Source organism: Lotus japonicus, chromosome 3, assembly GCF_012489685.1.
Source record: "Lotus japonicus ecotype B-129 chromosome 3, LjGifu_v1.2".
In the NCBI taxonomy this organism is placed as follows: domain Eukaryota; kingdom Viridiplantae; phylum Streptophyta; class Magnoliopsida; order Fabales; family Fabaceae; genus Lotus; species Lotus japonicus.
This window is the reverse complement of record NC_080043.1, coordinates 66891571-66961210: the sequence shown is the minus strand read 5'-3', so window position 1 is coordinate 66961210 and position 69640 is coordinate 66891571. Positions and strand designations below refer to the sequence as shown.

The window sequence follows — 69640 nt, the reverse complement described above, 5'->3', positions numbered from 1 at the left end:
AATGTTATTCCCCATCACCGGATCTATGGATTTCACCGATTAGTTTTCTAAAAAGTTATTTTTTTGAGTTAAGTGATTTTGAGATTTTAAGGATTTTAATTTAAGCTTTGACTAGTTATTTTTAAATGTTAAAAATGGCTTTGGAAGTGATTTGGGGAAAAATGAAAATTTATACTTATTTATGTAGACGTGACCGAGCCTATGGCATGTGTTTTGGGTTTGGAAAATCAATTCTGAAACTTGTTTTGTTTAGTGAAAATCATAAGTTAAGTTTGAGGACTAAAAGTTTATTGTGGGAAAACCTTAGGACTAAAACACAATATGCTTAGAAGTTTTGGGTTAAACTTGAGTTTTAAAAGTCTTGGGGTTTGTTTGATAAATTTATTAAGATTGAGGGTTGAAAAAGAACTCACTTATAGTTGAGGACTTGTTTGCAAAATGCGTTTCTTAAAGGACCTTTCTTTAAGACTCATAAATATTTTCTCTTGGACTTTAGTCCTTGAAACATAAAGCATTTGAACTAAGTAAGTTAGAAAGATTAGCTAAGCTTGTTTAGGATGTGACCTTAGAGGTTAAGGTTTAGTATATGAACTTTGTGAAGGGTACGAATGACGAAAGCGCCTCGCGGCGAAGCTAAAGAATAGAAGGAAGCGAGCCGACATGGAAAACAAAGATGTGATTGGATTGAAGTTGCAGTTTAGGAAAGAAATTGGCTAAGGTAAGGGTAACTCAGTTTTAGAGTGTCCTTGAGTCTTGCATGAATTTATCGCACTGCCTGCGTTTGAGATGAAGATGTTTATATTGATTGGCATTGGATTATGATTATTGTGCTGAACTGGGAAAATGTTTTCTGGAGGCTTCGGCCGAGTGAACTTATTGAGACGTGTGTCTCCGTTTTCTGAGAGGCTTTGACCGTTTACTGGTTTCTGTCATTACTGCTTTCTAGTGGATAAGACATGGTTATTGTTGATACCTTGATTGTTGTTATGTTGAAATAGTGAGGTGGGGTTAGTATGCATTTTAGTGAGACGTATGTTTGTTGATAATATGAATAACATGTGATCATCCTGATTTGATTATGGAATTTGAGATTGTTGTTTGAGTGACTACTTAGTTGGATTAGATGTTTTGAATTTCTTGAAGTGGCGATGAGGTGGGTTTGTCCCACGGGATTGTCCCGTCTTTCCAGGCGTTATAAAGTGGCGATGAGGTGGTTATGTCCCACGGGATCGTCCCATCTTTCGAGATGTCCTAAAGAGGCAATTAGGAGGTGTGTCCTATGATTGTCCCGTCCGTTGTGGCGTTAAGTGGCGATGAGGAGGTGTGTCCTATCATTGTCCCGTCTTGTGAGACGCTAAGTGGCGATGAGGAGGTGTGTCATATCATTGTCCCGTCTTGTGAGACGCTAAGTGGCGATCAGGAGTTGTGTCCTATGATTGTCCCGTCTTGTGAGACTCTAAGTGGCGATCAGGAGGTGTGTCCTATGATTGTCCCGTCATGTATGACGTTATAAGTGGCGATGAGGAGGTGTGTCCTATCATTGTCCCGTCTTTCGAGACGCTATTCATTGACTCATATTGTTGGTTTTATTGATATCTGATTTGAGGTTATATTGATGAGGTTACTGATATCTGATTTGACGTTATATTGTTGAGGTCGTTGATATCTGATTTGATGTTATATTCTTGAGGTCGTTGATATATGGTTTGATGTGATATTGTTGGGGTTGTTGACATATGAGCTGAGTTGTTATATGCTGTTAAGTTGATGTCTGAATAAATGTTACATTGTTAAGTTGTTGATATCTGAATTAATATATATGTTGTTAAGTTGTTGATATCTGAGTAGAAATATTGTTGAGGATCTTGATAGTTGATTTAAATCTATATTTTTGAATATATGTCGTCATCTATCTTGAATTAAGTTGCTAGTTTATGTGTCATGCTAAGAAATCAAATTTGAATAGCATGTTTTTCCCTTTTATACGTGGTAATGGCATGGAGTTAACCCTTTCTATTTGCTACTTGTTGTTTGGGCGCTTAACGCTATTAGGCGATGGAGAATCTTCGATGGAGCTTGACCTTCGTACGAGTCGGAGAGGAGAACTTGAAGAACTTGAAGAACTGTGGAAGACTTGAAGAATACAGTTGGGGGTAGAGTTAGAGCCTTGAGTTAGAGAGCTAACCATTATTGGTTTAAGCTTGCATAACGATTTTAGAAATTTATATTTGGGGTTTCGGGTACTCGCCTTGTTCAAGGCTTGATGTAAATCCCTTTGTAGTTGGAAGTATGCATGACATGTTTTGGAAATACATTTGAAAAGAAAAAAAATATACTCGTGTTTATAAATCATTTGGAAAATATTGCATATTTAATTTAATAGGTTACTAAAGTGACACCCGAAAATCGGGGCGTTACATTGTGGTATCAGAGCTTTGGTTGAGAAACCAGAGCTTGTTGGGGAATAGGTCTTCTGTGCTAGGTTGTTTGAACTCTGTAATTGATCGGCTGGGTGTTGATCGATTGACAGAGTGTTACCATATAGATTATATGATTAATTGTTTATTGTGTCTACTAGATGTTTCTTGCTTGTTGTTGCCTTGAACACTAACCCCTTAACTTCTGACTAGATGGTTAGTACCCCCACAAAAATGTTAACTGTACTTGTTGTGTGTCTGCTTTGTTATACAGTATTCAAGGTAGATACCATATTTTGTTGAACAGGGAAATAAGTATGCATTAGGCACATCCTTTTACTGTTGTTTGTGTTATGATTAGGACAATTGTATAGGATTTAGAGAAGTTGCTAAGCCTAGATGTTGATTGTGTAAGGATATGTTAGTAAGGAAAGATAGAAGCTTAGAATGAATCATAATGGAGTGTTGTTTGAGTTCCAGGAATTAAGGTTGTACTTCTTCTAGATGAAGTTGTTATAGATTGAGTAGATTAAGAGATGATCTTAGTTTAGATGTGACCACTTGATGAGATAGACTCATTGGCCTTACTAGTGAGTTTTTTTCTGAATTTTCATCCGCAAGATATTGAGCCTGATCAACTTAATATTGAGGGGTTGATATTTAGAATCACAGCTGACATGGACTATGATAGGAGTATTGATTGGATTTGATCGATGATTAGTCGAGTTTGAGAGATAAGTTTATGATAAGCACTTGATTGTAGAGGAGTAAGATTTAAATCTTTGAAAGTCGATGATTATCGTATAGTCATTAATTAGTTGGTTCGCATGATTACTCTAAGTAGATATAGTCTAAGTCAATAGATTCAATGTTGGAGATGCCTAAGTATTCTTTCGAATGTTATGAAACCATAAGTTATATGATTGTGTACTAATTACACTGAGAAACTAGACTTGTTGGTTTACTATCACTTAGTTAGACTCTAGAGGAGTAAGTAATGATCAAACAATGATTTTGGATTTCAGAGGAACATGTCGAGGTTAGCAACTGAGAGTTGATAAGCTGAATTGGAATCTTATGGTCGAGATTGATTTTGTAAGTTGAGAATCAGGGTGAATAAAAAAAAAGGGGGGTTAGCGATTTTAGTTGTGATAATAACAGTTAGATCTTTGGAGGTTGAGAGACTAAGGATTGATTGACGTGAGATTGATCAAGCTAGAGATGATGAGTCTCGAGTTGTGTAGAGTGTTAAGACTTGAGATAAGTTGTGATTTGATTTGGGAATAAGTGGAAGGTTGACTTTATGGTTTGAATGAGGGTAGTTTGGAAAGGAGATTACGTTGATGGATTGTTAGATTCTAAGATGATAATTTGCTTATGAACTGTTGGTCAATTGATTTTGAGTGTGAGATTATTGGTAGAAGAAACTTGCGACGAGATTAGAATGGAAGTAGCATGATGTTATGGTTGAGCTGTTAGCGGGAGAGCATGACGATACATGTTAGGTCGTTCATGTAGGCGATTAATGTAGGTGCTTAGAACACTAGTATGAGCATGATATCTAGATCTAGTGGAGGACGATTAGTAGATACCTAAGTCGTGCTTCTTGTCTTGTATGACTCCTTTGAGGTGAATCTGTTGTGACGTCTCCCAGGTTTGGGATGCGTTCTGAAGCTAGTTATAGGGTGGAAGGAAATGTGAGGGAATGTCGTGCTTCTTCTTCTTCTTCTTCTTCTTCTTCTTCTTCTTCTTCTTCAGAACACGCTTTAAACTTCTTCATCATCTCTTCTTCTTCAAACCTATTAACCAGTCTTTATCCTCTCTTCTTCTTCATCCATCTCTTCTTCAGATCGAACCAAAACATCCCCTAAAAACCCAAATCTCCCAGATCTACGACTTCCACCACCCAAAACCCTGTAGAGAAGGAGCCACCTCAGGTTAGAGTCATGTAGAGCAAAAAATTGGAGCTTTTTGTTCGGTAAGCCTTTATCTCGTTCTTCTTCTTGGATGTTGGGGTTTTTTATCTTGTATGATCTGATGGAGGTCTGGGGGTGAGAGATTGGTTATTTCTGGGTTGGATGGGGTTGTGAGCGGTGGGGTGGGGGTAGGGCATGCAAGCAAGCAAAGAGGCCATGAAGGTGTTGCCTCCTTCACGATCTGGGTTCTGGGTTCTTGGTGTTGGGGTGGGGGGTTTCGGTGGGTGGGAGGCCATGAAGGTGTTGCCTCCTTCACGATTGGTGTTGGTGCTGATTGGACAGTGGTTGTGGGAGTAAAAGTGGCGGTGATTGGACAGGGGAAGGTGTTGGTGCTGAAATTTTCAGGTGCGACAATTTTCTTTGATGAAACGAAGCTATTATTAACGAAACAGTGTGAAAAAAGAGGAGTTTTGTCTTTTGAGATACAAGGCTGTGAATGAATGAAGGGATTCATATGATGAGTGAACTGAGTGTATTGTGTGATGGTGGTTATTGTGGCTTGATTAGATGGTAACGTGGGAAATTGATGCGGCAATTTCGCTTTCTATTGAAGACTTGGGAGTTTACTTAGCAGCAGCTATAATCCAAGTCAATTTTGTTTTTATTTTTTTATTTTTTTCAAAATTGGGGTTTTATTTTTTTTAGATTAGGAGATTAGGATTTTACTAAGGGATTATTAGATTAGGATTTTATTAAGTTTTTTAATTTTTTTTCCTGATTAAAAAAATGAGTTGGAACTAAAAAAAAAAATTAATTAAAAAAATTTAAAAAAACCACGTGGAATTGATGACTAGGATAAAATTGAAGACTGACACACTTTGGCCTTAATTAAATTAAAAAAAAATTCTTAGGGACCTAATTTGATGCAAAAAAATTTCAGGCCCTGGAACTGATTCCCTTTACAATTACACGGGTCTTCTAATGTATTAAGCCTTGAAATTATTGAGAATATTCGCAATAAAGAACAATTCTAAGACACACAAAATTAAGTAATATCCATACATGTTTTAAAGGACCACTTCACATACATGAACTTATATCACGGGTCAAGAATGACACCAAAATAAATAAGCTGATTTATATTTACTACTATACAATACTGAGTTGGAACTCATAACCCGCATCATAAGCTCTAGATATATGAAGACTAGTTGATGGAAAACAACATATATGCAAACATACAAGGAAGCTGAAAACATCTTAGTTCCCTCCAAGAATATATCTTGGGAAATTTGAAAAAAGCTCTTGCATTATCCTAATCAATACTTGTGGGGGGTGGGGACTAGCAACCCCAAAATAGTCCACATAGCTTGAGTTCTCAAACTAATGATTTTCAAATGGTACTTAAGTTATCTCTATACATGTCTTTACATGACCACTCCACATATATACATGAACTTATATATGGGCCGGGGAGTCAAGAATGACACCAAAATAAATAAACTAATTGATATGTACCACTACAAAACACTGAGTTGGTACTCATAGTCCACTTCATAAGCTCTAAATATATGAAGACTAGTTGATGGAAAATAAAAGGGTTAATTATCAAATTGGTTATTGTCTTTGTAAGGTCGTTTATGTTTGGTCCTTTGCCGGAAAATATTATAATTATCATCTCCACCGTTGTAGCACGTTTGCATTTAGTCCTCACCGGAGGGCGGAGCTCAGACGAGCTTGCTGAGTGGCATGCCGGAGTTGACGTGGAACGCTGACTGGATTAATGAGCTATTATTTGGAATAAATAATTTTTTTAGTTCAGAAACACATCAAATATTAAAATAAATTAAAATACAAACACTTTATAATAATCATAAATTAACCCCCCAAATCAAAATCAATCCCAAATCAAAATAACCCTGGAAATTCTTGTTCTTCCTTCTTCCCAGATCTTCATCTTTCTTCATCTTCTCCCACATCTTCATCTCCTCGTCATCTTCATTCTCCAACACGTTGTTAACCTCTTCTCCATCAGCACCACCCCCATCTCTCTCTTTACCATAGAACCCAACACAAAGCTTTGAGGGAGGGGGCATACAAAGATAGACCTTATAAAAATGTACCGAGACATAGAAGATGAAAACATCTAAGTTCCCTCATAAAATATCTTGAGAAATTTGAATAAAGCTCTTGTTGTCATTAATGATTTCCAAATGCTACTTGAAACCTTTTGGCAGCATCAAACTTATGCATGTGGAGTTCCTTCATGTTGGAACATCATGACATACATGATACATATCAGATAAAATGACAACAAACTCTATAAACTCTTTAAACTTGGTTATCTTTGAGATGAAGATATCACAAATTAGACAACATTGAGAATACGAGAAATGGAAGGGCTCATGTCCTTTAGACCATCATTTACAAATATGTTTGTTTTTCTATCAAGTTAATAACTTGAGCCCGTTTGGTTGTCAGTATATGATAAGAGCATGATAGAATAGAGAGTTGGATAAAGACAGGATATGATAAGAGTAGGATAATTAAACTTTTATCTTATCATGTGTTTGAGGTGGACAAGATAGTGATGAAATATGATATAAACAGTGAAAAGTACATCAAATTTTTCTTTGAATAAAAAAAACATAAAAATTTAAAAATTTAATTTTCTAAATTAACTTTTTGAAAAAAAATTGATTAATCTGTTAAATTTAATTTTTTTATATTTTTACAAATGAGCCTACTTTTTAATTTTTTTTATTAATTAGCCTATTTTAATTTTTTATTCCTGAAGGGAGCCTATTTTAATTAAAAGTAAAAAGTATATATTTGACCAATTGGTTTTAACTTAGTCGTGAGAAATGATAATAAATAATTAAATTTAAAAATACTATTAAATTTTTTCAAAAGTAATTTATATTTAAATTATAAATTAGTCTCTAAGTAGAGAAATAATTTTAAATAATAGTAACTAATGATATAAAATTAATCTATATTGACTACTAATAAAGAAATATTTATAAGTGAGTAGTTTATTTCATTGTTAGTGAATAGTAATTTTATTTATTTATATTATAATATAAGTAAAAAATAATTTTTTTGAATGTAGTAAAAAATAATGTTAACTAAGTAGAAGCAAGTGACAAATGATAATTTAATATTTTATATGAAGTAAATTCAATATTTTCACTATTAATAAATTAGTTCATTTTTAATTAAATTATGAGTAAATAAAAAATTTAACTTAGCAATAACAACTAGTATTTGATAAATATTTAACTTAGTATATTATTAAAATTTATATTTTTATATTTATTAGTTAATATTATTATAAATTATATTAAATATAAATATTGAAATAATTGAATATAAGGTTACGATACGAAAAAAGAATTGAAAACGGTTATTCTATCATGTCAGGATAATTCTATCATAACTCCCCCTCAGGATAAATTTTACACATGATTGGATAAGGGACAAGATTGTGTTACCATATCTTGCTGGCGCAACAAACAACAAATAAAAGCAGGATATGATTGCATTATCATATCATGTCCACCAAACAGGCCCTGAATGTCAATGAAGCCTTCATTGCCTCTTTCACGAACAATTGAAATATGCAATTTAGCATTCTGTGGCATGATAGGTACTACTTTGCAACATGAAAACAAGCAAGCAGTGCATCATTAAATAATGCGGTATGAACCATGATTGTTGCAACATCTCTAGGTCTCCATTCTCTCATTATGTTTTGAATGTGACCGGGATTTGTTTAAATATAACAATTACTATTTGGAATGTAAGCGTACATATAGCTAGATAAAAGGCGTACTTGATAAGGTTGTTTTATTGACAAAAAATAAGATAAGGTTGTTTTTATGTGAGTTTAATGAAAGGAATATATTCCTTATAGAAGATAAAAGAAAGACAAATAGTGCGAGGGTGAATTATTTAGAGCAATTAGTACAAGATTAGTCTAACAACAAATGCATGCTTATAGACTTGAACCACTTGACCAGATATCTGCATTTCCATATAAGACTAGAACCACTAGACCATATATCTACATTTCAGTGCGGGGTTACTAGTGATTCTGGAAACTGACCAGGCGCTTTTATTATTGCAGTTTTACTTCCCATTGCTTTTAATTAACGAAATTATAACAATAGACAATACAGTATAAATGAATTTAAAAAGAAGGCTTAAATATGTTCATGGTCCCTCTAAAATTAAGGTATTTTGGTTTAGGCCCCTCAAAATATTTTTTGTTGATATACACACCTATATACAAAATAATACTGAGGTTTCAGCTCCTGCCGTCACCTTACATCATTTAGAGGGCCCTAAACCAAAGAACCATGATTTAAGAGGGACCTAAGACATGATAAAAATTGAGTTTTAGGTCCCTCTAAAATTATGGTTCTCTGGTTTAGATCCCTCTAAATTATAGTTCATTGGTTTAGATCTCTCTAAAATATGCCACGCCACCATCCATTAGGTAAAGTTAATGGTGGAGGCTTATCTCTCCATATTATTTTCAAAATAAGGGTGTACACCAACAAAAAATATTAAGAGGGGCCTAAACCCAAAGACCGAGGGACCAAAATCATATTTAAGCCTAAAAAGAAAAACAATAGATGAGGTAACAGTGCTCAAACCATTTAAGTAACTTTCATCAAAACTCAATGTTACCACACATTTTACATGCCAATATTACATAACCTATCTATCTCCTCCCATCTTCTGAATCCATTAAATAAATGACTAATTCTACATGACAACATGGATGAACCTCATGCTTGTCCATCTATCTGAAACTGTTAAAACCAGCCAACAATTCAAATTGCATTCTGCATCGTCGCACTAAGATGTATGCATGGCTCATTTGAGCTCTCCATTAGACATTCAAGTTCATGCAAAATCATAATCTTAACACATCCACTATACTCTCAACTCATATATATCAGGCGCTAGCTCCATTATTTAGTTTAAGAGTCATTTTAATGTTCATTGCTGCAAACTCAGCTGCCAAATATCTAAACACATAGGGCATGGCAACTGTCTCCATGCCTTTACTGGTTTGGCAAGCATGACAGATGACCTTTTTCGGAGCTTTTCTTGGGGGCAGCCCACCAATCTCGCGCCTCGGAAGCTTCTGAGGCTGGATAAATGATGTTGCAAGCATGCTTCCACAAAGGGAACATACATCAGCAATGTGATAATCAGAACAAGTGTGCAGCCTATCATGAAGAAGATATGCAGCACCATGTGCGAGTAGAGAGTCGCGTTCCATTTCACCAAATCGGATCCCACCACCACGCTTTCGTCCTTTTATTGGCTGCCGTGTAACCTGGTCAACTGTGCCGGTAGATCGAACCTGTAACAGAAAGAGCACTCGGTATGAAACAACAAACGATGCAGATCAGTAATTAGCACCAGAGAAGATCACACCTAACCGCTGACCCCTTCTATAGGAATATCTAAAACAATCTGAACAAAGTAGTAGCATAGAAATCAGTACTCTAATCCAGAAAAGCCACCAGTCACCAACCATTTCTATTTTGAAAGCTAATTAAAACCGTCCAAGCAAAAGATTGGGATAGACAGAAGTTAACTCAAGAAATGAACTTCTTTTTCAGGTTCAAAAGGCCAAACATAAATCATACTAAGTTAAAACCAAATAACACAGAAAGTATGGATGAGTATTATTTGCTGATTGCTAGTGCTATAGGAAGGCAAAAGAGCGAAAAAGTTGTCCACCTGAAATTTGTCTGAAACCATGTGGCGTAGCCGCTGATAATAAACAGGTCCAATGAATATCTCGCATGTTAATTCTTTCCCGTAAACCCCACTGTACAGAACCTCTAAACCATGATAGTTAAATCCCTTTTCTCTTAGCATTTGACCAAGATCATCAAGGAGCAAACCTGACTTTTCAGATTCCCCATTATCTTTCTTCACTGAACCACGAAATGGAGTTGCATTTACAAATTCTCCATGTAGGCTACCTCCCTGCAAGAAGAAATTATCATAAAAGCTTTAGACCTTTCCCTAACTTCCTAATATCCTAACCCAGATGCAATAAACAAAGATATAGCAAGGCTTAGATACACCATTTTAAATTGACACACATTATATTAACATAAAGATACCAATGTTTTATAAGTATTTTATTGAACCTTTGCGGCATCCCACTTGCACACACACAAAATTCACAAAATAATTTCAATATGAAAGCCAGAAGTATGTTAGGATTAGGGTAGAAAGAGGGAAGAACAGGAGAGAATCAGAGAGAGAATAGAAGAAGTAGTTTATTCATCTGCAATCATGAATATTACAATGGCTTTTCACAGCTTATATACACTGCTGTTACTCAACAAACTCAACAAACTAACAAACTGAACAAACTATTAACAACTTTCTAACTACCTAACCACGGTTAACCGTAACAAAGTATAAGAATATCTGACATGATACATGCCCGGCACTAAAGCAGTATCCATTTTGAAGTGTAAGTATATAATGCTTCATTGTTCCTGACATAATAAAAACATCATAACCCATAATAGGTAAAAGCCTCGGACAAAATGATCTTCAGGGAAAAAATTAAGACAACATAGAAATGAGAGATAGTTATTACTTGTCGACAACAACAAGAGCAATATCATACTAAGTGGGGTCGGCTATATGGATCATACTACGCCATTGAGCTCGATAAAAGATCAGATCATGAGGGATATTATATAATAAGATCATCTTTAACAATATCTTCCCACGTTCTTTTTGGCCCTCTACCTCTCTTCAAGGGCTACATACCATGTTATCTTGTATCTTCACATATTATATCTAATTTTAGTACCTTAGCAGCAACAGATTCCAGAAGCATGGCAATTGTCATCCGAGAAGGAAATGCATGAGGATTGATAATGAGATCTGGGCGCATCCCAGTAGTTCCACAAAATGGCATATCAACATCTGGCCACAACTGAGAGCAAACACCTTTCTGTCCATGCCTACTACTAAATTTATCACCAATCACCGGGTTCCGCGGATGTCGAAAACGAATATTAACCTGCTCCATTAACAATAAGCATGAGCCAAAATTAACAGATCAAACAAAATAGTAAAAACTTAAAAGAGAACTACCAGCCCGATAAATAAATATATCAAACTGGCTAATCAAATAGTGTTGTTAATGGCGGACGGGAGCCTATGGCGGAGAGCAAAAACCCGCCTTATTTGGCAAATAATATGATGGCGGATTATGGTGGGATATCAGCCATGGCGAAGAGCCAAAAATCCGCCATGAGATTCCGCCATGGCTGACACTTGATAACATTACTAATCAAATCAACCTATTCTGAGTATATGGTTAGCTTCTATTCTTCCACATATATTGTTGTAACAACATTTTTAACAGTCAGGATTATGCAGTGTGGACTGTGGGGGACAAATGAAAAAAGTTATCCAAAATGAGTAAAAAACTAAAAATAGATACTTTAATAACTCAGACCCTCGAGAGTCGTGACAAATGAACAAACCAAATTAACGCATTCAATTGCTGTTTTATATATTATAGAAAGGAAAATCTTATTTAAAATGGAAAAACATTCAAGCGAGTAGCGACAGCTCTTAAGCACACTACTAAAAAAATGTCTGAATACCCGCACCTGGTACGGGTGGGTACGTACCCAAAAGTATTTCCAAACAAAAACAAACGGGTAGATGGTGGGTACTTTGTGGGTGCGCAGTGCGTACTTGACTCCACTTTGTGTAACATCTTTGTCAATTTCTCCATTATCTTCGATCCAAGGTAGCTTAACTGTGAAACTAGTGGTATGGTGTCGTTTCCAGTTTTGACTTCCATATTACCTCCAACATCAGTCTTACTAAAATAACAATGCATATACTCTGCTCTGCATCTGCTAAATCTAAACCCCTTGGATTTCAAAGTCCTCCTCCTAACCTCTAGTTTCGAATCTACTGCTTCCCTTGATTCTTCAATTAAAACTATGGAGGTTTTATCTAGAGAGAGGAGGTTTTTCATGTGAGGGTGAGAGGGGCTATTTCTAACCTTTGGATTAAAACAAATGGCTAGGATTAAAACAATCTAAAAAAACCTCATGTGTCTCTTCGAATGTGACATCATCCTTCTTTCCACCGCTGGTGCGAAGGTGCTCCCTTTTCATAAACCCTTGTTTCTTCTTCTTCTTCTTCTTCTTCTTCTTCTTCTTCTTCTTCTTCTTCTTCTTCTTCTTCTTCTTCTTCAATATGCTGTTCTCGTTCTTGCAGTTCTCACAAAAATTCATTATCAACTCAGTAAATCAAAATGAGGTTTGACTATAATCATTTTCCTCTCAAACTTTTCAAGAAGTCTTCGAACAAGAAAAAACCCAATAACTGCTGAAAATCAAAATGGCACAACTGATTGGAATCTTCCAACAGGAAAATTATCGGGAAAAAGGGCAAATACATTTGCTGCAACAGAAAAAATATCTTCCAAAGAGTGAAAAGAAAGTATGAAACAATAAGCCCAGGCTCCTTCTTGACTCGGGTAGATCCAATCCTTCACTCCACTTTATCCGAGTCCTTCTTCATCATTTGATACCTGGTTGGGATTTAAGATATTGAATCTGATATTGGAAGGCAAGGTGAAATGTGGCCAAACAAATGAAAGGAAGAAGAGAAGATGAAGAAAAGGAATTTTTGCCAGAATAACGATGACACGTTGAGATTGTGGTGGGAAGAATTAGAAACAAGGGTTTACAAACAAAAAGGGAGGCACGTTACTTCGCACAAGGTAGGGAGAGAGACAACAAGTGTAAAAGGCACGTGAGGTTTTTTTAGAATGTTTTAATCTTAGCAATTGGTTTTTAATCCAAAGGTTATAAATTGTTCCTCTCACATAAAAAACCTCTCTCTAGATATACTCCAATACACACACACACACGCACAGACACTCAAACTAACTTACCGGTACCTAAAATTTATTGAAAATAATGTACCCGTACCCGGTATCATGACCGCGCATCCTAGGGTGACAGAGAGGCTAAAATACCACCCCTATACCGTATTAACAATAGGATAACAAGACAGAAAAAAATAATTGGTATAATAAATCTCTCCAGTTCTTTGCATATCAAAATGTAAAGGAACTCCAAGGAGAAATAAATGGGGCACCAAAGAACAAAGATATAAATAACATGGTTCATTCATAGACAAGACCATCTTGTGCTTAGAAGTAAAACCAACTTATATTGTTATTTCTTCTAATAAAAAATCATTACAACAAAGAAGAAAATTATAATAAAATTCATTGCTCACCTTTTGAAGGTCCTTCTTGTTTTTTACATCAACAGCAACATAGTCAACATAAACAGGTTCAGAACCCTTTTTTTTTAAGGTGTGCGTGGAACTCGTTGAAGCATTATAAATGCTACAGTAGGGTTCATCTGGCCGTATCATCTGAAAGTCATGCATGAAGATTTTTTTTAAAGCGAAGTTGAAGTCAAGAGAAAAGAGAGATGGGGAGATGAAGGCAAACCTGACCAACATGTGGAAGTCCATCTGAATCAAGCTTGGACTTCTCTATGTTACTTTTTCTGAACATTCTTGAAGATGGGTCAGACCTGCTGCCTTGTTCAGTCAAGTCAACAGTTTCAGTCTGCCAAAACAATACATAGAAGCAAGTTTAGACTCAGAATTCACAGCAGGAAACATTATCTATAAGTCCAATGGAAACAACAGAAAAAGTCAAGATAAGCATACTATGGCAATACAAAAACAAGAGAAATAAAGTTACAAAAACATTGGATCCATAATTGATCTAACTTAACTGTACATATGATTAGTAAGGCCGGGGGTTCATAGTACACACAAAATTGGGAAACTAAGACCTGAATATTCATAATTATATATTCAGTCATCCATAGAGTACTTTGACACAGTTTACAGCACATGCTTCTCCCTCCCTCCCTCTCTCTCTCTCTCTCTCTCTCTCTCTCTCTCTCTCTCAGAAAGAGCATAAAGACTGATCTGGGCCAAACCTAAAAGTGATTACATAGCCTAATAGATTCAATCATAAATACCTCGTACCTACATAATTTTGTTAGAAAAACAAGGACAGATATATGAAGAGATCAATGGTCATGCGACTCTTGCCATTGCCTAGAAATGGGGCTCAGGAGAAAAATCTCCTGAATTACCAGAGTAAGAAGCCAAGGATCACAGTATAAGCCATACAAAACAGGATCATAGAATAGATATCCAAGGTAACCCATAACAAGGTTCTAGGATGATACTAAAACTATACAAAAGATGGTGGTAAGCTTAGAGCAACAGCGTAGTTTCAATCAAAAGAGAACCAATTAGAGCAAACTTAACTTCAAAATGAACAATAAAGTCATAGCATCTCACAATATAGTGTCATAAGAAAGTAAAAATGGCATGCATCCAAATCAAGAAAGCTTAATCATTCATGTTAAGGCATCAAACCTGATAAATTTGTCCGTGAAACATTCCACGTTCTACTGATGACTTATTTAGAATCATGGCATCCTCCATATCATATCTGTAATCCATTAATAAAGGATATTCGTAAATAGCACACAGAAAGTAAAAAACTGCAGTTGCTTCCATTAAAGCAGTTACCCTGTATATGCCAGAACTGCAACTATAGCATTTGTGCCTGTTGGATATTCATCAATGTTGTATTTGGTATATGTGCTTGTGCGAACGATGGGAGTTTGGGGAGTCTGAAAATGTCACAAAATATTCTGCTTATAACAGTCTAAGGGTAGGAAAAGTGTAGGTAATGCTATTTCAGATGTAAAGGATATAACTTACAAGACCAATTAATATGGCCATTCTCAGATTGGGTTTCCAACATTAAAAGACCGAATCTGTATCTATTTGGAACAGAGGGCAAATCAAATTTCAATAAAGTATATTTGAACAAACCTGAAGATGATATAACTTTTGATCAGCACGATGCTGAATTGTTTGTGACGAGAATGCCATTGTTTGCTTTGCCATCTGCACCATAAACACCCACACTATAAAAATCTATACCTGAAGCAGATTTACACATCGAGACGGCAAGACCAAATTTAAAATATTATAGAACCTGACACTGATACATATTTCGTGGACTCTGATTATGATCTGACCATGGCGTAAGATTAGCAACTACACTAAGCATTCCTGTTGGATGAATTTCCTCATGAGTTGCAGGAAATGAACTCTTTCTTCCACCATCTCCACCATCAGGACATCGTATCTCCATAAAAACCTGGAAAAAAAAAGTAAATAAACACTTATCCGGAATTGAAAGTACTCATCTCCATTATACTTGAATAATTGCAGACAATTATATTATGCACAAAAAAAATCAATATTGACCTGTTCAAATGGTCCAATGAGTTCAATGTTTTTGTTTTCATTGGAAAGAATTGATATATTTCTCACTGGCCGAACAAATCTTGAAGGAGAAGTGAAGAGGTAGAGACCAGGATATGCTCCACCCATGCTCAAAGGAACATATCCCACTTCGAGATCATCAGGAATCTGCATCACATGATTTTAAGTCAATATCAAGGAAGGAATATATTATCATGCAAGCAAAGTAAATTTGACAAAAACAAACCATTGCAGAAGATGACACTTTTAATTCTCGAATGTGAGCCACAATTTTCTCAACTTCACCAGAAGGGATACAACCAACAATGCAACCATCTAAAAGAACAGTAAGAACTTCAGGTGGGCCAGGTAGAAGTAGCTTTGGCACTAATTGTGTCATTCCACTGTCAACTAAAATATCGAGGATAGATATTTTAATTTTAAAATAATCTTTAATGCTTCCTTGGGAGTCAAAATATGACGTAATCCCTGAAATAGAGAAGAAAAGAACAGTGAGCTATAATTGTTGTATTACAATGAACAATGAGTAATCTTGCTAATCAATAAAAATTATCTCATGTAATTTGTGAATATTTTACCAAACAAAAATAATTGAAGATTAGCATTACTTAGACAGTAAGACTTAATATACTTAGCCCATGTTATTTAGATGAAGGAATATGCCATCTTTGTTTACATCAGTCTTGTGGCCCACCTCCAAAATGGGGAGAGAAAATATATATATATATATATATATATATATATATATATCTTGGGCCACACAAATTTCTTCCCACTTAGGGGAATAAAATAGTAAAGAGGGGGAAGCAAATGTTGATATGAAAATTTTACTTGTTTCCTCACCTGCCCACCATTAAATTACAAGGATATAAAAGTCATTTAACAAATAAATTTTCAGTCTCCTCTGTTTCCACCCCCACACAAGAAAGATGTTCTCAAAGTTCTTTATTTCATTTCTCTCCATCCAAATGATGTGTAAAATCAATCCTTTTATCTTCTTCAAACTCTTCTGTTAGATAAACTCAGAATTGTGAAAAGTGTTTATCATTGATTATTGAAAAGCTGAAGATACAAGAGTTTGATTACAGCTTATATAGAACTCTATAGCTTGCTCAACAAGCTTAACAAGCATTCTAACAGAACTCTAACAGATTCAGTTAGCCAGCTAAGCATAACCGCCTAGCCTAACAGAAATGCCAACTCAGCATAACAAACCTAGTGCTGACTGTTAGTACAGTCAGCAATACTAAAGTGTAACTCTGCACATACTCATACAGTGTAACCTAATATCTTCACCACTTTTCATCCTCCCATTTTCTCTCCACATGACAAACCAAATTACCATGACACATATTTGATAAATCAACCCGAGGGGAAATTTGATGCAAAGCATATTTATATGATCGCACAAGGAATTCTAGGTAACACCGGCTATGATTGAGGCACAATCTCCATGGCATCATAAAGTATACATTCCCTTTTGTATCATACTAAATATGATAGGAACAATATAAAACCACTTTCACTGTATATAATTCTCATCTGCATTGGAAGTTGTAGTTTTAGTCCTCACATGTATTAAACAAAACTCAGAATGCATGTCATCTAAGACAATGGATATTAGACAAACTTCTCAAAACTACCCGGAAATTATGTTTCTATGGGCAATATCCACCAGGATTTCAAGCACAGTGACAAAGTTGCAACAAGTACAGGCGGATGTCAATTTGAATTACATTGTTTATTTTAAGACTTCATCCACAGTCCATTTGGGCATGCATATAATATAAAAAGTAGAAATTCTAAAATGTGAAAATATTTGTAATTTTAAGCCCTTAAAAGTTTAATCAAGTCAATAAATGGTTATTCATTAAAAAATAGCAAATCCTTCAACATCATTCATTTATCGGCGAAATAGATTGCAATAGGTCTTTCACAACGAAATCTAGCGATACAGTAACGGTATTTAAATTTTAAGATTTGCTGGTTGTTCCTCTGTGATGTATTTTTTAACCAAGAATTACAGTTCTCTAATTTTGGCTAAAATAAATTGAGAAATAAACTTTATGTCTGTGAAAACCTATTACATTCATAATTGTCATTTTAGTTACTGATAAGCGTCCCACAAATATCAGTGAATATCTTGCAATTTTTAACAATTTTTAAGTGGGGAAGACAAATGAAATGGACATGGGAGGGGGAAAGAACAATACTTACTACAAGTGCAAGTCATATGATTCAACAATCCACAGGGCTCCCCATCAGGTGTGTGGACAGGGCAAAGAAAACCCCAAGATCTATTCATAAAAAAGATTAGATGATACACTGTAAATAGGTATGTACATTATAATAAGATCATGTGGTCTGCTGATTATGTAAAATTGTACTGACTCAGGCAACAGCTTCCGCACAGTTGTAGTACGGAGTCCAGCAAATGAGGCCCCTCGATGAACAGCACGAAAATGTGAGAGGAAGCGCAAGTAGTTCAGTCTATCAGCCTGAACTGTATAGCCCGCCCTCTGATTAGGCATAAAGAGTTCATGAATAATTCATAAAGGCATCAATGCAACAAAAACAAGAGCGTTAAAGCAATTAACCAAACAATCTTGGCATAATTAATATAAAATTTGATTAATTCAGTTTAAAATATTTTCCTTAGGCTAAAATGCAAGAAACACCTATCAATTGTTGGTCATTCTAAGAGAACCTCCTTGCAGGAGGAGGAAATAATCAGAAAAAATGCAACAACTCAACTCCTTCAACCTATCAAACTGTGTGCTCTGCATATGCACAAGAGATTAATTTTTCATTACACTGCACGATATGAAGAAAAAATCAACTTGTTTTGAATCACAGAACGATTTTTTTCCAAAATCACAAATGGGGTGTTTGTATTTTACCCTTATTAAAATGTACTGCTGAATGGAATATAATATCTACATGAGTTATGATTATACAATATGGATTGATCATGACAAAAAATACAAGGAATACACAAGGTACATGTAATTAAGTGTCATGGCAAGTGAAGTCATGGAATACAAACAATCATCTAATTATATTCAATGTCTTTGAAGTGTAATGGTAATATTTTTTACAATCTTAGAAACAAAAGAAAATTAGCAGCATGGAATATACAGACAGATATATAATTTAACTAAGCAATGGCATGTCAATACCTGCTGCAGATCCAGACCTGTGTTGGTAACCAATCTTCCAGTTTTCAACATATTCTCAATTGATGTACTGATAGCTCTTGCTGGAGTTTTATCAAAACACTTCTTAACTACAAAAACTGTAATACCAAAGAAGCAAACAATGTAATGATAAGAATTATTTACCATAAGCATCATCAACCTAGGTATCGGATACCGCATCAAAAAAAATGAAATAACAAAAGGAAAAACCACTAAATTAATTATTGTCTCGTAATTACTCCAGAATCCACAAAATAACATCTACAGCAGTTAACATAAACAAAAAAAAAAATTAAGCATACAGAACAAAATCAGAACTCAAGGAAATAACATGTTTAAAAAGCCAGAAAATAAATATCTACATACTTTCACTGAAATCAAACGTCCCGCTTTTTCTCTTCATCTCATCTTTTCCACTTTGCAACCAATCTTCTAGTTTTTCCTAGGATCCACAACAACATATGCAAGAAATCATCAAAAACATAAAAGACTCAAGTTTCATTACATCTGTGACAGTATGTATGTCTGTTTGAAAAGAAAAGAAAAAATGATAAAAATGACAACACAAAGGCAAATGCAAAAGTTTTTAAAAACAAGCACCCTAGGCAGATGATAATAAATGCCAGATACAAAGAACACAGTATTCCATTTTCTACACATCACAAAAGAGCAACTGACATTAAGTGATGGGGGAAAATTAGATGACCGCATGACATAGTAAAGGGCAATGAAACTAAAAGCTTATATGAATATGATATTACAAGATTTATAGGAATAAGACTGTATTATGTTTGTAGAAAGAAAGACACAGCTTTTGTACAGGACTTATAGAGAAGGTCCCTCTGTAATGAAACTCATGTATTCTCTAAGAATCAAATAGTTATGTTCTCGAGGGAAGAAGACACTGCAAATCCATTTAAGACTTGACCAGACAATTACAATTCCAATTCAAAATTGGAAATATTATAAATTCAAAATCTGTGTCTGGGTTACACAAAGAATCAGAAAATGTTTTTTTTTCCAATTCTATTATTATTGTTTCGATGGTTTTTCTGGTTCCGATGTACGGCGCAAGGAATTGCAATGTATTGATAGAACCGACATTGATGTGGGTGAAGGTTTTGTTGGCATTGATGGGGAGCGTTTTGATCATGGCAGAGCCAAACAACATCATCAAGATGTTCATCATCGTCATTCATCCACGTTGTTCCTCGACGGAATTTCGGTAACGGTGACATATAATGAGGTAAGAGATGTGTTTTCTCCTTATGGTAGACTGATTTCTGTTTATGTTCAACAGAGGCCAAAGCGCGGGGGGAATTCACGGTTTGGTTTCGTGCGATTCTCACATTCGTCGTCTGCCTTGGAGGCGATCTCAACGGAGCATGGGCGGTTCATGGGTGGTGCTCGTATCTCTGTGTCTATGGCTCGATTTCCTTTCAGTAGCCAGCGCAATCGATCCTCTACTCCTATGGTGTTGGAGGCGGAGCCTACTGTGATGGAGGTGGAGAACGTGTCAGCTTTGGTTGCGGCAGATTCTGGGTTTGTTGGTGTGAATATGGTGGAGTCTGTTAGGGATAAACAGGGTGAGTCATGTGGTTTTGGTGTTCCTTCTTTGTCGGTCCCTGTTGGAGATGCAGTCGTGTGTACAGAGCTTAGGCCTTGGGTTCTACCAGAGCGGATTCCAGATGATATTCTTTTCCCAGAAACTTGTGTTAGTGCATGTGTTTCTGAAATCCCTAATAATGAGATGTCTGTTGTGTTTGACATCGGGGGCGACTCATCGATGAATGAGTATGAGGATTCTTCGTTTTTGGATTTGTTCGAAAAGTCTACTGTTGATTTGCGTTTGGTCTGAGGAGTAGGTGATTCGTATCAGTTTATCATTGATGGTGAGGTAAAGTTTTATGTCGGGCCTGAATCTTCTGTCGTGTTGGATATTATGGATTGGACTACCTATGGAGGTTTGGCTACCTATGCTGTTTTGAAGGATTTTGAGGCGAGAACTGATGCTTTACGGCGTGGGGACTATGCGTCTTTTGAGAGGCGTGGTACTTTGTCTATTCCTGATGAAGTTCTTCGTGGTGGGTCTTCTGGTGCGCTTTTGTGTCCGGTGGATACAGGTTTGAGTGGTGGACTAGCTGTTGGTTCTGACCTCGAGTTAGTTCATGATTATGGTAGCTTTGAGGCGGCATTTTTGGAGGCTCCTGAGGTTTCACTTGATCAGCGTCGTGTGTCGGACCACCCTATTCCCTCGGTGATTCCAATGTGATTTTCTCAAGGTTTGAGTCTCTTTCCCGTATTCCTTCTCTGGAGAAGGAGCCCTCTAAGGGCCCAGGTTTTTCTGTTGGGAGAAAAAGAGACAGGCCTAGGAAAGTTGCTAAGAGGGGAAGGAAAAAACAAAGGTTTCAGGTTGTTGGCTCTAATGTTGGAGAGGCATCAGGTGTATCTGACACTGTGTCAGGTAGGGTGGATCCTGTGGGTATGTCTCCTTCTCAGTCCCAGGATTGTGTTTATGAGCGCGCTCAGAAGATGTGGACGGTTGGCAAAGAGTTAGGTCTTGTTTGGGATGGTTCTGATGAGGATGCCATTGAAGGTTGTGTGCAGCATCTCAGGCGTATTCACCCTGATAAGTATGGGCCCTCGTGAGGCTTTAGTTTTTTGTGGTTTGGGTTGTTTTCCTTTCGCCTTGTTTGTTTCAGTGGTGTTGTTAGGGTTGTTTTTGTTGAATTATTTTGGTTAGATTTTGGTTTTTATGTCTTATTGGTCAGGTTTTTGCTTAGGGAGTTTCAAAGGCACATTTAGGAGATGTACTCTTTTTCCTTCTCTAGGGTTTTCCCCCTAGGTATTTCCTAGGAAGGTTTTAACGAGGCACGTGTCCTAGGTGTGGCCTTTAGGGTGGGTTTGTTTGGTTGGGTTTGTTGGTTATGTCATACTCCTAAGAGGGTTATTCTCATGAAATCTTATTCAATAATATATATCTTTTGCTTCAAAAAAAATTTGTTTCGTTGTATGTATGGTCAAGCTTTAGGGAAGATTTTAGCACAAATTTACAAGACATGTAATGTGTATGGGGAAAATATTAGATGGAAAGAGCCTACAAGTGTTGCCCAAATGAGATTGTTACGATGGAAGTATTAGTGAGAATGAAGAATGGCACCTATTGTGGGAAAGATGGCAGAGTTTCTTAGGAGGCTTGGACATGTGTGAAGAGATTTGTAGATGCACCAGTAAGGAGGAGGGTGAATCAATTGAAGGATATACCAATAATTAAAGGTAGAGGAAGATAAGGGAAAACTATAGGTGAAAGTGTGAAACATTGAGAAGAATTTGGATTTAAATAGTTTGCCATTAGACATGATTTATGATTGGACAACATCAGCTCATCTGATCCAGGTAACTTAGGAAAAGGCTTTGGTTGTCAGCATTTGTTGGGCGTATGTCATGATTTTTAAAATTATATCTTCACCCATACTTTTCAAGTAAATATAAATAACCAAATTAATATTTTATTATGGTTGTAGGGTATATGTCATAGGCTGATAGCAGCAGTAGATACAAGTCACAACGAAAGTGCTAGAACTTGGCACCTAGAAAAAAAATCTGGCCTCAGGGTTGTTAGAGAGAGAGATAGAAAGGGAGAGGGAGGGAGGAAGAGTGATGAGAAAAAGAGAGACAAGAAAGAGAAATAATAATGCTGTGGAGTTTGGTTTTATTGACAGAATAGAAACAGAGACCTTAGGAGAGAATTTCTCCTTTCAAGGTTTGCCCCTTTCACAAAGGGTTCCCCATTTTTACAATGGAGCTAATTCTCAGTTCCCAATGCAAACAAATCTGAATGTCCCCTCTTCTTCCCTCTCCTCATATTTAAGTTAAATCTTTACCTCTCAAGTCTTAACATCATTAACCTCCCAAACATAACGATTCTAAGTAACTACACTCTGGCCCTATCACAGTCACGGAATAACAATTAATAAGGCACAGGTGGCAGAAGTTTGATTGCAGTGGTGAAGCCTCTACAGAATTACCAAAGGTTGCAGCAGTAGTAGAGGTGGCAATTAAAAGGTAGCAGTAATTGTGACTAACAGAGACAGAAATCAAAGTATCAACCATAGGTGGCTGAGGCTGTTACATCAAATATTGGTCATGGCTGTAAAGTGTGGAGATCAAACTACGAAGTCCACCTCTTAATTCTTGCTTCTTGGAATAGAAAGTTTTAGGGTCAGGGTTAAGAATTGGGGGTGATTTTATCTAGTTACTTTTTTTATAAGGAATTTAACCAATTCAAAGCACAACTCCATTCTAAACTCGAAATTAAGGCAGATTTGAGTACATAGTATTAGCATACACCTGTTTGTGCAGGATACTAGTCGATTTCAGTTAGTTAATGTTCTATTAGTGATTGTTAGTTAGCTGTGGCACTTACAACTGCCTCTTCTGTAACTTCCACCTTTCTCTCTCTCTATATATATATATGTGTGTGTGTGTGTGTGTCTGTAACACTACTAAATACAATCAACACAATCAGATTTCATTACATCTCAAATTCTCAATCTAATAAGGCCAATTTCCAAATGCAAAATGGGACCGAAAAAAAACAGATTAATTGTATTCTTTCGAGTTTCGACACAGAGGAAAGAGATATTGTATCAGAGCTAGTAAATATATGCCTTCAACATCATGAGATCGAACTATGAGTAAAATTAATCAGATTCACAATTTGGAAAACATGTTCTCTTATTACTACAGATGAAGATAAATATATTATGAAAAAAGGTTACAAGCTTTCTACCTTAAGATAAAGTGTAATCAGATGTCCAGGGAGTAAAACCTCCTGATTTTGTAAAGAATCAGGGTTGTCCAACACTGACGTACCATCTACAAGTGAGAAAAGTTTCTGCAGCATGAAGCTAAAGGGAGGAAGAAAGAAGGGGCCAATAAAAAAACGTGAGGAAACAGTACACAGACCATCTATCAAAATGATTTTTTGCTCGTAAGAAACAATATAGACTAACTAATTATTCAAAATCATCACAGCATAAGAAAAAAGCAAGAGGCTAACATGAGCAGATTGAACTTGTCAAAATTATCATCCAGATGAACAAACACGTAGTCCTTTAGAACTGCCTTGGCCACCTAGAAAACAAACAAACTCATGAAATCACCATACAGAAATAAGGGGAATTAAAACCTGTCCTCCAATTAAAGAAATAGAGTTAATTACACTCTCCCAAACCTAAAAGATCCTTAAATTATACTGCCCTCTTCTCGATTTTTAAAAACTACACTACACTACCTTCACGTAAGATAAAACATGGTGCACGTCAGTCCATTTTTAACTAAACAAGCCACTTTTGAGACTTGATAGAATGATATGAAGTTTTGAACATCCCTTTATTGTGGGAACTTCTTATAAAGTCTCAAAGTGGGGTTTCAAAACAAGCTGCTAATGAAACCGAGAGTTGCAACGAGGATAAACAAATTGAATCAAAGATTCAAATTCAGTTGGGCTAGAGTGTAGCACACACTGAGAAGTGAATGTAATTTTCAAAATAGAGGAGAGAGTGGCACAATTTAGTAAGAAAGATGTTTTAGTCTTAATATAATGACAGAATAAGACTTACGGTATCATAGCTGTCATTTTTAAGTTCAGTCAGAATAGGTTGGAAATGCTCTCCTGAATTTAAAATGTAAGAATTAATACAAAAGTACACAAATTGATCTACCAAAGTATTTAAGAGTGCCACATTAAGTACCGATATAATTTAGACATTGAAGGCGAGTGAAAAGAGACAACTGTCGAACTTCCTCTATTATCATTCTTGCCCTATCGTCAACACGCTGGGTTCCAACAGCACCCTTTCCCTTTTCATACTTCTCATTGTAGCAGCTTTTCAAATTTGTACGAATTTCAAGGTCACTGGTGTCAATGAGGGCCTGTTACATATTATCATTAGCACCAAAAGTAAATCTTTATACAACCAAACACTGGGAAAATAAAGGGGATACAAGAGGAACATATAATAAGAAAGCACTGGAAAAAGAATCTCAGCAATAATTACCTTCAAAACAATGCCTACGGGAAGCAAGTACTCCCTCCCTTTTACCCTGCAAGATGAGATCATCATGAAAAATCAGTCTACATCTAAAATCATCAACACTTTCTATGAAGTAAAATGGGACTATGGAAGATAGTTTCAGTTAGGTCCTTCAAATCACCCAGACATCTTACCAGAAACCAAGTCTTGCACTGTCATTACGAAGGTAATACAATTTTACGGTTAGTGAGGATTGATCAGCTCTTACACACCTGAACAATTAAAATATAAAACGATGAATGGAAGCATGAAGTGTCGAAAAATGAGGAGTCAAACATCAAAGAAATCATATTTCCTTGAGCATTAAAAAGACGAATTTCTAAGAGTCATTATGAGAAAACAGGTTCAATGTCCATGCAGATATAAAATTTAGATCTGAAAGCATTAAACGTTTTGGGCAATTACTCAACATCAATTCCAACCTCTTCCAATTACCATATAAGCAGACTACTGCAGAGCAACATGCTTTAGATGTCTAATTCCATACATACAGAAAAGCATGCAATCAAATATTTACATTAAATTTCCAACTTCTCTAGGAGGAACGATAACAATGATATTCAGTTGAACATGTTTTAAATTGAGATAAAAAGAAAGATTAATTAGTCCAAACTCTGAACTATCTTTGAACCTAGCTAGCCACTCTTTTAGTTAATTGTACTAAACAGCAAATATATTTGCCAGCATGTTCTCATTTACATTTCTCCCATTTTCAATATTATAGCTTCCCTACTTAGGCATTGACTAGGAAATCTTTCATATAAATATTATTAGAGTTGTGTCTTGGTCGTATTATGTTAGATGTACTCTCTGCTGAGGGTTTGTTATTGCTACTTCAGCTCTCAGTTATCTTACACATGTTGATAGTTGCTGTTGTTAGCGTAGGCAGTTATTGGAGCTGGCTATACATAGTCTATTGTATCAAGTGATTGAATCATAATAACAGAATCAGTTTTCCTTCCTGTTTTCTGCTTCTCTTAGTTTTCCATATTAAGAATCATGTAATACATCATCAAATATTAGAATTATTTTCAGTCTCGAGTTGGTCCTAGAGTAATCAGATTCAAAACCCTAGTTCTGTGTTCAATAGAGGCCCAAAGGGGCTGATACAGTTTTCAGATGTCTAGCCATTTAGTATCATAGCATTGTCATAAGCCTTGCATACATAAACATGCAAGACACTATTATCCATAATATTTCAATCATTAAATATAGCACTATTACAGATAGAACAAACCTTATTACAACTGCTTTATCAGTATATCCCTCCCGCCGCTGACTAAATGAATTCCGTACTGTACTCATGGGCTACAAAATTTAAGGAACCAGAGATCAAATTAATAAGCTTGAACAAGGGCTTGAGAAATCCATGACTAGTCTTAAAACATGCTATTGGCCCCAGAAATCAAGTTATTCCTTGATTAGTATAAAAAAAATTAAATCATGCAGAAATAAAGTGAACAACTAATCTAGCACATTGACACAGAAGTATGTGCATAAGAAAAAGAATTCTTACATAGTTCCTTTTTGGCAAAATTAATAGTCGAATGACTCTCTCAAGGCCATTCAAGATGAAGTAACTGAAAAACAAATAATGTTTAATAAAGCAATCATCAGTCAACTACATAAACAAAATACTGGGAAAGCAAAGCAACAGAACAAGAAAAGTAAATAATGCTTACAAAACCCAATAAAAATGTTTCTCAAATCAAGCTTTCCAATAGAACTGCTATGTTAGTTTGGCATTGTAGCACTGACTTAAATCTATAGTAATATCAAATCCATTTCTGTTATTAACTGCATATTTTTTAGTATACGTTTTAGTTGTGATGTGTACTTATGTGATTTTATTCTCATAATCATTTGTATTGTACACATTAACACTAAGAGGAAGGCTTCTGTAAAAGAATAAAATAAATAAAGCTGGATCATCAACAACATATTATATTACATACAACCCCTAACCACCAGTTGTAGCCTGTACAGGCTCTTATACCATGTCCAGGGCGGATATTGAAGAAAATATTTGAAGGGACAGCACTTACTTTTTTTACAGTATTAAAAAAATTCAAGTTTTTCTTTATGCATTTTGAATTAGTTTTTCACACTTAATGCCATATTTTTTGCTAAAAACTAACATTGTAATTCATCCTTAAACAGTGTTGTTAAATAGCGGCTATAGCGGCCGCGACCCGCTATAGCGTAGCGGGATTTTGCCTCACCGCAATCGTTATGCCGCTACATCGCGGCCACCGCGATAATCGCGATCGCGGCCGCGAACGCCATAGCGGCGTTATGCCAGAAACGGAAATAACGGATTTTTAGGAATTCAAACGTTTTCTGGCTAGTTTTTAGGATTTTAAATAAGGAATATAATGGGCCACCGTCTATTCCCATTAATTACCCTAATTCCCTAATAACTACTCTCTATATTAACGCTTCAACTCTCCTCTCCTCTCTTTCAAATTCTCTGATTTCTCTCTGGTTCTCACTTCTCAGAGACTACACTCTGACTCTGCAGCACGGTTGCAACTTGCAAGCAAACCTTCTCAGAGTTTCTGCTTTATGGTGAGTAGATCGTTTTCCGCATCCTATTCCTCTGTTTTTTGTTGAAAACGTATACTCTGTTTTTCATTGTTTCTTCCTCCTCTACCCTGTTTCACGGTTTTCTTCTCTGTTTTTCAATGTTTTTCCTCCTTTAACAGTCATCTTCTCTTCTCTTTTTCTTTTATTTTTGTTCAAAACTCATGCTCTGTTTTCCATTGTTTCTTCCTTTACTAAACTTATAATATCTTCCTGTTTCACAGAATCACAGACTCACAGTTTACTTCTCTGTTCAAATTTCAAAACTCATGCTCTGTTTTCCATTGTTTCTTCCTTTACTAAACTTATAATATCTTCCTGTTTCACAGAATCACAGTTTTCTTCTCTGTTCAAATTTCAAAACTCATGCTCTGTTTTCCATTGTTTCTTCTTCCTTTTCTCTTAACTTATCTCTTAGGTAATCTTATCTCTTACATGTACTGTTTTATTTTGAAAACTCAGAACCATGGCTGCACAAGGTTCCAATGCAACCCCTGAAGTACCTCAAAGAGCTGATCCTGGCTGGAAGTTTTGTAAGCCATATGATGCGCATGATACCAGCCGCTGTATTTGTAATTTTTGTGGTAAAATGACGAAGGGGGGAATTACAAGAATGAAGGAGCACTTGATGGCTAAGCCAGGGAATGTTGCACCTTGTCCTAAGTGCCCGAAAGAAGTTCGAGATGAACTGTGGGCAATTTTGAATGACAAGAAAAAGAAAGACAGCGAAGCATATGAAAGGGTTCGCCTTAATCTTCTTGATGATGACTGCCTCCGTGGTGATAGTGATGAGGAACGTGCTATGGATGAAGGGCTGGAGATTGCAACTAGAGAAAATAAAAATAAAAAGGTTCTGAAGGGCCAGATTGATATGTACCTCCAAAAACCAGAAAGTGCCATTGCAAAGAAGAAGAATGAGAAGTTAAGGCAGGAAAGCATCAGAGCCTCATGTGATAAGGAGTCTACAGCAAGAGTTCATCAGTATATTGCCCGCTTTTGGTATCAAGCAGGCTTGTCTTTTAACATGGTTAAGTTGCAAAGCTTTCGTGACATGCTTGCGGCTGTTGGAAGCTTCGGACCTCATTTAAAACCGCCTTCATATCATGACATAAGGGTTCCACTTCTTGCAAAGGAGGTACACTACACTGAGAATTTGTTGAAGGGCCAGAAGGAGCAATGGAAAAGATTTGGTTGCTCTATTATGTCCGATGCATGGACTGATAGAAAACAAAGATCAATTATTAACTTCATGGTGAATTGTTCAGCTGGAACAATGTTTCTTAAATCGGTTGATGCCTCTGATTATGTGAAAACTGGTGAGAAACTATTTGAGCTGCTTGACTCCATAATTGATGAGGTTGGGGAAGAGAATGTAGTTCAGGTTATAACTGACAATGGCAGCAACTATGTGAGTGCGGGAAAGATGCTAGAAGAAAAAAGACCCAACTTATATTGGACACCATGTGCAGCTCACTGCATAGATTTAATGTTGGAAGACATTGGGAAGATTCCTCTCATAAAGAAAACAATTCAAAGAGCCATATCACTTGTTGGTTTCATTTACGGTCACACTAGTACATTGAGCTTGTTGAGGTACTATACCAAGAAAAGAGAATTGGTAAGGCATGCTGTTACAAGATTTGCAACATCCTATCTTACATTGAAAAGATTGCGGAAGGAGAAGGGGAAATTGAGGGAGATGTTTGTGTCACACACTTGGACAAATAACAAGCTGTCCAACGAGCCAAAAGGAAAGCAAGCCACAAAAACCGTTTTGATGAACTCTTTCTGGAACAGTGTGTGTTTTATATTAAAGGTAATTTTGCTGTTTTTGTTTTTCTATTTTTTTCACATTTTACTGTTTCTGTTTTTCAGTTTTTCTATTTTTTTCAAATCTGAAACTGTTTTTTCACTCTCTTTTTTTCCATACACTCAAGGTCATGGGTCCATTGGTACGTGTACTACGCTTAGTGGACAGCGAGAAGAAACCCGCTATGGGTTATATCTATGAGGCTATGGATAAGGCCAAAGAAGCAATCAGAGCTTCCCTTCGTGATGACAAAAGCAAATATCAAAAAATCTGGGACATCATAGACAATAGGTGGAATAGCCAACTACATCGACCATTGCATGCTGCTGGCCACTTCCTAAACCCAGAGTACTACTACAATGATTCAGAATTGGACTATGATTTTGAGGTGCAGAAAGGAGTCTATGATTGTGTAGAAAGGTTGTCACCTACTGATGAGCTAAGGAAGAAGATACTCACCGAGCTACCAATTTACAAATCTGGTGGTGGTATGTTTGGAAGCAAGTTTGCAATTGAACAAAGGGGCACAATTGCACCAGGTGAGCAGAATTGAATATCTTTATATGTTAAATTGTTAATGCATTTGGATTGCATAACATTTGACTTATAATTGGATTTTGAACTTATGCTTTTGTAGCTCAATGGTGGAGAATGTATGGACAGTCAACACCAAATTTGACAAAGTTGGCAATAAAGATTTTAAGTTTGACTTGCAGTGCTTCAGGATGTGAACGGAATTGGAGTGTGTTTGAGCAAGTAAGCTCTTCAACTAATCAACTCTACTATTTGCTAATATTTATTCTTGTACTTGCTAACTTTTATCAACTCTACTTTAGTTTAGATTTTAATTTTATTACCTTATCATCTTTATAGATTCATACAAAGAAAAGAAATAAGCTTGAGCATAAGAGACTTGAGGACTTGGTGTTTGTCAAGTATAATCAAGCACTAGTAAGAAGGTACAATATTAGAGATGAGTTGGACCCTATCTCCTTGGATGACATTGATGAGAGCAATGAATGGCTAGTGGGGACAATGGAAGAGGATGGAGATGATGCTGGAAATGATAGGGTATTTCCGGAGGACGACCTCACTTGGGATGTTGTTTACAAAGCTTCGGGAATTGGAGAGCCTAGTACTAACACTAGGCGAGGAACTAGAAAGAGAAAAGAGGTCACAACTGCTGCAGGTAATTCATCTAAGAAGAAGAAAGGTGCTACTGCTTCCAAGAACGGAAAAGAGCCGATTGTTATTGAAGATGAAGAAGAAGAGATTTCAGATAATGATTTGGAGGACTCTGAAATAGAAGCTGATGGATATGTTTCACTTTCTGATGAAGTGGATGATGAAAATTCTGGGGAGGAGGAAGAGGATAACGAGTAGAATTGACTTTTGTTGCATTACCTTTACTGTTTTGAGGCTTCAGTTTAAATTTTGTTGTTTTAAGTACTTCTGTTATTTGTTTTGAGCTGCTGGGCAGCCTTGAATTATGTTCTTTTGAGACTTGCGTTAAAATTGTGTTGTTTTAAGTACTTTTGTTATCTGTTTTGAGCTGTTGGACAGCCTTGAATTATGTTGTTTTGAGACTTTGAGTTAAAATGATGTTGTTTTTAGCTGTTTTTTTGTATAATATTGTACTTATTTTAACCGCTATGCGGTAACCGCTATTTGCCCGCGACGCGATCCGCGAAACGAAATAGCGGATTTTTGCCTCACCGCGATTTTCCGCGATCGCGATTTGACAACACTGTCCTTAAAAATATATTTTATGCTAAAATAAATTAAACAGTGTAGTAAGAATCGTACGATTCACAGAATCACAGATCCATTTCGCGATACAATACGCTTTTATGGGTTGGCGACTTGGCGATATAAACCGGTGGTGTGTATCTATCTGTTGCTTGAATCGTTGGTGAACCGTACGAATCGAATCGGGAATCTTATGAATCGTGATTCCAAGATGAATCCCCGATTCAGCACCAGGAGCAGAAACGGGTCGAGTTCGACCAATTCTGCTTTTTCTGGTACTTTTTTACGTTCTTTAAAAAAATAAAAATGGGCAGAGAGAGTCAACCCATCTGTTGCATATCATTTAGGGTTCACCTCTTCACTACTTCAACCTAAATCCTTCAGTTCATGCTTCATGTTTCAATTTTCACTTTTTACATTCACGTTTGAAGCTCACCTTCGCAACAAAAGGGCTCGACAGCCAAAAAAACATCCAAGAGTGATTTGATTTGTTAGATTATTATTAAGTTATTGGTGTTTTTTTGGAGGGGATAAACACTTGCACTTTGTCATCTTAGATTATTTTGAAGTTTATCATGTGACATACTGTATATTATCATTTATGACTTATTTTTTGTATCTGTATCGTATGATACATAAAGCGATACTACTCACGAGTCAGAAAATAGGTCTCCTGATTCACGATTCAACTACCATGAAATTAAATTACACAAGCCTTGTGAGCTTGTAGAAAATAAATGGAAACTTCTCCATGAACCTTGCAGAATTAATAAAAGGGTTTTCATACACTCCACTTTCTCTTCCATCCAATTTTCACTCACAATTCTCTTCATGTATCTCTCTTCTTTTCCTAACATCTATGTTTGAATTTCAGTTCAAATGCATCTAACGAACTTTGCACAGTGCACACATTACAAGACACCAAAAGTAGAAGTAACAATTTCTTTCATTGAGTTGAAAGTACTTTCAAGTTGAAAGTAACTCAAATACAAACACAAACTTACTTATTTATTTCTCTCTTATATTCTTATCTCTTTACGAGTACGGGTGAATTTAAGGTGTGGACCAGTGTTGTCAATCTCGGATAGCAGGGCGTAGCGGCAGACCACAAAAATTATTATTGCGCTATAGCGCATAGCAGGATGGCCACTACGCTGAAACTTTTATATGGTTTATTTGATAACTACATACATATAGGTGTCTTGAACAAAAATAGAAGCACAAACTAAGTCCAGGTAACCAAGAGGTTTAGTGTTTCAAAAAACCCAAGAGGAAGTTTCTATTTCCTAAACTAAACCGTCTAAGAAGTAAAAACAATAAGTTTTTGGGTAACAATAAAGGTTTAAGTCTCACTTCCACCTCATCCTCCTCAAACTAGACTATTTTCAATATGTTTCCCAAGCATAAACCCTGAAATGCCTTCCCCACATGCTCAAACATGAACTTTTCATGGGTTGTTTTTGGCTTTTTATCAATTCCACCAAATAGTGCCGCACTATTTGGCCGCTATGGCTGCTATTTCCTCCATGTTAGTGCTGCAACAGCAGCTACACTGAACTGGACCGCTACGCAACAACTAGGAACGGAACCGCCAAGGGCCACTAGGCACCGCTATCGCTATGGCGATATAGCGCGCTATTGACAACACTGGTGTGAACATAATTTTTATCTTTATTATAATAAGTATAAATAATATTAGATATATGAGCAAATTAGCTCACTCATAAACCATGTTTTTACTAGTAATAAAAGGTAACATTATTTACAAATACCCCTTATATGTGTTAAAATTAAGAAAACTCTTCCACCTTGTGAGTCATTTATTTTGTTCAATGGTGGACAAAGCCTATATATAACCTTTGTTGCAAGAGGAGTGTCTCGGGTCGGACACCAAAATGACACCGACACATGGCTCAGAAACTTGAAGCCGACACCTCTTGTTGGCTTCACACTTGTGGAACACTTGAAACTGAAACCTCTCGTTGGTTGGACAATTGTCGTACATTGATATTACCTTTTTTCAAGTCAAAGAATAAAATATCTCTCATACTGTAAAACTAACGGGAGATGAGTTTGGATCACTTGATGAAATTTAAAATCTTCAAGTTGCTAATTTATCATTTGATGACCCGGAGCTGGAGTCTACTTCTTTCAATGAAGATGATCTAGAAAGAGGTAAAAGCCATTAGATAGATTAGCTCTATCTTTTTTAGAGAAAGTGCTTACTATGTAAAATGAGTCTCTAAATTTTTCGAAGCTCATTGGCACAGGGCATAGGGAGTTGTTTTGTGTTATGATATTTTGCTATATATATGTGTGCATATATATATATATATATGTAAGTGTTTTACCAGTGTCTTACTTTTGAGTGTTAGTCGTGTCGCCGTGTTTGTGTTGTTGTGTCCGATATCTGTTCGAAGTCAATGCTTCATAGTATAATACTCGATTTGAAAAAAAATTGGGGTAGTGATTTTTATATTTCTAACAGGAAAAACCAAATTAACCAACATCATATATTATTAAGTGGCATAGATAGGGTTAAACTACATACCCACCCATTTCTGATGCTTCTTCCTTGTAGGACACAAGTTTTCGGGGATCAGCACCACTCAAGTTGCATAGTTTTGACTGCAATTGGTTGAGGTGAATGAATATGAATAATTCACAATAACAATGAAATTAGATAATGCTGCTTTTAACATAGTTCCTACTTCGTATCACAGTAGTAGTCAAAACAACCATTATGTAGTAATGCAAAAGTTGTAAGTCATTGTAAATTATGCTGATGAGTTTGTCAAGATAGCAAGAAAATAGGAAAATGAAATATACTAGAACAGAGTCAAAAATTAATAAAGAAACAAACTGAGTTATCAATATAAGACACAAACTTTTATAACAGCATATGAGCGAAAATAATATAAAATTCCATTTAAACACATTCAAATTGATTGAAATTGAACGACCTAATATTATGAACTTAGAATCAAAGCAATGATAAATTTTAAGGTTGGATTGGAGTATAAAATAGCAAGCAAATAATGAGGTTAAAGCTTTGTGGCAGTAGGAAACTTATGAGGATAAATAATGATTCCCGAATGCATTGGTTACTTTCACAGACAAAACCATAACATACCAATAATTGTTATAAATCCAAACAAAAGGTAAAAAAAAAAAAATGAGACCTGTAGCATTATGGGTAGCTGCCCAAGATTCAAATTTTCTCTTATCACAGGCCCATCATTATATTGAAAGCAAACATCAGCTGTAAACTTCCCTGTATATGAAATTTTCGCCTGTCTGCACTGCTCGAAGAAAAAAGCACACAATGAGTTAAAAAAAATCCCTATCAAAACAACAACATTCTGAATACTAAATCATGAAACTTGAAAACTTGCTTCAAAAGGAAGTAAGGCCGACTTCATGGTCCTCGAAAACCCCTCCTTCTGAGGCGGATACACCATCGGGTTATCCAACCAGAGTAAGATCCAGGTTAAGTAGTACAAACACCAATTCAATCCAAATAGCAACTTCAATTAAATTCATTCAAAGCTAAGTAAGAAAATTAAAATGCAAATTTTTCAACAAAAAGGATATCTCTGAGCTTCGTGGATGTCGCGGAGTCGAGAACTTCGATGGGTTTGATATGGCGGAACATGATTTCCAATCCAGCATCAGCCATGTAATCGAAGGACTCTATGTGAGGCTTCAAGAGCTCCCGCAGTGGCTCCAAGTCTGGAACCGAACCTGGTTTTACAACCATCTTTGGGGAAGGTAGGGTTTGAAGGTGAGGGGAGTAGAACGGTGTCGTTTGGGTGGTGGTTTGGGTTCTGAGATGAAGAGGATGGAGGCGACGCCGTAAGAGAAAGCAGAAAGAAGAGGGTTGAAGCGGGGTTTATGATTTTATATGGTGTTGAGGGTTTTGTTTTTTTGGTCGGAAGTGCTGCTTTTTTGTGTTTTTTTTTTAGTAGTTTGTATGGTTTTTAGACTGGCCCAAAACAATGGGTCACAAAAGCCCAAAAGGATAGACACTTCCAATATAGCATTTTTTGTAAGATTGTGTTTTTAATACTCATATGGAATTTTTATGATATATAACAAAAACCTGAAAAAAAAATTATATGGAATGGTTTGTTCCCAAACAATATATAATATATATATAGTTAAAGACTCACCTACTGTAAATTTTGAAAGATCTCCTTGAACACGACATTAGTAGTTGGGTTTAAGGATTTTCCTTCACTGTCATGAATTAAGATCTTCAATCCTTATTTACTTTGAACTCTAGAAAAGGCCACGTACAATTGACCATGGCTAATCACCGGCTTAGGCAAATACACTCTAGCATTAGCTAGTGATTGGCCTGTGACTTGTTGATAGTCATAGCATATGAGACAATTATGGGGAATTGTCTCCTTACAAGTTTAAAAGGGCATGGTGATTGAGATGGGGACACACACATTCTAGTAATGTGAGTCACAACTCCCTTGTTCTTTCCAGAGATTTCCTTAGCTCCAATAACATGATTTGAAAGGTGTGTAACAATCATTCTTGTGCGATTGCATAATCCTTCAGATTGGTCTAAATTCTCATCAACATGATTGGTGTACCAATTTTCAATTAGATCTTGTGATTAGAGAGACCAGAAGTTCTAAGTGAATTTAAAAACTCAGGTGTAAGAGTCTGAAGTCTTGGGGCCTGTTTGATTTCTGTTTTTAAAAACAGTTTTCTATTTTATAAAATTTAAAAACAAAAAAACTTGCTTGATAAAATTGTTTTCTCATAAATGATTTAAAAACAGTTTCCTATTTTTTTGTTTTTAAAACAGAAAAACCATAACAGAAAAAATGAATAATTATAGGTTGACACCTCAAAAATGAGGTGGAGAGAGGTGGAGGAGGAGAGAGATAGGAAGAAAAGAAAAAGTAAGAGAGAGAAATTATGAGATGTACTAGATGATAAGATGAGAGGGATATAAACAAAAATAAGTGGAAATGAAGTGTTTAAAAAATGAGGTGTGTATATATCATTGCTGGAAAAAATTGTTTTTGTTTTTTAATTTTTAATTCTTGTTTCATAAACATCAAAACACGGAGAAGAGGCTGTTCTTTCATCTTTCATTAATGGCACGGTTGTAATTATCAACAACATTTTATCTTTCACAGAACATAACCCTCTTCTTTCTCTAAGCCACGTTCACGCCTCATTCTGTACTTCGTTTCATTCTCAGCTTGAGCCAACAAAAATCAAATCAAGTGGTCGTGGCCACAATTAAATGGAAACCCATCAATAGTTTTCAAGAATAATATTTGAGGGAACAATCTTTTACTCGTACATAATTTCTAGAAACAAAAAGCCACCATTCAAATGCAAACTAGACACAAATGACGAAAGGGGGTGGGAGATAGAGGCTTGTCAAATAAAAGGACTAGTCAGCCGCTTGAAAATGGCTATGCTGAAGTCCACAGATACAAGGTCATCAACAATGGTTAACATAATCTGCAACTTCTTGATCCCATAACCAGCAGCAACAAGTTTTACGTTTAGGGTGTGAGGAGTGAAAATTAATTTGATTCAATAAATTCATCTTAATTACTGTTTTCCTAAGGATGCATCCAAACAAATTTTCTATTTTTTGCTTCTAAAACATGTTTTTGGAACAAATTTATCAAATAAGTTTTTTTTTTGTTTTTTACTTTCAAAACTGTTTTTAAAATCTAATTACCAAACAAGTTTTTTTTATATTGTTCTAAAAAATAGTTTTTAAAAATTATTTTACAAAACACTTTTGAAAACAAAACAAAAAAACTGAAAACACAATCAAACAGGCCCTTGGATTTTGAAGTGCTTTTGATTTGTCAATTGAATCAGAACTCAAATATTCTCTTTCATTACCTGGTATTAATGATAGAACATAATCACTAAGCTTGTCCACAGCCTCAATTGTTGATGCAAGAATAGCTCTAGATTTTAAATATTCTTCATTCAAGTAATGTTCTGTCAAACCTGGATAAGTGCTTTGCACTATAACACATATTGGATCATCAAAATTAACAATGAGGAATGATTCAGGAATCTCTATAGTTGCATAACCATCATTTGGCTCACCAAGTTTTCCATCACCAACATCTAATAATCATTGTGATAATTGTTGAAGTTCAGTTGCATTCAAATTATTTGGATCATTTTGTAAATGCATATTCTTTGTGAGTTTCAATACATGGCAATAGTCCCAAAGATATGAAGCATTAATTGTTGCATTGACAATATCAGAACGACTACCTTTTGGTATAACTGGAAGAATTTGTTTGAAGAATTTGTCTGAAGTCACTTTTTACTTACAATCTCATATGCATCATCTTCTTTAAGGAAGGAGCTAATTGATTTACCTTTCTTGCTCATTAGGGAATCCTACAAATAAAATCATGTGTTAAAAGTTTATAAATCCAAACCTTTTTCATATGGATCAAAAGATACTTCATCAACTTGCATTTTGTCCTTTATGCTTTCAATGGTCTTTTCATTATCAGAAACTTTTGTGACAGAAAACTGTTTGTAGCCCGGTTGAACCTTAACTTTAAAGGCAAACAGTTTTCCAAAAATGCAATCAATTGGTTCTGGAATAGCCATTGCATCAAATTCACCTTCTCCAAAAAAACATGCATAAGAATTTAGTGTAAGTTGTGTAATTGTATATATACTAACTTGTCGTTGCTTCTTAAGATCAATAGCAGTTTGTTTCACTAATTAGATACACTCTCGACCCCATAGCACAAGTTTTGAACTATTATTAATATGGGATACCATAACTTCAACCCTAAATTTGTAAATACATACAATATACAATTTTTTTTTTTGGAGAACCAAAATATTAAATAATAAGGAGTAATGGCAAATACCACTACTGCAAGTTCAAGTTCAGGATACAAACAAAGACAACGTAATTAGAATGAAATACAAAGCTAATATAAAGATAATACAACAAAGAAAAAAGAAACAGAACAAGATAAATAAGGTTGAAATATGCGATCAGGCACAGCAACCATGCTCATGACAGTAGGCCAAGCAAAGAAGTCGGAGACAACCTTTATAGAAACCAGAAGAACCACAAACCTGGTGCAAGAAAAAGACCTGAACCAAAGATGCAACATCTACCACGGGGAGAAAACAACAGCCCTCCTTGGCTAGATGATCGGCAAAGTCGTTGGCTTCCCTGAAGATGTAACGCCCTGATTTTCGGGTGTCACTTTAGTAACCTATTAAATTAAATATGCAATATTTTCCAAATGAATTTATAAAGCGAGTAATTTTTTTTCTTTTGAATTGTTTTCAAAACATGTAATGCCTACACCCAACAGTAAATAAAATCTACATCAAGCCTTGACCAAGGCAAGTTCCCGAATGTATGAACGAAAGAACACAACTACAAATCTAACGAATGAAATCAGATCCAACAAGGAATTTGTTATGCCACGACACCCTAATTCGACCTACTCCCTACGATCTCCACACCGGGGAACCGCAAGAAAGCAATGCATCGGAACCTACCCGAATCTCAAATGCAAATTCCTAAAAATTATTAGGCAAGCTTAAACCAATAACGGTAAGCTCTCTAACCCAAGGCTCTAACCTTAAACCCGACCCTACTCTTCATGTCTTCCACTAATCTTCAAGTCTTCAGCTCCGACTCGTGCAAAGGTCAAGTTTCATCGACAGTCCTCCATCGCCTAATAGCGTTAAGCGCCCAAACAACAAATAGCAAATAGAAATGGTTAACTCCATGCAATTACCTCATATAAAAGAGAAAAATATGTTATTCAGATATAAGTGCATAACATGGCACATGCGCTAGCAACCTAATTCAAGATAGATGACGACATATATTCAACAATATAGATTTAAATCAACTATCAACAACCTCAACAATATTTCTACTCAGATATCAGCAACTTAACAACCTATATATTAACTCAGATATCAACAACTTAACAACATGTAACACTTATTCAGACATCAACTTAACAGCATATAACAACTCAGATATCCATAACCTCCACAGTATAGAATCAAATCATATGACAACAATCTCAACAATATAACATCAAATCAAATAACAATAAAACCAACACTATGGGTTAATCAATGACGTCTCGTAAGACGGGACAATGATAGGACCACACCTCCTCATCGCCACTTATTGCGCCACACAGGGCGGGACAACCAGGTGAACACAATCACCTTACCGCCACTTATACGTCACACAAGACGGGACAGTCACGTGGAACGAAAACCATTGATCTGCCACGAAGGCCACACAGTACGCCACGAAGGCCACACAGTCCGCCACAAAGGCCACACAGTCCGCCACGAAGGCCACACAGTCGGTCAAATCAAAAACGTCTCGCAAGACGGGACAATCACGCGGGACCACACCCCACCTCATCGCCACTTAAAGACCAAACCCTATATGCCAAGTCAATCAACAACAATGCCCAAACCAATGATTTATTCGGAGTAACCACATGTTATTCCTATTATCAACGAACATAACTCAATTCAATTGCATACCAACTCAGTTCAATGACAGAAACCAGTAAACGGCCGAAGCCTCTCAGAAAACGGAGACACACGCCTCAATAAGTTCACTCGGCCGAAGCCTCCAGAAAACATTTTTCCAGTTCAGCACAACAGTCATAATCAAATGCCAATTAATATAAACATTTTCATCTCAAACGCAGGCTGTGCGATAAATACATGCAAGACTCATGGACACTCTAAAACTGAGTTACCCTTACCTTAGCCAATTTTTCCATCCAAGCTCAACATCCCAGTCCAATCCAAAATAAAGCTCCCGAACTCAGCAAGTTCCTCGGGCGTCCTCCTCAGTTGTGAAACCTCACCAATTGCTCTAAAGTCTCTTTTCTCAGCTCAACCCGTTCCAAACCTTAAGCAAAGTATCATTGCTTAGTCGCTTAGAAACAAAACAACTAATAACACTATCAAAACCCGAAAAGAAGCTTTCGAAGCTCTAGAGTTCGACATTTAGGCACGAATGGACAATAAGACATGTTTTCGCTAAAATGCGCATAACTCGAGCTACAGAACTCGGAATGACACGAAACCAACGCCAAAATTTCGATAATTGAAAGAGCTACGCAATGGCTTAGGTCATACAGACCCAAAAATTATTTTTGGACACGGTACCCTAACAAACAGGTTTCGGCCACTCTCAAAAATAGGGTTTCCGAACTTTTTCTTCGATCTAATTTAATTCCTAGGTATTCTTAGGCGATATCTAGGCCAGGGAAACTCTCAGAAAAATTATCGGATCGAAAACTAGAACAGGGGTATTTTGGTCAAGATTTTTAGCTCGGAAACTCAAAATCAGAATTTCGAAAAATAATGGATGAGGTCGATACCAACGACGATTATGACGACTAATCCTACTGACGCTAAGCTCAGTCGAGAGTTTTTGACTCAAAAAGCGGAACCTCAGCATAAAAATGGGTATTTCTACAGAATTTGATCTCTGTGGAGATTCGGCGAGATTCGGCGGAAAACAACCGGATATTCATGATCTTGGGCATGTAGGCAATAAGTTTAGACACTGAAATCAAGTTATTTGGACAGTTTTACAAAAAGCTCAAAACTTTGAGCACAGAAAGACATAGAGAAAAGCGACAGAATTGACGATCAGAAGTAAGGAATAGCATCTATATCTCGAGGTCTACGCGTAGCAACGAACGATGCAACGATCAGGCAAGAATCGGCGAAAAGCTCTCCTCCCTTTCTCTCCTCCAAACTCGCGGCCAACCATGGGGTTATGGGTTTGAGTTTTTGATTTTCTCAACTATTTATAGGTAATGAAAATTTTGCGATTCCGATTTTTCCTGTGCGTTCCTCTTTGAATTCTAGGATAGGTTCTGGTGACAGAATTCCAGAACTCAAAATAGATTTCTTGGAATTAAGACAAACGATCTAAAGTCGGTGTGAATCGTTTTAACCCGAAAAACTACTTTTTGCAGTTAATGTCGGACGAGAAAACTTTCTTCTGAAGAAAGATTAGAAACATCGAAAAAAAATGGGTGTACGTGTGTGGAATCTTCGTTTGAAGCTCTGAATAGAAAAAGTCTTCATCAACAGTTTACTTTAAGGTTCTTGAGCTATCAGGGATTCGGTTTCGGCAAACTTTCGAGAAACGAAATCGATCGTTCGTACATTCCAGGGTCTCGTGCTGAAACACTCGTCAGGAAAGAATAAGAGAAATTCTTATAATCCTCTAAATATTTTTGAATTCCGCTTCTATAGTGCTTTAAGAGCGGTTTAGCCTTTTACTAACGTTTTCGCCCTAAGGCGGAAGTGAATAAAGCTCGTGCTATAACCTATAGCGACTATAGAACTATTCTTAACCATTTCCTGAACTTTCTTCTTCATAACGCTAATCCAACCATTAAACACAAGTCAAGTTCCCCTCGCGCTTACACAAAATCCTATGCGTGAGTTGGAAATTAATTATTTATTTAATTCTAAAATCCTGGGTCTTACAGAAGACATGCTGACCAATACAGTTAACTTGACCAGAGAATATCAGATGCAAAAATGCATTCATCAAAACATAGATAATGATTAAAGTATATAACCTTGGAACTGTTTCAGTGTTTTTTTCCCACATTTTGGACAAGTGAATGGTAGACTTGAACAATATGCCTTCCTATTGCACTTCAACCATTTCCAACACACACTTTATCTATTTTGGGAACAGTCACTACATAGCATTCCTATCAAATACAATTCACGATCAAATTTGTAGTTGTGTATTAAAAAATTGAAGATGACATAAAAACAATGCAGAAAATTTATGTTTGAACCAAATACCTTTTGAACCTCATTAAGCTGAGACAAACTTTTAACAATATCATTTTACACAAATTTCTCTGCACTTGAAAATTGAGAGCATGAAGAGAATTGAGACATTTTTTTGACTGTAAGATTCATTGACACATGTTGAGCCCAACCTATAACGATGTTAGCAATTTAAAGAGATGTGTTAGAGACTCAAAAATATAAATATAACAAAAAAAGTCATCTTGATATAACTATAACATGAATGTAATAAAAACTGTTAATTGTACCTATTTTTATACTCTTAAATCTCTGCAAGAGGTTCCTCAATGAATACATTGAGTTCTGGATGGTTGTTGGATATTTCCATGCAAAAAATAGTGATTTCCATATTTCAAAAGTTAGTACAACAAAGTATAAAACCATAAAAGAATTTAAATATAAATTAATAAAACCAACAATTTGACTCTTTTATCTTTGCAAGAGAAAGCAATATGATAACAGGACCTTCTACATGTGTTTCTAGAAAACTTATCATCCTAGCTGTAAAGTTCTCGCACAAAGTACAATGAAGAGTATTGTTCCTTCACAAGAGAATAGAGAAAAATAAATGAATTTAAAATTATACTAATCAATTACATAAGTTGCTAAAAAATAGAGTTTAAAATCATGTATATTTATAACCTTTCATCCTTTAAGACTAACACCACCCTTTTCAATTGGCACACTATCTTTTTGAATTTGTACGACATCCGACAATTCACCGATCACATCTACAAATAAAATATAAGTTACAACATAACTTCTATTAAAAAAGAATTCAAAAAAAAAATAACCGTTGCCACACCAATTAACGCATTACCTACTAACACTTCAATAGATGCACCTCCAGCTAAGATGTCATCAAAGGGACTGAAGTCTAAATATTATGAGGTATCTCAGGAATTTGACGCGCTTGGACTATTGTTCCTTTCATGAAAACTAATTTGTAAGGATGATTTGAAGTCCTAAATTGACCGTCATTATTCTTAACCTCAAAGTTTTGAACAATATAAGTGTTGTCCTCCTTAAGCATTGGCTTCCACTTGTCAATATCAATTTTTTTAACTACAGCTGTAATTTTTCCTCCATGCAAAAGTAGGAACATAAAAATCTCATAATTGATGTGCGTTTTTGTTTTGATTTTGTTGTTGTGATTTACCCTTACGTTCCTTGATTTAATTAATCGAATACCAGATGAACATGCAGTAGAAATTTTCATGAAAAAAAGAGTCAATTTGTTTAAAATTGCTTAGCAGAGCAAAGGTATTTTTTATGTAGATGGTGGTAAAAGAAAATAAAAATAAACCATAAATACGGATATCTGTGAGTACTTGAACTCGTTTGAAATCCGTTAAATAAATATTCATTTAGTCAATGAAATTGATTCTCACAACGTTAAAATCGGAAAAGATGACAAAATTCAACAACCAAAATTGACCTGCAAAAAAAAATCATTCAATGAAATTAATTATCACACCTTTAAAATCTAAAAAGGATGACGATGTTCGACGAACAAAATTGTTTTGTAAGAGCACCGTCTCATGAGGCAATGTTTCATTCAATGAAATTAGCTATCAATCTCTTAAAATTCATAAAGATAATCAAAATCTAATAGTTAAATTAATTTTCGATTCATATGCAACACAATGACATGAGTTTTTATCAGTGTTATCAAAATCGGATCGGACCAGCCTGTCACACCGAATCAACCGGGAACCGCAAAATCTGGTTCGGTCCTTGCTTGTAACCGGAAGATACAAAAACCGGTGGACCGGTCAAGAACAGGTGAAACCGGTCAAAACCGGTGGTTCGCCGGTCTAAAACAGTTCAGGAAAAAAGAACTGGATCAGGATCACCCACCGTATAGAAACGAGTTCAGGATGAACTGGTTCAGAAAATTTGATTTTGCATCTTCTCTACTGCTATACTGCAAGAAGTAATGGAAGAAAGTAAGGAATCAAACGTGAAAGATGAAACCTTTCTCCTCGTGAATACCATGGTGCAAATAATCTACAATCATGTCGTGTGGCTATCCATTGATTGAATCACGTGATGTTTCACTACTTGATCTGAACATATGTATCTACTACTTCTTATTCGTGAGTTAGGATTTCACTATTCCTACAAAACAACCAATTGTGTTGTGCCATGTTTCTTTCTTTTATTACTTTTTCGAATTTTGTTTTATTTTTTAACTGGAACGTGGGAATCTATCACTTACTGCCATTCGTTCTCCAAATCTGACGGTCCGCACTTTCTCTTGAAAATCTACTTTATTACAGGTTTGCCCATCATTGAATCTGGACCGTCCATTCCAAAAGGTCCATCCTGAATCCCTTTCGTTTTCTTCTCCCCTCCATCACGTCGTGTGCCAAAGACGCTTCGCCCTTCCGCAGAAAAAATGGGAAAGTACCAACCCACGTTCCCTTCCGTCACCCTACAGAAAATCCAATCTTTTCCCGATTTCGTGGGAGTCTGACGGTATGAAAGAGATAGATTTTACCCACTTTAGTTGTATTTTCGTTTCGCAGTTCACAAGATCTGATTTCCTGGATCTTCGGCGTCTTTTCACGACTTTTCCGGCGCTAGCCATCACTACCCGCTGTCATCTTATACGTGGGTAAGTCGTCGTAACAGTGCATCTGTGTAAGACCCAGGATTTTATAATTAAATAAATAAATCATTTCTAGCTCACGCATAGGATTCTGTGTAAGTGTGAGAGGAACTTGACATTCGTTTGATGGTTGGAGTAATATTATGAAGAAGAAAGTTCAGGAAATGGTTAAGAATAGTTCTATAGTCACTATAGGTTATAACATGAGTTTCATTCACTTCCGCCTTAGGGCGAAAACGTTAGTAAAGGGCTAATTTGCTTTTAAAGCACTGTAGAAACGATATTCAAAAATATTCAGAGGAATATAAGAATTTCTCTTATTCCTTTCCACGACAAGTGTTTCGACATGAAACCCTGGAATGTACGAATGATCGTTTTCGATTCTCGGAAGTTTGCCGAAATTGAATCCTTAATAGCTCAAGAACCTTAAAGTAAACTGTCGATGAAGACTTTTTCTATTCGGAGCTTGAAATAAAGATTCCACACGTGTACACCCATTTCTTTCGATGTTTCCAATCTTTCTTCAGAAGGAAGTTTTGTCATCCGACATCAACTGCAAGAAGTAACTTTTCGGGTTAAATCGATTAACATCGTTAGTGAATCGTTTGCTTAAATTCCAAGAAACCTGTTTCGAGTTCTGAAATTCTGTCGCCGGATTCTATCTTATAATTCACAGAGGAATGTGCAGGAAAAATCGGAATCGCGAAATATTCATTTTCCCGCGTTTTCCATTTTCTATAAATAGCTTGAAAAATGAAAAAAAAAAATAAAAACATCACCACCAACACACACACACGGCCGAGAGCTTGAGGAGGAAGGAGGGGAGAATTGATTTTCGCCGATTCTTGTCTGATCGTCGCTCTGTTCGTTGCTACGCGTAGGCCTCGAGGTACTGATGCTTTTCCTTACCTCTGATCGTAAATTCTGTCACTTTTCTCTATGTCTTTTTGTGCTCAAAGTTTTGAGCTTTTTGTAAAACTGTCCAAATAACTTGATTTCTCTGTCTAAACTTATTCCCTGCATGCCCAAGAGCATGTTTAGCGGATTACATTTCGCCGAATCTCGTCGAATCGCCGCAGAACTTCAATTCTGCTCAAAATACCCATTTTATGCTGAGGTTCCGCTTTTTGAATCAAAAACTCTCGACTGAGCTTAGCGTCAGTAGGATTAGTCATCATAAACGTCGTTGGTATCGACCTCATCCAATTTATTTTTCGAAATTCTGATTTTGAGTTTCCGAGCAAAAAATCTTGACCAAAATACCCCTGTTCTAGTTTTCGATCCGATAATTTTTCTGAGAGTTTCCCTGGCCTAGATATCGCCTAAGAATACCTAGGTATTAATTTAGATCAAAGAAAAAGTTCAGAAACCCTATTTTCTAAAGTGGCCGAAACCTGTTTGTTAGGGTACCGTGTCCAAAAATAATTATTGTGTCTCTATGACCTGAGCTATAGCGTAGCTCTTTCGATTGTCGAAATTTTGGCTTTGGTTTCGTGTCATTCCAAGTTATGTAGCTCGAGTTATGCTCGTTTTAGCGAACGAAGTCTCCGTTGTTCATTCGTGCCCAAATGTGAACTCTGAAGCTTTAAAAGCTTTCTTTACGATTTCGATTAGTATTATTAGATCGTGTTGCTCCTAGTGAGGCTTGTGTTGATGATTGTGTTTCCTTGTTCTAGGTTCGCAACTTCCATGCACAACTTCTACTCACGAAGGCAAGGGTAACTCGGTTTTAGAGTGTCCTTGAGTCTTGCATGTTTTTATCGCACTGCATGCGTTTGAGATGAAGATGTTTATATTGATTGGCATTGGATTATGATTATTGTGCTGAACAGGGAAATTGTTTTCTGGAGGCTTCGGCCGAGTGAACTTATTGAGACGTGTCTCCGTTTTCTGAGAGGCTTCGACCGTTTACTAGTTTCTGTCATTACTGCTTTCTAGTTGATATGACAGGGTTATGTTTTCCAGCACTGAATTATTGATTCATTGCTCAATAGAGCTTGATGTGTTTGTGTGAATGTTGTGATTATGGATAACATGTGGTTACTCTGAATTGACTATTGGGTTGGGAGTTGTTGTCTGACTTGGCATATAAGGCTTAAGGTGAAAGTGGCGATGAAGAGGTGTGGTCCTATCATTGTCCCGCCCTGTGTGGTGATATAAGAGGCGATGAGGAGGTGTGGTCCTATCATTGTCCCGTCCATTGTGACGCTAAGTGGCGATCAGGAGGTGTGGTCCTATGATTGTCCCGCCCTGTGTGGTTATATAAGAAGCGATGAGGAGGTGTGGTCCTATCATTGTCCCGTCCATTGTGACGCTAAGTGGCGATCAGGAGGTGTGGTCCTATGATTGTCCCGTCTTGTGAGACGTTATAAGTGGCGATCAGGAGGTGTGGTCCTATGATTGTCCCGTCTTGTGAGACGTTATAAGAGGCGATGAGGAGGTGTGGTCCTATCATTGTCCCGTCTTAAGAGACGATATTGATCGATCCATTTTGATAGCAACATATAGTTGCATTCTAGAGCACTAACATTTGATCTTGTCGATATCTGATCTGACTTGTTGAGGTTATTGTTATATGTTTTAAATCTATGTTATTACGTTGCTGATATCTGATTAAGTTTAGGTTGTTGGTATTTGATTTGATGTTATATGGTTGAGGTTCTTGATATCTGATTTGATTTCATGTTGTTGGATATATGTTGTCATCTATCTTGAAATAAGTTGCTAGTTTATGGGCCATGAAATGCACTTAAATCTGAATAGCATGATTTTCCTTTTATACGTGGTAATTGTATGGAGTTAACCCTTTCTATTTGCTACTTGTTGTTTGGGCGCTTAACGCTATTAGGCGATGGAGATCCTTCCGCCGAAGCTTAGCTGCTCGCGTTGGAGATCGGGTTGTAGGCGGTGGAGTAGAGGTGTAAGTGTAAGACCTGGATTTTCAGAACAAGCTAATTTCCAACTCACGCGTAGAATCAGTGTAAGCGTGACAGGAGTTTGATATTTGAGAAAGATTAATGAAGAAGAAAGTTCAGGAATTGCTTGAGGAATGTTGCGTAGTCATTTTAGGAATTAGAGCGAGTCGTCTGCACACCCGCCTTATGGCAAGCGTGTCCAGAATAGGCTAATTTCGCTTTAGAGCAACGTTTTAAGTGAGATTTCGAATCCTTGGAAAATTTAAAGATTTTCTTTATTTTTCCTTCGACCAGCGTTTCATTTCGGAACTCTAGACTGTACGCACGATAGTGTTCACTTTTCGGAAGTCCGACGACGCTAATTTCCTCGCTTCGAAACCCTAGATTCGAGCGATGGATGAAGACTTTTTCTATTCGGGACTTCTAACGAAGTTTCCGTCCGCGTTGCCAGATTTGTTTCGACATTTCCAATCTTTCTTCAGAAGGAAGTTTTGTCGTCTGAGCATCATAGCAAAAAGTAGTTTAACGGGACAGATTAACTTACACCGCCGTTGGGATTTTAGATATCGTTTTTCCCAAATCATAGATAATTGTTTTGAGTTCTGGAATTCTGACGCCATAATCTCTCTTAGAATTCCTCGGTGGACGTGCTGCAAAAATCGGAATCGCGAAATTTTCATTTTCCCGCGATTTCACCTGCCTATAAATAGCTCGAAAAAGCAAAATCTCTTCATTCTCACCCATTCAAGGCCGCGAGCAAGGAGAGAGGAGGAGAGGAGAAATTTTCGCGAAAACTTGACCAATCTTCGTGCAGTTCGTCCCTACTTCTAGGTATTGAGGTAACTAGCATGAATCCTACCTCTGTTTACTGTTTCTGTTGCGTTTCTGAAGTCGTTTCTGTGCTCACAGTTTTGAGCTTTTTCTAAAATTGTCCGATTTCCTTGATTTCTTGGTTGGGTTATGTTCCTTATGTTCCCATGAGTCTAAAACCTCTGTCAGTAATCGCCGATTGCGATTCAGTTGTCCAAGATCTGAAAAATTGATTCAAAACCCCATTAGTCGCACATTTCGAAACTTTATTGTCGAAAAGCTGTAATCTGACTTCGTGCCTTTAGGATTTGTTGTCACGGATGTCATGAGGATCAATGCTGTCAAATTTGTTTTCCGAACTGATAACTTTGAAGTTTTGAGCCTTTATTTTGGACCAAAATGCCCCTGGATAGTCGTATTTCGACCCGATTGTCCGAAAATTGTTCCGACAATTTCTTTGCCTTAGTTTTACCCTAAAACTACCTTGTGAATTGATTTAGATCGAAGAAAAAGTTCGAAAACCCTATTTTCCATAGTGGCCGAAACCTTATTGCTTGGGTACCGTGTCCAAAAATAATTTTTGGGTCTCTATGACCTGAGCCATTGCGTAGCTCTTTCAATTGTCGAAATTTTGGCGCCGGTTTCGTGTCATTCTGAGTTCTGTAGCTCGAGTTATGCTCGTTTTAGCGAACGAAGTCTCCGTTGTCAATTTGTGCCTAAATAGGAACTCTGAAGCTTTAGAGGCTTTCTTTACGATTTCGATTAGTATTAGTAGATCGTGTTGCTCCTAGTGAAGCTTGTGTTGATGATTGTGTTTTCTTTGTTCTAGGTTCGCAATTTCCATGCCCAACTTCTACTCACGAAGGTAAGGGTAACTCGGTTTTAGAGCGTCTTTGAGTCTTGCATGCTTTTATCGCACTGCCTGTGTTTGAGATGAAGATGTTTATATTGATTGGCAGATGATTATGATTATTATGCTGAATTTGGAAAATGTTTTCTGAGAGGCTTCGGCCGTTTACTGGTTTCTGTCGTTACTGCTTCCTAGTGGATGGAACATGTGGTTACTTTGGATTGGTCCTTGGGTGGGCTTTGTTATTGTCTGACTTGGCATATAGGGCTTGAGTCAAGTGGCGATGAGGAGGTGTGTCCTATCATTGTCCCATCTTGCGAGGTGCTAAGTGGCGATCAGGAGGTGTGTCCTATGATTGTCCCGTCTTGTGTGACGTTAAGTGGCGATTAGGAGGTGTGTCCTATGATTGTCCCGTCATGTATGACGTTATAAGTGGCGATGAGGAGGTGTGTCCTATCATTGTCCCGTCTTGAGAGACGATATTGATCGATCCATTTTGTTAGCAGCATATAGTTGCATTATAGGGAACTAACACCTGACCCTATGTTGTTGGATTTTCGTATTGGTTTATTGATATCTGATTTGATGTTACATTGTTGAGGTTATTATTATCTGAGTCCGATTTATGTTTAAGTTGTTGATATATGAGTTGAGTTATGTTGCTAGTTATTTACCATGCCAAGTAATTAAATTCGAACAGCATGATTTTTCTCTTTTATACATGGTAATTGCATGGAGTTAACCCTTTCTATTTGCTACTTGTTGTTTGGGCGCTTAACGCTATTAGGCGATGGAGATCCTTCCGCCGAGGCATAGCTACTCGAGTTGGAGATCGAGTTGTAAGCGGTGGAGTAGAGGTATGAGAAGCAGCTTTGCTTCTCTTCTTGTGGATTATGTTGGAGTCTCTTTTACTTTATGAGAACTCTGTTGTTAAAGTCTTGCTTCCGCCACTGTTAAAGTGCGCATGTTTATTCTGAACCTTACTTATGGTATTGTAAACTATTATTACTGTATATCGGGAAACAAGTTATCTAAATAAAGTTATGGTATGTTTCCAACCTTTTAGCCGAAGTGTTTAGTTGTTTTACAGAAAAAAAATTCCCTTGGTTTTTAGGGATTGCAGAGTGGTCCTTAGACTTTGTTAGGTTACTAATGTGACTCATCAGTTGAGAAATTGGGGTGTTACAGTAAGAAGCAGCTTTGCTTCTCTTATTGTGGACTATGTTTGAGTCTCTGTTTCTATATGAGAACTCTGTTATTAAAGCCTTGCTTCTGCCACTGTTAAAGTGCGCATGTTTATTCTGAACCTTACCTATGGTATTGTAAACGGTTATTACTGTATATCGGGAAACAGGTTATTTAAATAAAGTTATGATGTGTTTCCAACCCTATGGTATTTAGTCATTTTCAGAAAAAATACCCTTGGATTTTAGGGATTGCAGAATAGTCATTAGTCTTTGTTAAGTTACTTAATGTGATTCCTCAGTTGAGAAATTGAGGTGTTACAATCTGCACTCTATGGACCATTACGTTTAGCCCTAATTTCGTCCTCCTTTCGAATTTTTAATGTTATCTTTCTGAATTGATGTCCCTTTTGGGTGCGATTTGGTAGTTGGTCTGGATTGTTATCTTCAGTTCTTTAATTTTTTATGCAGTTGTCATGTCTAATCTGATTTGAATTTGGGAGTAGGTTTGTAGATTGAGAGTTGTAGTGGGAAGATTTTGCTGAAGCTCTCCTCTTATGTGTGTTTCTTCATATCCATTTGGCTATAAATATTCCCATTGTTTATCCCCATTCCCTCATTCCACCACTTTGCACCTTGCCCCGTCTGCAATTTAACCATTGCATTTTTTGTTATCAATTGTTGAGATGACTGACCCTATTAATTCATGTTATTAGTGATTTTATTATGTTGAATATCTTCCTCATATCACTTTTGCACATATGTGTCGTACCTGCCTTCTTTTGTTTGATTTTTCATGTTTTCCAATTTGATATTGTTTTTATATGTGTCGATCGGATACAGACATACAGTTTTATGTAGCCATGGTGGTGGTTATGGAGCATTTCAAAATACTGTTGTGGCTTTTATGATATTACTTTTGTTTACATCTTGGCAGAGGTAACCACATTAATGAAATAATCTTTTAAAATTTTCTGGATGAAGCTAACCATACCATAAACGTTCGTGGTGTATATTTCGACAATGTTGTTTATAGCCATTGTCACTCTTTGGTCAGGTTCAACTATGGTAAAATTCTATCTGCTGCTCCAAAGGTAACTTTTTATTTATTTATTTATGTTTTGGTTTTTGTGGTGTGATGTTGTTTAATCATAAATGATTCCTTTGTGTGAGATCATGATTTACTATTTTGTTATGGTGTGTGTAGGTAGATTTTTAGGAAGAAGGGCATTGAGATGTGTTTTAAGAGAAAACGTCGTGCCTTTAAGAACTGTTGTAGCTATTAAACAGTTGAACAAGGAAGACAAGAATTTGCCAAGTACTTTTGTAGAAAATTGATTTTTGCAAGTTCTCTTCATAGAGCAAACGTGGTCCCCCCTGTGGGTTTTTGTATTGACTTGGAAGAGGGTTTTTTGGGTGTACAAGTATGTTCCATGGTATTCATTTTTTCAAAATTTCCCTTTCTCATGTTATGTGATGTTTTGGATTTGAAATTGATGAATTTTACTGATTCTATCATGGTTGTTTCCCAGGGAGGAAGAAGGGTGTGAAGGGTAGTTCACAACTTCCATGATCTGTGAAGTACAAAGTTGCAATTGAGATTGTTGAACCCGTGGCTTATCTGCATAGTGGAACTGAGAGATGTGTTGCTCATAGAGACATTAAGCCCTCAAACATTCTGCTTTCTTCTTAGAAGCCTCCCAAGGTGAGTTGTTTTCCGTTGAATCAATTGTAGACTTGGTTTTAATATTGTGATTGTTTCATACAAATCATTCTGATTGTTTTTGTTAACCTGTAGCTATTTGATTCTCGATTAGCTACATGGACTTCTGGACTTTCAGCTCCTTTCTGTTCCAAAACTGTCAAGTAACTTTAGGGTATGAACTTGAGCCCTTCATGTTGATTATGCAAAATTTTGATTTGTATCTATTATTTCTTTCCATATTGTAGTTACTGAAATCAAAAATTTATGTAACTTTGCTTTCCTAATAGATATTTGGCTCCTGACTATTTCCAACATGGAACTCATTACTAGCTGAAAGCAAATTGAAGCGTGAAGGTGTCCAAGAGAAGATAACTTGGTCTTATGAGTGAGTTAATGCTTTAATTCTTGCGGAGTTACCTTAATTCCTGATTATGAAATGGTGAAATTCATTACTTTTGTGGACTGTGGTTGAGAATAAACAGAACATTTCCTTTCTGATAGTGCATTAAAGCTTTGATGTCAATTTCACCTTAGCTTATTGCTTATGGATCACAACACAGTATGATGGCCTATTTGATTACTCTTATTACAAGTTGCAAGGAAATTGAAAATTGTACATTTTATCTGGTTCAAAGATCAGACCAGACTTAATAAAAAAAGATCAGACATAATCTAGCAAGTTTGACAGATGTTATCTTTTTTAGATGTCTTATTGTGTTATGCTTATAATAGTCTATTATATTGGCCAGATCTCTTAAATAGTAAAATTCTATGAAAATCAGTTCGAGTAGGGAAGATTGAACTGTGTTTACCATGTATGTACTCTACATTTTGAAATTAATCAAGTGCTTACTTTTTGAGTGGATAAATGTAAGTAATGCAGAGTTTAAATATGTGCATTTCCATATCAACATAGAGAATGAATCATGTCTCATCCAGTAGGCTGTATAGTATTAAACTTACCCAATGCTTAGCATTATGACAGCTATCAAGCTGGTAGTTTCGACACTGCACAAAGTTTAAGCATAGTAATTTCAAACTTATGTAGTCTTGCTGGCGCATCGAATATGATATTCATTTGACAGCTAAACCTTTTATGAAGAAGGGGAAATGAGCAATTGATTAGTTGGTTGATCCTCAACTCAAGTGCAGTTTGAGATTCTCAAATTAAATGGGTAGAATGATTGAAGCAGCAACCAGTAACCACTGCTACCTATGTTACTAATGAAGAATCTAGGAGCCATACAAGAGATTATTGCAAAACTAAGGTGAAGAAGAACCTGCCCTCTGCAAAAGAAATAACTTCAGTTTTCTCGACAAAGGCTGGTTGACTGATTGGTCATTGTGATGAAAAGTCACTTTGCTTTGGCAATGCTTGGAGTTTTAGAGTTAGAAGATGGTGATTATCTTCGTCATGTTAGTTGTTTAGAAAATCTTTACTATTGTTGCCAAAAGTTTCATTTTTTTGTTTTACATTGGTCTTTTTTAATTGTTATATTGGGATTGAATGCCCAAGTATTTATGTTGTCCTAGACCCAATTTTTAAAACTAAATTGAGAATTCCTTATCCTCAATGGATTTATGTTTTTGGTCTCAATTCTTAAACGCTACTAAAGATACGACTTTCATTCCCAATTTTCTTTTAAAATAGCAAAAATGAATTTGGCTCATCTTAAATGAGAGACTTACTTTTTCAGTAAGCTATTAAATCTTTATAATAAATCAACAGCTGAGATTTAGAGTTGTTTGTTTCAGCTTTTGTCTTTTAAAAAAATCACATTTTAATTATTTTTTTAAGACTATATAGGTGTTTGAAAAAGTCATTATTTTGGAAAAGCTATTTTTTCTTTGGAAAAACTACATTGATTTTAATTACTGCAAACAAATAAAAAACCACTTAAGCTTTTCTTAAATTTTGTAACTTTTTTTATAGGCGAATGTTAGTTGTTAATTGTTAGTAAATTAGTTCCTTTATCTGAGTTTTGAACCCTGGTCCTTCACCCTTCAATACTCTTAATTTCCCTTAGCTCACCAACCCATCCTACCCCTTAAATTTTGTACTTAATTTCGTTTCCAGTAAACTAATCACATGTTACATCGTCTTGTCCGTCAAATAAAAGTATTTAATGTCCAAACATTCACAATAACTCGAAACAAAGATTATAATATAAAATAAAAAATATATATTGGAAATTAACTCATTTTAAATTTAACATAACTACACAAATTAATTAGTTTAAGATGGTTTTTGACATTTTCTCTAATGTGATTTTTTTCATCTATTTTAATTTTTTCTCTTTAAATTTGACAAATGTACATCAATAAATTGTTGACTAGAATAATATAGGTGGACTTCTGGAACTTCAGATTTAAAAAATGTAAAATTATTACAGTTTATATGATTAAGTTCATGTTGTTCATAAGACAACCAATGTCGTTCGTTCAAACAATTTATATGATCTATTATAGTTATTATTATGATTAATTTAAATCTATATATTTGTAAAAACAACAATTAATAAAAGTATGATGTGTAAACAACAATTAACTTTAAATTATATCCAACAATTTATATAATTAATTTGTAGGGTTAATGATCAAATTAATCTCAGATTTTGTAAGTGAGTTTAATTTTCGAGTTTTGACGAAAAAATGACGTTTAGTGGCGGTCAGAAAGACAAAAATCAACTCACTTACAAAATCAAGTGCCTTAATTCATCTTAACAAATTGTTGAATGGATTCCCCGTGCATCGCACGGGTCACAGGTTATATCCTAGTTATGTAGAACGGCTGAGGAAGAGACAAAAGTTACTAAGGTATTTGTGGGGTTGAGTTTATATTGTGCTAGTTGGGCTTTAACTTAAATTCAAATGGTTTGGGCCTAAAATGTTATCTCCATAAACTTATGACTTTCTGGGCCATTAACGTAAATATTGAATACACTTGTGGCACAGTGTTGGTGTAAACAATCAAAGTAAATTTTGAAAATGCCATTTGATAAGTCATCACCTTTTTTTTTTCTCTTAACGCATGTCAACCATGTTCAGTCTTTTTTTTCTTTTGTGTAATTCTCATTTATAGTATAAAATCATGAATATTATTATTCTTATTTAATATTATTGCCTTATATATCATATATTTATTATAAAATAGTATTATTTAATTTATAGCAGTATTACCGGTTGGACCACGATTCAATTATGTTTGAACCACGATTCAATTACGGATGAATCAAGGAACTGTGAACCGGTGCCTTCACCTGTTTGATCACATGTCCGGTTTTAGTAAACTTGGTTTTTATTTTTCCGTCTAATAGCGTGAAATGTAGCCCCCTCTCTTTGGTATGACCCAAGTGTCCACCACAAATATTGCTTAAAAGGAATCAAGTATATATACTATTTGAATAATAAGTAAATAGTTATTAATACTCCCCTTGATTATAAATATCTCATATTCATAGTTTTTTTTTTATCAAGTACATATTATACCTATGACTTTTTTCTTATTCCATGGTTTTGTAAACAAGTAGAATCTTCTTTGATAAAATATATAATATTATTTTCAAACAATGTTACTTTATATTCAACTCATGTAGTTACTAGTGCAATGCACATAATGATATTTCATAGTTGTTTGATTGTAAATAATTTAAATTTCAATTGAAAGCATTAATATATTTTATACTTAAATTATTAAAAAAGTTAATATTTAATAAAAAAATTAGTCTAAAAATTATTGAAATTATTATATAGTGTATAAATATAATAAATTAAAGTAAGAACTCAAATTAATTAAAGTGTGCTAGAAAAGCTAAATTTTAAATGAGAGTATTTTAAAGAGTTAGATGATGCAACAATATTCAAAATTGATGAAGGTAATAGAAAGCTAAAAATTAAGCAAGTAAAGTAAAGTTGTGAGTGAGGTACGATCCATGACATGAGTATTTTTATGGGGATCTTGGAACAAAAAATGGTGAACGGGAAATATTAAGTTTGCAAAAATATAAAAAGAAAATCAAGATATTGGAACCAAGTGAGATGTGTTAAGGGTGATAATGAAAGAGTATTGGTATCTAATCGATGTATTAGAGAGAGGTGGAGGAATCACTTTAATCATCTTTTCAATAGTGGAAAAGGTTGGAGTCTTAACATGGAAAGCTTAGAAGTCTGAGGGAATAAGCAAAATATGACTTATTATCGTAGAATTTGAGTGAGAGAAGTTAAAGAAGCTCTTAAGCGCATGAATAATGGTAAACGAATGGGTCTTGATTGTATTTTGATTGAAGTTTGGAAATGTGTACGAGATTTAGGTATTAATTGGTTCATTAAGTTGTCCAATGATATGTTGAGATCTACACAAATGTCAGATTTGTTGCTATTTACCGATTTACCAACGATTCGACCGTTGCACCGACATTCAATTCCAAGAATAAAAAACATTATGTTGACGGTCTAGACCACCAGTAAGTAGCGCCTTGTGACGGGAAGATTTTGTGGAAAACATTAGAGGGAAAATTTAAAGATGGTCTACATTGTTTGTGTCATGACTAATCATTCTGACTTCTTAAACACACCATTTTCCGACAGTTTAAATCGTCGGTAATTTGGTCAAAAACAACCTTAAAGACGGTTTTGGCTATCAGTAACTTGAACAATTTATAGCTTACTAATGGATGTAAGATCAAGTTTTGATCTAGTAGTACAACTCTATGTTTTGATGATTACAAGTTAACCTTTTGATATGAACAATTGTGGTACTCTAACGTGTTTTTCTGAGTGTGCTATTTACAGGCTCTGACCTCAACTCAATCTCACACAAATCAGAAGCACTGTGTATAAAGGGTAACCCAAGCAACGCTTTCGCATTCACCATGTTCAGTATGAACAGTGGAAAAGCTTCAGAAGTTCTGAAGCTATACAAACTCTGATGTGGACTCAGTCGCTAGAAGCTCTGAAGATCCAGAAGTTCTGATAACCAAGAAACACTGAAGGTTCAGATGTTCTGATGGTGTAGAAGACTCTGAAGATCCAGAAGCTGAATAGTGGAAACTCTGAAGTCCAGAAGCAAGAAACTCTGAAGGCCATGTTCTTCCCTCTGAGTTCAGAATCAGAAGATACAATGGTCAGAGGATCTGTGCTTTCCCTCTGACTCTGATCAACCGGCTTCACAAGTTCCAATATGAAGTATTCCCCTGATCAGAAGTCTCCTAGGTTAAAAGGTCAAGTCGCTATCCAAGTACAAAAGCAAGTGTACCTTCCTGACGACCTACCTAACGTTCTCAGCCACAGCAGAAGCTGGATTTTCCAGAACTGCCCTCCAACGGTAGCATTTCCCATGCAACGCTCAACCCTAATCCTTGGAGTATATATAGAGGCTGAAGATTGAAAGAAGTGGCTAGAAGAAACTAAGAAGAAGCAATATACGCGCAAGACATATTCAAAATATTCTAAGCTTTCTTTCATCTGAAATTCATTGTGTTTACTATTAGCTTTTTAGAAGCAAATCTCTTGTAAACATTTCTTTGATAAACAGTTTGTTTAGTTCCTTTAGGAGATCAAGGTTGATCGGATCCTAGAGAAGACTAAGAGAGTGAATCTTAGTGTGAGCTAAGTCAGTGTAATTGTTAGTCACTTGTAGGTTTCAAGTGCAGTTGTAACTCTTACCTGATTAGTGGATTGCCTTCATTCTAAGAAGGAAGAAATCACCTTAACGGGTGGACTGGAGTAGCTTGAGTGATTTATCAAGTGAACCAGGATAAAATCCTTGTGTGCTTTTCTATCTCTTATCTTTAGCACTTAAGTTCTCGAAAGATTTGTCAAAATCTTTAAGGTGGTAGTTTTGTACTGAAAACGTTATTCAAACCCCCCCCTTTCTACCGTTTTTCATACCTTCAATGGAAGTATGGGCGAGTTTAGGAGTTACTTTCATTACATCTCTTATTTCTATTCAATTTTATCTTTTCTACTTTTTATTTTTATTTTGGCTTTTCTTATAGTTGCGTTAAAATAACAAACATAAAAGAGTAAGTGCACTATATCACTCATGTAATATAGGATTTGGAAGTCTCAGTTATCGTACCCAAGGAACTAAGTAAATACTTGGTTTCAAATGATGAATTCATTGTATAGGAAATTGAAAGATTGGATGTTTGTGCAAGAAAGTAAATAAATCTACTAAAGAAAAGAAAGAGTTCAGAGATGGAGAAGCCTTAAAGTAACAATAGTAAGTAAATTAGATCCCCATAATTTATTATACTTATGATTCATATGAAAATCAACTATACTTCCCAAGTGCCAACTGCACCCACCACCAACCTATACTTGAATGACCTACCCAAGGAGACTATTTAGCTTCAACCATTATGCAAGTGTGATTGCTTGAGTAGAGGATTAAGTAGAGAAACTATATAATAGATACTTCACTATCTTAATATAAAATAGTTGAAAGCAAACGAAACTAATCCTAAAATGTCGACCGGGAATGAGTCATTATTTTTTTTTTGAAAGTTAAATAGATAGATATATAAATATACTTGATTCTTTCTTAGTTCAACTGAATTAATCCGCCAAGGGAAAATTAACAACTAGATATTACAATTAGCTTATTTGTACATATTAAGCTCACAAAAAATATCAATCATGAAAAGAAAACTAAACAATAATATATAATTAATGACTAATCTGGGAGCTCCTCTTTCTAATTCGGAGGCATTCATGACATAAAATCCCGTACAACTCCAAGGAGATTTGGAGGGACGAATTAGCCCTTTATTGAGATATTCTCCTATTTCTTCTCTACAATACTTTAAATATTGTTCGTTCATTTGAATAGGTCGGGCTTTTGTAGGTATATCTTTCTCATTGAATCCATCTACATAAGGTAATTCTATTGTATGTATTTTTCTATGATGAAAAGCCATTGGATTTAGATCACATAAATCCTTTTCTAGCTGTTCTTCTATTTTGTAATATTTGATTTCTTTTTGTAAAGAATTAATATGTTTCTTTTTTCAAGAAATCATATTTATTCTGGTGGTGGAGATCTCTCTTAATAAATGTAGTTCTTTTGTTTGTGGAAGTTTTATAAAAGGAAAAGTAACAGTCTTCCCTAAGACTTGTGTAACTATTCCCTTTTCATCTATTTTATTGATAGGGTATAAAAGACAAATGAATGGGGTTCCTAAAATGATTTGTTCTGTCAAATTTTTGACTAATACAAAAGAAGTTCTAAAACAGACTTGACTTTTACAGATCTTGGCATTTGATAGCTTATATTGAATATTCATTTTTGATCCATTTGCGCTATTAACTACCTCACACTAAGTTCTTAAGGCCTTGGCGATAATAACAGGGGTGATTAATGAAAACGGTAAGCAGAAACAAGTTTTTAGAAAAACAATAGATTAAAACCAATAACAACCAGTCTGATCCCAGAACCCTTCCCTCACGGGAAAAGGCTCTGATACCAGAGTTTGCGGAAGATACAGTTCATCATTGAAGAGTAAATAAAGAGAAATCAGAAGAAGAACTTACTGAAACAAGCTTTTCTTATTGAAAGTTCAAAGTTACACGCATTCGGAAATATAGAAGATAGAGAGAGAGAAGAGAAGAGCTAGGGAAAGAACCCGATGCCCCTCTTACAACTCTTAGGTATCTATTTATACAAACCATAACCATGGTTAATTTTGAAAAGTAACTCTGGTTTTCATAAAGGTAACTATGGTTATACAAAAAGTAACTACGGTTTACACAAAGTAACTATGGTTACAAAAGTAGGAACTTTAATGATGATAAAAGCAGGTTCTTTGTCTGCCATGATGAAGAATCTTGATGATGACCCCTTTGTCTTTTGCAATCATATCTGGTTACCTATCAGGTAAATGGATGATAATTGATTCCTAAACAGTCATCTCCATTATCTTGAAGGTAATTTTGACTATTGACTGATGAAGTATCTGAATCCGACTTTTGACTCCCAGACACCATGTCCAATCTTTTTTGGAATTCTTCTGGCGAGCTGGCTGATGCTAATTCTGCCATGATTTTTTATTTTTCTTGCAAAAATGAAGCTTCTTGAGTAAGTTGGGGGATGGGTGAAGATGACAACTGTTTCTTGCTTTGTTGAGTAAGATGATAAGTCCTTATCCATGCTTCAATCTTGGTTTGTTGAATTAAGGAAATATTGAATTTTGCCCACCACTTTATCCTAAAGATACGATAAAGTTGGTAGAGCTCAGTGTCTTCAAAAATTTGAACAGATTTCCAATCCCAAGTCATAATCCAGCAGATGGCTTGAGAAGCTGTGAACATAAGGAGTTGGTCTTCCATGATGAAATTAGTTCTTTGAACAAAGTATTTGAATAATGGTTTAACTTCTTCAGGGAAGATAGACTCATCTAGTCCTATTTGATAGAACCAGACTTTAAACCACTGTGGAAATTTTAAAGAAATTCCCTTTTGAAACCAGATGAACCAGGAATGTTGAAATGGTCTGAGATACAAGGCGTAATACCAAGCATCCGTATAATCAAAGTAATTATAACTAGGAGGATCAAACTGTCTGGAAAACTGTTTGAAGTAATGAAGGGGAGCATTCCAGTCTTGGGCTGAAAGAAATTTGAGAATTTTAATTTTGGAGAAAGCTATTTCTCCTTGTTTATCTGGATTATGGGTGACTTCTATGGAATCAGAATCGACGAGAATGAATTCATAGAATAATCTGGTCTTTTTAGGGTGTCCGGGGACATAATGAAAGTTAGGAGGAAATATCTGGGTGGCTATCTCCCTTGGATTTAAATTGAAATATTCTTTTTCTATAATGAGGTATGGCAAACCTTCTGGTTTTTCCAGATATTCGGTTTGTTCTGGTTTGACAGGGGATTTTGAAGAGTTTTGAGTTAATACTGTATATTTGTTAGTCAGTGGGACTAACAAGGCTTTTTGAGGAGGTGTCTTGACAATTTGGGAGGTAGTGAGTCTTTGAGAGGATTTTGAAGGAGTAGTTGGTGTTGAGGACCCAGCAATCTTAAGAGGTGTCGCTGCAATTGCTTTTGAGTTTGATGATGATGATGAACCCAGTGGGGGTCCATATTGATCTTTTGATTTTGGTTTCTCACTCATGCTTTCCCTTAAAAATTCTCTTGTTAGGAAATCTGGAAGGGAGTTATTGTCTCCTTTAATATGAGTTATTTCAAAATCAAAGCAAGAAAGTAATGATTGCCATCTAGCAAAAATATGTTTTGAAACTAAATTCTGAACATCCTTTTGTAGGACTGAAGGTGCTGCTTTACAATCAGTTTTTATCAAAAACTTTTTGTTAAAAACGTCATCTTGGAATTTTTGAACACATAAAACTATTGAAAGAATTTCTTTTTTGACTGTGGAATATTTTTGTTGAGCTGGGTGCCAAATACCTGAATGATATCTAACAATTTGTTCTTTTGCAAACTGGGGTTTTACTTGTTTAAGTATCCCTCCATACCCAAGTTCTGAGGCATCTGTTTCTATGATTAATGAAGCTTCTGGATCTGGTATCCCTAAACAGGGTAAGCTTTGTACTAATTTCTTAACTTCCCTAACACTGTGGCTCATCTCCTCGGTCCAAGGTGGGGAATTTTTTCTGAGCCTTTTGAACAAAGGAGCACAAATTATCCTTATATTAGGGATAAAGTCTGCTACATAATTAACGCATCCTAAAAATCTTTGTAACTGAGTTTTTTCTTTTAGTTCATCTGGAAAGTTTTTTGCAAATTCTAATGATCTTTGTATCGGGGTAATTTGCCCCTGATGAATTTCGTAACCTAAAAATCTTGTTTTAGTCTCAAAGATTTTCATCTTTTTTGCTGAAACTACTAATCCATTTTCTTTAATAATTTTTATAAATTTCTCTAAATGCTGAATATGTTGGTCTATACCTTTTGAAAACACTAGGTGCATTCTTTAGACCCTGTGGCATGACATTCCATTCAAAATGACCAAAAGGGACGACAAAAGCGGTTTTATATCTGTCCTCTTGAACAGCTTCAAAGATCTAATATTCAAAAAATTATTAAGAATTTTCAAAACAGAATAGAAAAGGATTTATGTGATCTAAATCCAATGGCTTTTCATCATAGAAAAATACATACAATAGAATTACCTTATGTAGATGGATTTAATGAGAAAGATATACCTACAAAAGCCCGACCATATATATATATATATATATATATATATATATATATATAAGGTTCAAATCACCAATTACATCGCATCTTTGCGAAAGATGTTTAACCAATCATAATACACATGGAAAGCATATAAATCCTGAAATTCAGGTTCACGCTCAGGACAGATGTCAAACATAACGTCTTGGACATTCATGCACATGACAGATGTTCTGCACAATGTCCAGGACAACATGTGTAGCGTACAGGAGATAATTCACAAGTGCAACACAGTATTAAAACAATAAAACAATAAAGAAGAACACAGTGAACTAGTAACCCAGTTCAGTGCAACATCACCTACATCTGGAGGGTATCAACCCGAGAAAGATAATCTACTATTATAGAGAATCAAGTACACAAGGTCTTAGATGAACAGCCTATGTTCAAGGCCTTTCTTACCAATTTCTACCACTGGCTTATTACTTAGAACTCCCCCTAAGTATGAGACACCTCTCACTTTCTCTCACAAACACTACCACAGTGATTGAATATACAAAACAGGATAAAGATAAAAAGATTACAACTCAACTAAAACAAACAAACTCTATGTCTTATGACAATCAATGATGGCAATATAGTGGTTTACAAATAACAGTGGATTCAAAGAGAAACAAACCCTAAAACACACGCTCTTGCTCAAGCAACACAACACACAATCCACCATTCAGCAGCTAGGGTTAGGTCTTCTTAAGTAGCAATTCTTCAGCCGCCTTTGATCTTCAATGGGCTTGCAAAACCAGAGTCTATAAGCTTAAATATGGAACAAATCTTCTTGTCAAAGCTTTGATCACAAACATATTTTCTCCACAAGATAAAATAGAAACAAATCTTTCTTCACCAGATTTGTTCAAATAATAAAACAACCAACTCAGACTAAATCTGGAACACATTTTTTCACATATCAAACTTATTTCTACATTATTTTTATGAATAGTAACAAATTTATAAAGAGGACCACGTTGAGATTCAATTAGTTTTTCAACGTTTATGTTTTTCTTCAATTTTTCAAACTAGATTCATACTTTCTATTTGACATTTTTTATTGCAATAATAAAAATATAAAAGTATAAATAAAATAATAAGGAAATTATACAAATAAATAAAAAATGATGAACAATAGAACCTGGAAAGCAAGAAGTCAGGAAATGAAATAATGAGATTCTGCAACAGTTGATAATTCACGTTAGTGTAGAAACAATGTTAGTTTTTTCTTTGAGATGAAAACAGTCAAACCATGAGCAAAATAACAAACTTAACAATGATATGTATAAGCAAAAGAAATTGTTCTATTTATTGTTAGTCGTTACTGTTTATTATTAATTATCGTTAGACTTAGAATTTCTAACTTTCCAAATTGTTTCATACTTGTTATTCCAAAATATGAAATAGCAAAGTTTTTTTTTGTTAATAATAGCAACAGGCCTATTCATAAATTGTCTTGGGCTAACCTTTTGGCTTTTCTGAAAACAAAATCAGCCCAACAATAATGCTTCTAAGCAATCATTTTTTTTTTCAATAATTGCCCAACCACTAAGAAACGGGACTGTGCTAGTGGACTATCTATTCTAGAAAAAAAAAGTATACAAACTATTTTTTTTCGGGGACCTAAGGCCCAGGTCTGTTTGACCTTGTGACCTGTACGACCCTACTCATTAACTAGTTTCAAATTTAATGATAATTAATTAACAATGAAAATAGTTTGATAGTGTTGTTTTTACATAAAAATAATTATTTTAATTATTCTTATAATTTTTTCTCTTCTATAATTCTATAAAACTTAATGAAATTTACCTTTAGTTTAATTTTTTAATCATATAATTTTATAAAAAAACATTTACTTGTAATAGTAATATATTTATGGGTTTTTTTCTTTCTCTAGGGACTATCCTTCACAGTGGGTGATTAGTTTTTTTATGTTACTAATCACTATTGCCTGCTTTGTTTCCTTTTCAACTTTGTTTTCAAAGTTGTGATTAATGTATTCTTTTGCTTTCTGAAAAATTATTTGAATAATAATTAAAAAAATTACTACTCAAACATGTATAGGAAAAGTGTATTTTATGTCCTTAATGTAATTTTATACAAAAGTACTTTTCTAATTTTATATCTAAAAAATTTAAAACCACATGAAAAACACTTATTATATTTGTAGGCAAACATAAACGAATTCTGCTTTTCTAATAAATCGCTTAAAATAAAGTCAATTATTTATCAAAAGTAAAATCACTTTATTTTAAATATTGACAAAAGGGCCCTAAGTGTCTCTGATTCAGATTAAAAAAATGATTTTCAATTGTCTAAAGAAATATATTCTTTTTTAGAGACACTAAAGAAAACCATATGCTGATTTGTGTTTGGTTATACTAAAAAAAATCACTTTTTTTATTATCTTTCCAATATATTATAATAGATTTTTCCGATAAGCTAATCAAAGTAACTTTTTCAAATAATCTGATTTCATATTTTTTAAATAATGATTTAAAAAAACAAAAACAAACATCTTGAAATTTTAAAAAAAAGATTTTTAATTTAAAAAGTGATTTTTTTTAAAAAAAATAAAGCTGATACGAACGCACTCTACGTTGTCATCACAATTATGACCCAAGTGTTCTAAAAGTCCAAGATCTAACCACTAGTGTGACTTATGAGGTTCTGTCTTCGGTGAGTCACTAAAAAAGTGATTCACCGTGGTGCAATTTGATGAAGACCATTGGATTTATTATTTTAAAATTAGAAGGTTAAGATTAAGGATGCTGATAAAATTCAATTACCTTGATATCCTCTATTTTAATTCCTCACCCATTACCAGACATCTTCTACCTCTTCACCGCCTCAACTCACCTCTGTTACCTCAGCTCATCGGCGACCGCCGTCTTCTTCACCCACTCAACTCCTATGAACGAAAGTTTTGCCAGAAGAGATTTCACTATTTTTATGTCCTTCACCCACACAATCCCATCAAAATTAAGCAACTTTTCTGATAAAATGAAAACATAGGAGCCCAGATGAAAGGCAAGTTGCAGTTCTTGGTAACATAGAACATCAAACCTCAAGAAAACATCATCATTAGCACCCCTAGAAGATCATGCATGTCCTTGTGACCACAGACCACCCACTCCGACGGCACAATCATGGTCCAGATCTATGAGAAGTTCGCTCTCCCATCTCTCCTCTGGCATCACCGAATATCTCAACCTCTCCGACATTGTTTATGCTCTCCGTTGCTAGGAACTTCCATGCCAATTGGCTTCGTGGTCCTCCAATTTGATTAACACAATCTCCATCATACAAGATTTATTTTTTGGGGCTTTGATTTGGGTTTTGTTTGTGATTGAGTTGGCCTGCCATAAATAGTTTGATCTTACCTATCATAAAGTTTCAAACTTGTCATTCCTTAATTAAACTTGATTGACTGGGTCTGCAACAATGGTTGCAACCGTGGATTTGAGTTTGAAGGAGCTATGTGTAGGGAAGAACAGTGCCAGAACCCAGAAAAGTAGTGGAGAAGATGAGGATAATATTGTCCAAGAAATAAATAAGTTAAGGACATTACTGTCATTACAATAAATTTTTTAAAGTGTACCACCGTGAGTCAGTTTTTAACTGACCCACGGAAGTCATCGTCGACTTATGATGATCGAACATTGAACCTAGAGCTCAAGCAACAAATTTTAATCACAACGATAAGAGCTTATTTATCATGTAATAACTCATGTACAATGAAAAACTAACCGCTCATGACTGCAATAAAGGAAAGAATGCACAAACGTCATCATGACGCCCAGATGAAAACAATACATTTAATGAAATTGAATATTACACTCTTAACCGCTCATGACTGCAATAAAGGAAAGAATGCACAAACGTCTTCATGACGTCGAGATAAAAACAATATATTCAATGAAATTGAATATCACACCCTTAAAAGTAAAAAAGATGAGGAAATCCAACTGTAATTCAGGTTCCCTCTGATACGATTGTCCTACACGATGCTGGGACAAGAGGTTCGACAATCGCTTAACAATAAACAAAACTTAACAACAAAACAATAACACTCAGAAGTTGTTAACCCAGTTCAGTGAAAACTTTCACCTACGTCTGGAGGGTTTGCACCCAAAGAAAGGAAATCCACTATCTCAAGATTCAGGAATTACAGACACTCATGAACACCTCAGTTCATAGTTCACTTCCTAATCTACCCAGTGTATTTCTACTTAGAATCTCAACCTAAGTATGAGAGCCCCTCTCACTTTCTCTCAATCACTGCCACAGTGATTGGTAAACACAATGAACAATCAGAGTTTGAATGTAATCAAACAACACAGAACCCTTCTTTGCTTTATAGAATCAGTGAGCAAAGAGGATTCACAAATAACAAAGAACGAAGCACACTAACAAATCCTAAAACACACGATCTCTCTCTATCAGCTTCGGTCCGCTTCACGTTATAGGTCTTCATCCTTTTATAGACTTCAGCAGCGGTAGCATGGGCTTTAGGGTTAGCACGGGCTGAAGAAACAGATTCCAATAACAGCAATTTGAAAACGCAATCTTGATAGATTCGGTTTCTTACTGCACAAGTAAAGATAGAAATCAATCTTTTAACAAAGATTGTTTCAACAAATAACAACCCAACAACTAAAACCCTTCTGAGATAGTTACTTGCTCCTCAAGTAACTCAAAAACATATCTTCAGCAAATCTTCAGAAGGCCCATAACAGAAACACAAGCTGAGGACTGATGTCCTAGCTTCACGAGGTCAGATGCCACGGCATCTGCTTCGACAATCTGTTGTTTTGACAAAATGCAAGGCAACATGTTCCAACAATCTCCCCCTTTGTCAAATTTTGTCTAAAACAACTCACAATCAGAGAGGATAAAAACTAGAGAAAAAACTCTCCCCCTTAGTCAGAACTCCCCCTCAAACAAACGCATCTACACAACCCACTATCATACTTCAGAAGGCATAGTCGGAACAAAACACTTTAGCAGCACAAACACAAAACCAAAGGTACAATCAGCCTTAGCACATGATGACACCAAAATAGATTAGCTTGAACATCATCGTATCAGAAATACTACCATCAGAAGCTGGCAGCACATACCCAGAAGAACAACTAACAGAAATACTGCTCATCAGAAGCACCATCAGAAATACTGCTCATCAGAAGAAAATACTGCTCATCAGAAGTAACATTTCAGAAAACAAACATAGCCATCGTCTTGAACTTGTCTTCAGACCAGAGCTAACACTATCAGAACACACATAGCACAGTAGAAACAGAAGCAACTTCTCACAACTTCTGAGAACATGAACATCTGAACCAAAACAAACTTCTGATCTGCGAACATCTGAACAAAAACAACTTCTGATCTGCGAACATCTGAACAAAACAAACTTCTGAACAAAAACAAACTTCTGATCTAAAACATCTTCTGATCTAAAACATCTTCTGAACTAAAACATCTTCTGATCTGCGAACATCTGAACAGAACAAACTTCTGAACAAAAACATCTTCTGAACTAAAACATCTTCTGAACTGAAACATCTGAACAGAACCAACTTCTGAACCTCAAACTTCTGAACATAAACAACTTCTGAACCACAAAACTGCTCAAAAACAAATTTCTTCTGATCTGAAACTTAAAACTACTCCCCCTTTTTAGCACAAATTTGCAAAGGGTGCATCCAAAACAAAAGACAAGATCAAAATCAAAGCAAACTATGCTTCAGAACCGGACTTTTCCTTGGAACCTTCGGCACTTCTCTCTGTACTTGCTTCAGATCCTTCCTCCTCGTCGCTTTGTTCAACATCTTGACGTTCTTCTTCTTGTAACTTGAGTAGCAACGCATCAACTTTGAGCTTCCTGGCAGTACTCACCCGGATTGTTTCTTGTAAAGCCTTGGAGACTTCCAGTAATTCAGCAATTATGGCCTTAGTGTCAGATGCAGTCACAGTAGGCGCAGATGTTTTGCTAGTTGGTAAGGCAATGTCGAGAACATGTGGGTCCATAAACAAACGTTGATCCAAAGTGATTGGAACACCACAAGACATAGCCACATCATCAGCTCTGAGAATCTGAGGATGTTGCTTCAGAATGATCTCAGTAAGAAGTGATGGAAACGAAACAGGCAGCTTCACAGCACAAGTATCAGCATGCTTCAATGTCTGCTCAAACACAAAAGTTCCAAAATCAAAATCAATAGACTTGCCTATCCGATAGATTAATTTGGCAAGCGTTGCAGAAACTCCAGAAGTATGCTGAGTAGGAACCCAATTCACAGCACCAATCCTGTTAAGAATAGCATACTTCACACTCAGATTTCCAGTAGAGAGCAGCTTCTTGCTAGGCCACTTCTTCACATAACCAGCGCTAAGTTCCTTGGCCACAACATCCATGGACACTTCTTCATCAACAAATTCAATAGCACTTCTTCCAAGTGCTTGATTGATCACAGCAGGTGAAAACAATACACATTCAGCCCGTACATAGACTTTTCTGAAATCTGCACTATCAGGAAGTCCCACATCAACAGAGAGATTCACCAGGAACTCTCTCACAAGCTTCTCATAGCACCTTCCAACATTCTGAACAGTCTTCATCAGACCTGCTTTCTCAATAAGTGCAATAACATCTCTGCATTCAAGAACATCAGAACCAACATCCCTTTCCTTGGCCATTCTTCTCTTGCAAACAAACTTCCACTTCTGAACATTCTCTTCTAAGTGGAAGGACACTCTATCAATAGGGACAGCAGGAACATTCTGAGGAACACGCTTACCAGAAAACTTCTTTTTATCAGAAGATCGAATGTCCTGAACACCGACTTCAACATCTGACTCAGAGTCTTCAACTTCAACTGGAATCTTCCTCTGCTTCTTCTCAGTGGGAGCCTTTGCTTCCTTTTGCTTCCTCTTACTCTTCACACTGGCCTGTCTGGATTTCTTTGATGGAGTAGGTGTGATCTCAGGAGAAGAAATCCTTCTTTTCTTCTTCATTCTCGCAGCAACACTATCAGCAAAAGTCTCAGTCAGAGGAACATCATCAGAAGCATCATCAGAGATGTTCTGAACAGAGGCTGGATTAGCATCCTTCGACGAGGATGAAACAGAGATATTAGGCGTGGTAGCATCGCCTGAATTTTCATGAGAAGTGGAATCCTTTCCAGGAGTTTCTTGAGCAGAACTTCCCTTAGACCCAGTTGTCTCAACATCAGCCACAACATCAGGCACAACATCAGGAGGCGATTTCACTGGAGAATCTTCATCATTGATTTCT

The 69640-nt window shown here is 35.8% G+C and overlaps 1 protein-coding gene, 1 long non-coding RNA gene and 1 pseudogene across 3 annotated transcripts; 2 read left to right on the top strand and 1 right to left on the bottom strand.

Moving 5' to 3' along the window:
- Positions 1–8979: 8979 nt before the first annotated feature.
- On the bottom strand, positions 8980–35071 carry LOC130745398 (DNA-directed RNA polymerase I subunit 2). Of its 2 annotated transcripts, XM_057597612.1 has the most exons (27): positions 34786–35071; positions 34587–34669; positions 34374–34493; positions 33743–33819; positions 26566–26629; positions 26287–26357; positions 25184–25261; positions 25014–25059; positions 24708–24888; positions 24576–24628; positions 24014–24087; positions 23744–23861; positions 19318–19393; positions 18934–19049; positions 18146–18273; positions 17972–18051; positions 15981–16222; positions 15737–15901; positions 15462–15626; positions 15296–15370; positions 14987–15090; positions 14831–14906; positions 13881–14000; positions 13661–13801; positions 11196–11408; positions 10097–10348; positions 8980–9713 (listed from the first exon to the last, which is right to left on the bottom strand). In XM_057597612.1, exons 1-27 carry the CDS (start codon positions 34949–34951, stop codon positions 9300–9302), a joined length of 3498 nt encoding a protein of 1165 aa, XP_057453595.1. In that variant the 5' UTR covers positions 34952–35071; the 3' UTR covers positions 8980–9299. The 2 variants fall into 2 exon arrangements, with proteins under 2 accessions (XP_057453595.1, XP_057453596.1); XM_057597613.1 differs by lacking the exons at positions 34374–34493; positions 34587–34669; positions 34786–35071 and having other exon boundaries at positions 33747–33792.
- Positions 35072–48349: 13278 nt separating this feature from the next.
- LOC130709527 (uncharacterized) lies at positions 48350–50354 on the top strand. Its single transcript, XR_009010019.1, has 3 exons — positions 48350–48440; positions 49241–49276; positions 50049–50354. It is a non-coding gene; the product is annotated as an uncharacterized LOC130709527 (long non-coding RNA).
- Positions 50355–51308: 954 nt separating this feature from the next.
- LOC130744558 (L-type lectin-domain containing receptor kinase IX.2-like) lies at positions 51309–52480 on the top strand (annotated as a pseudogene).
- The last annotated feature ends 17160 nt before the right edge of the window (positions 52481–69640 follow it).

Coding starts and splice junctions, on each gene's coding strand:
- LOC130745398 (XM_057597612.1), bottom strand. CDS start 34,951: ATGGTTGTAAAACCAGGTTCGGTTCCAGACTTGGAGCCACTGCGGGAG. Junction 14,907..14,986: donor GCAGTTCTGGCATATACAGG/GTAACTGCTTTA, acceptor AATGGATTACAG/ATATGATATGGAGGATGCCA. Junction 10,349..11,195: donor TGGAATCTGTTGCTGCTAAG/GTACTAAAATTA, acceptor TTCTTCTTGCAG/GGAGGTAGCCTACATGGAGA.